The 72,089-nt window shown below is 41.5% G+C and overlaps 2 protein-coding genes across 2 annotated transcripts; one reads left to right on the forward strand and one right to left on the reverse strand.

The window, feature by feature from the left end:
* Positions 1-6,846: 6,846 nt before the first annotated feature.
* On the forward strand, positions 6,847-38,478 carry LOC122523130 (protein Wnt-6-like). Its single transcript, XM_043644738.1, has 5 exons — positions 6,847-7,252; positions 19,206-19,426; positions 37,180-37,299; positions 37,627-37,829; positions 37,986-38,478. Exons 1-5 carry the CDS (start codon positions 7,191-7,193, stop codon positions 38,445-38,447), a joined length of 1,068 nt encoding a protein of 355 aa, XP_043500673.1. The 5' UTR covers positions 6,847-7,190; the 3' UTR covers positions 38,448-38,478.
* Positions 38,479-52,872: 14,394 nt separating this feature from the next.
* Positions 52,873-61,530, reverse strand: LOC122523143 (protein wingless). Its single transcript, XM_043644758.1, has 4 exons — positions 61,427-61,530; positions 58,973-59,223; positions 53,946-54,220; positions 52,873-53,427 (listed from the first exon to the last, which is right to left on the reverse strand). Exons 1-4 carry the CDS (start codon positions 61,528-61,530, stop codon positions 52,873-52,875), a joined length of 1,185 nt encoding a protein of 394 aa, XP_043500693.1.
* Positions 61,531-72,089: the final 10,559 nt, after the last annotated feature.

The raw sequence follows: 72,089 nt of genomic DNA on the forward strand, positions 1-72,089 counted from the left end.
GTGCACGCCCATACGCATATATCGTATGTGTATAGGCATTTTAATAATATAGAAATTAAAGTCACACACACACACGCACACATACACGCATATACATAGATAGAAAGATTAATATAATATCTTGGCAAGCTTATCTTTCCGTTTCGTCGAGAAACCATTTAGGTTTTCAACCTGTCGCGATGAAATAATAACCTGTGCCCGTGTGTGTGTGTGTGTGTTTACTCTCACCTTTCCTTTAAAAATTTTCAATCGTTTTACAATCCCATAATCGTCGTTTACTTCCGCATAGTAGACCACGATTGGTCCGCCTTGTTCTTATCCTTGTTTCTCGTCGTTCTCCCTTCTCCCCCCACCCCTCCCTCACCCAACCCCCTTTTTTCCAACGTTATCGGTTCTGTTATCGCCGCTAATGCCACCAGTACCCGGCTATATAGCTTTGAGGAATTTTCAACGATATGACCGACTACTTCGGCTCGTTCTATTCGTTTTCTACGAGGAGGTGGAGTTACGTGGTACTTATTCTACGAGGAGGTGGAGTTACGTGGTACTTTATTTTTAGCTTCGAGTTATTATAGATACTTTTCTCGGAATGTTTGTCTATTTTTTTCTTTTTTCCCTTATTATTTTATTCGATTCGAATCTTTGAGGAGTCGTATGATCGAATCTATCTTCGTGAAAAGACACGAACAATAATAAAAATAAAGAATGAAGAAGAAGAAGAAGAAGTGGGGAGGAGAAGGAGAAGGAGGAGGAGGAGGACTCCTTTCGAATCTACCTCGGCCACTTCTTCGTGCCTCTTATTCCTTTTCCTGGCTACCTCCTCTTAACTCTTGTTCCCTCTCGTGCACGCTTCTCTCTCTTTCTCTCTCTGCGTAAGTTTATCCGAATCAATTGATTGATTTTCAAAAAACTAAAATAAACCGTAGGCGAGTTCATCGAATAATCGTACGGTTGCCAATAGTAAAACATCTTTGCTGCTTTCTCTCGGATAAAATTACTAACGGTTTGAAAATAAAACTAACGAATTAATAGCTTTTCTATGAGTAGGGTGGGGTAGGGGTGAGGGGAAGAGATAACGTGACAACATTGAAATTATTCGATACATTTAAAAGACCTCGATATCATCTAACAGAGCTAGTATATTCTATTTGAAATGTTTTAACTTCTTTTTTTTCCTCTCCTCGTTCAGGAAACGTGGCTAAGGATAATAGCGCTATTTACAAGCACGACCCTCTCGTTTAGTTTTCTCCATTCCCCATTGTAATATCCGCGTGTACGTTTCTCCATATCGGCGGAGTCGAGCACCGTTTGAATTCTTCTGAAGTCGTCGTAAGTCGGCACGCCACGGTGCAATGCCAGCCAGCCAGCCAGCCAGCCAGCCAGCTCACCAACCAACTCACCAACTCGCATAATGCACCATACTCGGTGCTGTTCGCTTGTCCTTTCGTCCTTTTCACGACGTATTCCGAGCGCGCTCGCGCGGTCACCTTTCCCCTTTCGTTAACATCGTTTCGCCGCTCCTAAAACGATCCATCTCGCTAAAAGCTGTGTGTGAACTTTACGAAGCTAGGTCTGAGGAATAGCGGCAGTGGTTTTCTCTTAGACGATCGGGACACACTCTGAACAAGCGAAACAACTACGTATGTATTATTATTTGTGTCGTTGCGTTATTCACGAGTTTAAACTCATAGGAGATCCGTGTACCGTTCATATTCTTATGTCTCGACCGAAAAAAAGAAAGAAAAAAAAAGAAAAGAAAAAAATAGATAAAAAGGATGAAACGGCGACGGGATACCGGAACGATAAAGAAATCAAGAAAGAGAGAGAGAGAAGCAATGATATCACGATATAGTAGAAACGTTAAACGGTAGATACGTAGGTACAGGTCGACGCAAAAAGGAGAGTCGTCGGTTGGTAAATGCAAAAAGTAGAGAAACTCCTAAACTTGAGAGAAAGGCCGTTATTTATTCTCAAGGAGCAATCTTCTCGATCGCGGGATCTCGCTTTCGTTGAAACGTGCCGTCGGCTCGGCACAGTTTTATTTAGCTCAGAAAAAAAGCAAAGATAGATAGATAGATAGATAGATAGATAGATATACTTATGACTGTGCGTGTACTTATGCAACATCCTGTAAGATCTAAGGGGAATAATCCGTGGCAAAGTAATAATCGAGAAAGACAAGTGGGAAAACAGTGCGAGGGGTCTCTAACTCGATCGTAGTTCGATCGGCCGGTTAGCCTCCTTACCCTTTTATTCGATTCTCGATCCATCGTTGTCGTCGTGGTCGTCGTTGTCGTCGTTGGTATGGCGAAACACATATCGACGTCTCCTATATGGTTGGATCTTATGGGAAATAGAAAGTAGCCACGCAGCAGCAGTTGCACGTTGAACACACGGCGGCAGGTAGGTATACTTACGCTTAACGTTTAGCCTACGTGCAATTTTCGAGCTTACTGTCTCGTAATTACCATTGTGGAAACTCGCTAGAGAAAGACGAACGCAGGTAGAGACGCGGGCGCGTTCACCGACTCGCACACACACACATGGAAAGAAACAGAACCAGAGTGAGCGAGTGAGTGAGTGTGAGAGAGAGAGAGAGAATATGCACCGCGTGAATCGTCTTAAGGCCAACTCTCGTAAGTGGCGTGTAATTGCAACGGCGCGGGTTTACTCGGGCATCCGTTTACCCACTTTGATCGCAAAAGCAGAATTGCGAATGTTAGAGATAAAGAGAGAGAGAGGAGGGAGAGAGATGGAGAGATCTTCGAGAACGGTTCGCATCGGATTTGCCGCGCTTATTAACCGTAGAAACGGCAAGCTTAAGGCTTCTGCCGCCGTATAACGTCGTTGCTTAGAAAGAGAGAGAGAAGACTGATCGGTATCTCCCGACTCGAATTAACGACGTTGCCTCCGTAATTTCGAAACCACCTGGAGCAGCAGTCTAGCACCGCCTACAGATAATTGGGGAGAAATAGACGATAGCGTATTTCGCTGTTTTATTCCGAACGTCCGTGAAAATTGCTCTCCACGTATTTCGCTATTCGTTACGGTTACGGAACACCGTTAGACCTTTATACAAGTATTTCTACCCACAATGCTTATATTCCCCGAGAGCTAAGTTTCTATATCCACCACGTCAACGTATAATATACTTCAGATTCTCTCTCTCTCTGTTTCTTTCTTTTTATTTCTTTCGTGTTCTCTTTCAATTTAGGTATTTTCGAGAGACGATTGGACGTAGATCTTTTCGGTGAAGACAAAAAGTTCGACGTCTCGAACGAGTTTCTGTTGTCGGTTGTCTCGATGACGGTGATGGTGGTGGTGGTTTAAAGTAGCCAACTATTCTCGATAGCCTCTTTCGAATGGAATGCATCCTCCTCTCGTTCGTTTTAAAACATCGTCAAAGATAGACGACGAATGCAAAATTCCACGAGTATATCGTAAGTTCGAGATGACGAGCTAAGAGGGGCGTAATAAATCGAGGAAACGTCAAGCGTGGAAGAAGCGGCCCCGGGTAGAAAAAGGGCCTCGATCTTTGCTAAGAACGTTCTTTCTTCTTCCTCCTCGTGGGACCGATGACACCGGCACGGTCTCAACCGGCCAAGATTTTCGGCTACTCGGTCACGAGTTGCAGAGGACTTTGCTTTGCTTTGCTTTACTTTGCTTTGCTTTGCTTTGCGACGACGACGACGAAGACGGCCTTGTTTCGCGAGATCCTTCGCAAAAGTGTAGTCCCCCTTCTTTTCTGTCCGACCGTTCTGTTCGTCCTGCACGGGCCCCCTTCACCATCCCACAGCGTTCCTTCGTAGATTCGTAGCGGCGTAGGGTCAAGGAGACTTTAAAGAGAGTGAGTGAGCGAGCGAGAGAGACATATTAGTCTGAGTTATTTCGCAGAGACGAGCAAAGTCGATAATACACGCAGACTCGTTGTCGTTGAATTTGTTCAGTTAGTAGGAGGAGCAAAGACGCGGTAAAAGAGGGTGATGCGGCGGCAGGTAAGACGAGCAGGTTCTCAGGAATTCACGACTCATGCGGCGACCGGGTGTTCGAGTGAAACGTATAATGGCATTTAACGAAGAAGAATCGGACCGAGGTAGCAACGAATCCATCGAGCTGCCTGCTAGCTCAGCTCACCTCACCTCACTTCAGCTCGAAATTGCTGGCTCAGGCTAATGTCGAAATGAGGGACGTCGAACGTCGTCGGGGTATTGTTCCAACACCCTACTACTCATACTACTACTATTACCATTCCCACCACCACCATCATCATCATCGTGGTGTTCCCGTTCAATGCGACGGCGCGTGGGAACACGCTCGATTTCTCTTCCTCCTTTCATTATCATCTTTCTACTGGTACGAGATGACCGTCGTCCTGCGATCCTCCATTGGATAGGTGGTCGCAATTTGAAATTCCTAGCACGAACTACTAGACGATGGTACGTAACCGCGAGTATAAACTTGCGTTAAGGATAACTCACGAAGAGAAACTCGAAAAAAATGTGTGGGAGAGAGAGGTGAGGAGATGTAAGCTGAGGTGAGGTGAGGTGGGGTGGGGCGAGGAGAAGGAGAAGGAGGAAAGAAAGAAGGATAGGAGAAGAGAGGGAGGAAAGAATGGTAGTGGGCTTGGGATAGTTCCATCTCGTCCTCCTCGTCTCTGAAAACTGGTCTGGCTAACTCTCGGACCAGAGGGAACAGAGAACAGTCTCGGAGGAGCTGCATTCCCCGGTAATTAGTCTCACCCATAAATTACTGGCTATATTCCGTGTTTCTGTTGGTCGCGCGAGTTGTCTTTGCCAAGACAATTCGGTCGAGCATCCCCCGTTCCGGTCGTATCTCGTCATCCCTCTTCCTTGGTCTTCGGTCCGATACTTTTCTCTTTTACAGTCTCGCGAAATCGAGAAAGATGTATCATGGCAAGGAAAGGAAAGGAAAGGAAAGGAAAGGGAGAATGATCCCTGGGTACGGTGATGATCTCTCTTGGGGCGCCGAAGAAAGGAACCCGCTGCTAAATGAGCTGTAATGCGGGGCCCCCCTGCTGAATCCTCCCTAACCTTTCCTGACCACCATGAACAACGCCACCAGAACACGTTCCTCTTGCTCTCTTTCATCCTAATTATTATCCTTTCTTTTTTACAATATAATAATATAACATATACATAACTTATTATTACAGTTGTCATTTCAATACGTTGCACCAGAAAGATGACACTCACAAAAAAGAAGGTGGGTAGGTGGGGGGTTAAAACTGAGGAATGAACCGAGGCCCAATCTTGTCTCTATCAGTCAACTATAATAGATTATTGTCTATCGCAGAATCTTGAAGTTTTATTCGAGGAAAAGGGACATTGGTCGAAAAGGGGGGAAGAAAGAGGGGAAGAAGAGCTGGTGCGGTTGCTGCTCGGCGCCGCCGTGCGGCGCTCACCTGCCTCTCTCTTCGTGGCTCGCAACAGTCTCGCACGGAGAGCGATCGCGGCCTCCTCTCTCTCTTTCTCTCTCTCTCTTTCTTCATCTATCTCTCTCTATCTATCTCTCATATTCTCCCACTCTTTCTTTTCATCTTTTTCCCTCTCTCCCGTGGAGCGGCAAATGCGTCTTTCCACCTCCTCGGACGGACACGTACGATGCACGTGCCGTCGTTGTTGCCCTTTCCTTTTGTAATATTATTTCGAGAAAGGTGCGTGCTTATTTATTTCTTCTTCTTCTTTCTTCTTCTTTTTATTCTTTCTTCTCAATCGGGTTAGATAGAAAAAAAATGAACAATTTCATTATGAACAGTTCGCACGAATCTTAGTTTTCTTCTTCTTTCTTTCGCGGTTGCTGTTGTTGCGTTTTAATCGTTACGATGGTGGACGACGTGGTTATGGTGGCGGCGGTTCTTTTCTGGGGAAGAAGGCCAGGAAGAAGAAGAAGAAGAAGAGAACGAACGAAAGGAAAGGAGTAAGAGGTTGAGATGGAGGACCAGGAGGAGGTGGAGGTTGTGATGGTGGTGGTGGTGGTGGTGAAGTAGGAGGCAGAAGAAGAAGAAGAAGAAGAAGTAGAAGAAGAGGAAGAAGAGAAGTTGGTCGTGTTGGTGGGGTAACTCTTCTCTACTGCCCAGAACTCGGTTGGGGGGGGTAAGGCAACACTCAAAGATCGTGGTGACGTAGTTCTGGCAGGAACGCGACGCGTTTTTGTCCCCGCCGGAAGAAAGACCGTTTTATTACGATCCGTTACTACGACTGCCTGCCCGCTGCCCTTCTTCTCGCGTTCTTCGCGGTGGCCGGTGTCTTGGGAGAGGAAGGTAGAAAGAGAGAGAGAGAGAGTGAGAGAGAGAGAGAGAGAGGGACCCGAGGGAAGAAGAGGAACGAGTCCGTCTCGAAAGGGTGGGGATACGAGGAGAGAGAGAGGGGCTAGTGACTTTCACGAGACCGGAAGTCAAGTTCTTCGGCCGGTTTCCCCGAATCGCGAGAATCGATCCCTCTCGCGATCCGGAAGATGCGTCTACCGAACGGGGACAGATTAACCGAAAGAGAGGGGGGTCTTCTCTCGTCATGAAGGTTTCGTCCTTCCTTATCCGTTCTCTCGACTTGCTCTTTCCGTCCTTTCTACTTCTTTTCGCACGCGAAACCCAGAGAGAAAGACCGTCATCGTAGCGTCAATCATTCGTCAGCGATTACACGGCTAAGAGTTTCGCTCGAATTTTCGTTTATCGCATCTGGGAATAAGGAGACGGAAAAAAATAACATAACATATAAGAAATAACGTATCGTTGGAGATCATTCGTCGTCTTCTCTCGTCATGAAGGTTTCGTTCCTTCCTTTATCCGTTTCTCTCGACTTGCTCTTTCCGTCCTTTTACTTCTTTTCGCACGCGAAACCCAGAGAGAAAGACCGTCATCGTAGCGTCAATCATTCGTCAGCGATTACACGGCTAAGAGTTTCGCTCGAATTTTCGTTTATCGCATCTGGGAATAAGGAGACGGAAAAAAAATAACATAACATATAAGAAATAACGTATCGTTGGAGATCATTCGTCGAAGGAGGGGGGGAAGAGTGATTTGATATTATCGCGTTAAGACCGGTTAGAGGATCGTAAGGTGAAAGGTGCTCGAATTTTTTTTCGTAAAGGGAGTTTCTGGTGCGCCAAAGAAGATCTTATAAAATATAAAAAGGAAGGAAGGAGTTTGTAAAAGAGGGGCAGAGGGGACGGAGATGCGCCCCGTTCTCCTTGCTATCTGCCTCCTCCTCGTCACCCCGATTACCGGATCGTTTTGGTAAGTTTTCTCTCTCATCAGAATTATTTTCGATATAGTTTTTTCGTGCGCGAGCGATTTGTTTCGTGTCGGAGACAAAAATCGTTTTTCTCTTTTTTTTTGACAAAACGAGTACTCTTTCTCGTTTCGAGAACCGAGTCATTTGGAATTCTAGAGAAAAGCGTGGAGTTTCTTTGATAATAAATTCAGTGTAGTTATCGCGTTTCATTGTCAAACAGTTATCCGAAGAAAAGCCGTTCGCGTTGAACGTCTCTCGTTGACGGGGTTCGAGTAGAAAAAAAGCTTGGAGATAAAGAGCAGGCACGCGGTAGAAAGAAGATGAGGTGTTTTAACAGTCAAAAGAAGGGACTGTCCTTAGCGCCGCGACACGTGACGACCATAAAATAAAAATTAAGGTTCAAACAAACAACGCAAACGCGCATCTGCGTGTTAATACGCAGATACGCTTTGGGTATCTGCTGTTGGTAGCGTTTGTAAAGTACACAACTAGGTATAAAAAAGAAAAATAATAGAACGGACAAAATATCTAGGGAAAACTCTTTTTCCCCCTCTCCCTGTTTTTTCTTTTTTCTTTTTTTTTTTTGAGTGCTACTAACCTTGACGACTTTTAAAAACGACACAAGCGGTGAAGAGTTAACGCGGTGCGACGCGACGACGAGTTTTGTCTCGAATATACCACCTCTATTCACGGAACACCTTATCTTTTCTCGATCTTACTTACTTTTTCTATTCACAATTTCTAACTCACTTTATCATCGTATTCTTTCTTTTCCTTAAATTTATCAAATCGTGACGACCAATATTTCTAAAACGAAACCACGTTTATCCGTAAATCCCAACGATCATCCGATTCCAAACGAACTCGTAAATTGATATAATTGAACTAATTGCTACGCGATAGATAGATCATTATGTTTCTTTTTCAATTAATATTCGATAAAGAACCTCGTAAAAATGTGTTCTTACAGTTGTTTCAATTATGAGTTATATCTAACGTTAGACGTTAATTAGATGACGGAAGAAAAAAAACAGGTGAGTTTGCTTTTGAAAAACTACGAGATCAACGTAAATTCATTGTAAAGAAATGATCGAGTTTTCAAGCTTGACGTCTAGTTTATCAATTACTCTCTCTTTCTCTCCCCCCCCTCCCCCTCACCCCGCTCTCTCGTTTAGTATTATTACCCTTCGCGTTAAAAACGATTAACGGTGCAGTAAATCCTTTCACGATTATTCACTTACCCTATATCAAACGAGATCTACGAGCATGAACCGATCGAAAGTAGATATTTATTCGTGGCAGGTAGGTATAGTTGTGGTCGCGTTAAAGCGCGGTTTCGTTTCCAATCGGTCGGCGGGAACGTCTAAGATTTACGCCTTCGCCAATGAATTATTCATCGAGGTAATTTATCAACATACTTTGCTAGATTACTCCTACCTATTCCTTGCAAATTCTTCTTCTTTATTTAGCGATGGTATGTCATTCGCAAATGGGGCAAATGGGAAAAAAAAGCAACGTTCGAGAAAAAAGAATAAAAAGAGAAATAAAAAAAAAAAGGAAAAACGTACTACTCTGCCCGGCTCTCATGTGATGGAAAAAGAGAAGGATGGAGAGACGAACGAACGAACGAACGAACGCATGAAAGAGAGAGAGAGAAATAAAAAGAGAATTGTACGTTGGGAAACGGTAAATTACTCCGTAGCTCGGAGTAGGCGCTGTGTACTCCACTTTGGTATGTAAATGTTTACACGACGATATAACCTTATCGCGTAATTGCCACCAGAGAGAGAGAGAAAGAGAGAGAGAGAGAGAGAGAGAGAGAGGGAGAGATTTCAGCATCCGGAGATGAATTGTCATCTTCTATCTCAAAGTTTCTCTCTTTTTCTCTTTCCATCTCTTTCGAAAAAGTAATTCGAACGTTCGTGCTAATTAATAAAAGCGTCACAGGGAAGTTGGACAGGTTAAACATTTTTCAGAACGTTATTTCGATCTTATTGAACGTTTCGTCCCTTCATCGAGACTTTTTCGGCAACTCGATCGTTAATGTTCAGAATCTTTTACATATTATTACGAAAACATACATTCTTATATTTTTAAAAAATAAATTGTTTATTTCAAACGCGTAATCAAAACAATACTGCTAATTTTGACAATCGTGCTAATTTTTGATTAATAGTTTCCGCCTATGTAACACGTTGAAACAACGTTTAACAAGACGAGTTCTTTATTTCTAATCGGACAGAGTAAAAAAGAATCGAGATTTTTAGAATATAAAGAAATGTATATACTTATAGGCGACCTTGAGTAGGTAAATCGTTGCACTCATAAAGGGCTAAAAAGGTGGAGAAGGATAAGACGACGACGACGAGGAGGAGGATGGTGGGGGGATAGGAGAGGCCTTTTAAAAGGCCCCTCAAATATTGGTTTACGATTTAAACGGGGATTTCTGTGCTTGGGCCCCGATGTGTTGTACAGCCGCACCTCGTTAGTCGTAGCAGTTATAAGTTCTTACCTGTTCCCATCCACTCGTCTCGCGGTGTTTCTATCACCGTCGCAGCCCTCGCCGTCGCACCACATGACGCGTGTTTGATAAATATATTAGGAAGGTAGACCGTTTGTTTTGATAACAGGTATTCGACGACGTTCTACTCGGTTGAGAGAGGTGGTGACTGGGGGGGGAGAGAAAAATTTTCTTCCTCGTCAAGACTCTCGACTCGACTCGACTCCAACTTAAAACATATATTTTGTATGTGTGTGTGTGTCTGTCTGTCTGTCGTCTGTTGAGTGTAGATACAAGGCCTTTAAAAAACTCACGACGCTAAAGACGATTTTCACGATACGCTGGATTATTTGCTTCTCTCTTTTTCTCTCTCTCTCTCTCTCTCTCTCTCTCTTTCACTCACTTTTTCCATGAAAGATTTGAGTAGATTTTTGCGGGACGTTCGTGAGATCGTAAATCGTAGATCGTCCGTCATCGAGTTTGCAAGTAACGTCCTTCTCACGAGAGCGAGAGGAGAGAGGAGAGAGTGAGAGAACCGCGGGACCCGATTACTCCGATCGGAACCGGATTCTCTTTCGTCGATCGGCATTCTCCGCTTTTTTCGCGACGAATACTACCCCCTTTCTTTCTCCTTCTTTCTCTTACGGTTAGCTAGTTGGAAAGGACAGAAAGGGACGAGAAAGCGTAGAAAAGACGTTCGGGAACGTTCTGGATGAGAAAAGGATCCCCTCGCGTGGACAAAGACACGACCAAAGAAGAGTGGAGGAGTAAAGAGGCAAAGAAGTGAGCGAGGATGGACAATGGTCTCGCTCAAAGCGTCACCCGTAAATCTCGTTGAGCGCGTATAATTTGTAAGTCGGCAGGTTTCTCCTCTCTCTCTCTCACTCTCACTCGAGACTTCGCGGATATTCCTTCTCTATCCTTTTCTCTCTTTTACTCGTTCGTTCGTTCGTTCGTTCGTTCGGTTGGTTGCTCGGTGGTATCCGGAGAAACGCGAGGACACGGGGAGAACTTGGGAATACACGAGCTTCGTTCCACGTTTCTTCCTTGCCTTCCTTTCAAGTCCACCTCCTCCTCCTCCTCCTCCTCCTCTTCCTCCTCCTCTTTCTCCTCTTTCTCCTCCTCTTCTCCTCTCTTTCCCTCTCTCTTTCTTTCTATCTTTTCTCGTCCACTAGCAACGTTTTTCTCGACTCGATTTTACGGCGTTTAGCTTTCTTAGACAAGAGAAAGAGGATAAAATAAAGTAAGAAAAGTAGCGAGAGAGTCTCGGTATCTTCTATTCGGTAACAAATCAAATCGTTTAAAGTACCCTCGATTAAAATCCTTCCCTTCGAATAAACGTTTGTTTAGAAAGAATTCGTAACAAAGTACCATCCCGAAATTCCTTTTTTTTTTTTACTTTCTCTTTCTCTTTCTTTTCTTTTTTCTTTGTAAAAATAGGAATAAACTTTCTCCCGATGTAATCCAAATTGTCCGACGATTCATTTTTTTCTTTCTCGTATTTCGTTGAAATTTCTTCGGTGCGATGTTACGAACAAAAAATACTTTCTATTTCTATAGAAAGATATAAGATGTAAGATATACCGAGGACGATCGGAAAAATCAATGTTAACCAGTCCAAACGTGAGATTATTCGGTTGCAGAAGGAACAACGATAAAAGCGATAGCGTTCGGTCGAGGTCTCGCACTCGACAAGTCGGCCAATGAGCCGCAGTGGGCAGTCCGCGACTACGTTCACGCTGGTTGGACAACTCGATGCTCTCTCCCTACCCCCCTCCTTCCCCCCTCTCACTCTTCCTCACTCACTCACTCACTCACTCTCTCTCTCATTCTGTATCTTTTTCCTTTTTTTTTTTTTTATACCCTCTCACCTGCGCATCGTATTCTTTCTTTCTTGCGCGATCCTCAAAAAGAGCACGAGCCCACCTCCACACCCTCCTCCCCCTTCCCCCCTTCTCTTCTGTTATTCCTTCTTCTTCCTCTTCTCCGACGATCGATCGGTAAAAAAGACTTTTCTCTTTCTACGCTTCTCGTATTTTAATAAACAACCCCGCGAATTCTCGATTTTTCACGGTCACGTGTTCATAAATATCTCGTTTTCTCTAATTTCAGCAACGGGCAGGGGGAGGGGGGATACTATCCCCAAGACGCGAGAAATTCTATTCGAAATTCTCATCGGTTACGCTTTACGAAAAATAATAAAACATTCGACGCGTTCTATTACCCTTTCCTTTTTTTACTTTTTTCTTTGTTTTTTTTTCTTATTCGACGAAATAAGTGGTCACACGAGAGTCCACGAGATTCTCACTTACCTTTTCACTTTTATTCCGTTCCCCCCCCCCCACTTTCTTACGCTCTTTTGCACTTGACTTTCTCCGTAGTAGTCTTTCTGTTTTCTATTTTCTTTTTTCTTTCTTCTTCTTCTTCTTCTTCTTTCTTTCTTTTTCGAGAGAGCCCCATTCTTTTCCTCTCGTTCTCTCACGAAGCCACCACAATGGCTACGAATGATTTACCGGGAGTTAACCCCCTCGGGGTGGCCGATCGGTCACGGTTTTGCCGTACCAATGGTACGGTACTAATGCGACTTTATGCGAGGCGTGAGTTAGTGCTCGATGCTTTTTTTCAATTTTCTCCTTTCGTCCGACCCCCCACCTCTCCCCCCTTTCCCACCATCCCTCCGTCCCTCTTTACGTTCCTCTCTTGGTTCCCCTCATCCCTTTCGTTCATTCTCTTGACTCGCATAAAAATACTCTCGACGATATTTTACCATTCACTTTTTTCGATCTCCTTTATTATACATCGAGAAAGAGAGGGGGGGGGGGAGGAGGAGGAGGATGGGGTGGAAGAAAATGTGTTTTCGATCGTTTCCGGTCATCACGTTTAACGTGTAAGTATGTTATTGGTCCTGCGTCGAATCAAAGGACGATCGATTTTCGTGGAATTTATTCGAGGGCTTTTTCGGAGAGACGAAAGATAGGCAAACTGAGAGAGAAAGAGAGAGAGAAAGAATTTAAAATTATTAGATTGGACGCGTGTACGGTGCACCTGCTATGTATGGAATTTAAAGAGGCCCGGGACTATCATGGATTATTCTAATTTTATTGGGTTCCTTCCAATTATCGGTTTCATTATCGTTACGTGCCAGGAATAATTGTTCCCCCCTTACCCCGAGTCGAAGGTAGGAGAAAGAGGAGGGGGAGGAGGAGGAGGAGGAGGAGGCAACGTGTGCTCTTCTCGATGAAGTGATTTTTATCCCTCTCTTTGGTCCCACTTTTTCATCAGCTGCTCGAGTTGAAACTCGTGTCGTTTCTATGCTGCGCTCGAAATAAGCGGAAGGATTTATGGTTGTAAGGTTTGGTGTTGCTGCTGTTGCTGTTGCTGTTACTGTTGCTGTTGCTGTTGGTTACGAGTAAGAAGTAAAAATTTCGTTCCATTTCTTAGAGAATCTTAGAAACGATTTCTCGAGTTTTCGCGAATCCCAGTCTCTCAAGCAACAGAAGAAAAAGAAGAAGAAGAGGAGGAGGAGGAGGAGGAGGAGGGATTCCTTGACATTCCGAAAGAAGCGATCCGGGCGGGCCTTCAGTGGCCTGACCCTTGCCACCAATTTGTTCGAGACATTCCCGTTTCACTTCACCCCTTTGTTCTTGTCGCACTCGCGTTTTTACGCCTTCTTTCTCTCTCTCTTTCTCTCTCCTATCTTTTTATTTCTTTCCATCCTACCTCCGACATTCCGCGAACGTACCAAAAGAGAAAACGAATGCTGCAAATATCGGCCGACGACTTCTTCGATTATTTCCACTCGACTTGAAAGAGAAAATACGTGAATCAACGGTCGAAATAGAATTTGTTAGCCAAGAGGAAATTCAAAGTCACAACAGTTCTTGGCTTGCTAAATACGTGCGTTTAATCTAAATCATTCTCTTGTTGCTTCCGTCGGCGTCGGCGTTGGCGTCGGCGTCGGCGTCGGCGTCCGCGACGAAGAAGATGACAAAAAGGAAAATTAAGAGAGAGAGAGAGAGAGAGTACGAACGAGGAAGTACCATCCATCGTTGTCGTAGAATAAGCAGCGCCAAAAGCAACAAAGGTGGACTCCCATTCGTCCACCTTTCGTCATATCGTTTACACGTTCCGTGCCACGTGTACCACCGGTGGTACACGCAGTCATATTTTATTTAATGCGCTGAATATCAAATGGCCTGAACGACAAGTCAGGAAAATATGACTGTAAGAAGTGTTAAGAATCGGTGGGTTGTTTGAAAAAACTCGTACCACTGTCGGTTATAATTCTATTAATCGTAGAAGAACAAAAATAGAGTAGTAAGAAGAAGTTGAAAGGAATATGAAGGAAAATAAAGGAAAGGGGGAGGTTGGGAGGTGAATACACCGATGAAGCGTCCTTGATCGCAAGGTTCCCGACTTCCGTCGTCGTTTCTTCTTATCCCCGAGAGTCTCGTTCGTTGCGGCGGGAGATATTCGAAGAATTTCGCTGGACCAAACGACTCTTATTCCCTCTTTCCAAGCCAACAAGAGACAGAGAAATAAAGAAAGGAAGAAAGAAAGAAAGAAAGAGAAAAGTGATCCTCCGAATCGAAGAGCAGAGTCTCTCGCGGCCCTTGCAACGGATCCTTCTTTCTTTTTCTTCATTTGGCCCTTTTGACTGTCCTCCTTCTCCTCCTCTTCTTCTTCTTCTTCTTCTTCTTCTCTCGTGTTCATCGAGAGCACACACGCCGAGCTAGCGAGCGAGTAGCACAGCACCAGCACCAGCACCAGCACCAACAGCAACCAGCAGCAGCAACCAGCAACCAGCAGCTACGTTGCTCTCGTCACTGTCTATCCGAGCAGACAGCGTGGAGCTGCCTTCGAGCAAAGTGAGTGCGTCTAATGAGGCAATAAATAAGTCGGCCGCCCTAACCGGCCTCTTCCACGCTTTTCGTTCGCGACGACGACAGATCCATCCCCGAGTTCCTTTCTTGCCTCTTATCCTCCTCTCTTAGACCATTGGCGAGAGTATGAGAACTCCAATCTTATTTTTCAAATCTTTTTTATTTTGTTTTTTTATTCTTATTCCCTTGCTATCACTTTTATCTTGATCTAATTTCTTTCGTTCATATCTTTCGCAGATATACGTTAATCGTAACATTATTAATTAATAATATTCTAATTTATCGTGTCATTCGTTTTTTAGATCGTTATAATCAAAATAGTTACTAACGTGAGATATTAAAACACTCCCGAATCGTTTCAAGTTATCGGAAGTAAGCCTTCTGGTGTTTCTGGTTTAAAGATACGCGAGTAGTGTGTTTGTCCATGTTAACATTGAATAAATTTTCCCAACTTTATTTCTTACGAGAAATGAAATGGGAATTTTCGAGGAAGTGTTGGGACTAAATGTTTTCACGACGCGAGTCAAGAAACTTGGAAAACGTTTATCGGTAAAAGATAAACGATAGGATTTTAAGAGTCTAGAGATCGTAAAAGCGAATCGTAAACGGGTTAATCGATATCACAGGGTGAACGAGAAAGAGAGAGAGAGAAAGAGAGTGAGAGAGAGTCACGCAAGTTCTCTTAGAAGAGAGTAAACCATCTCTCTCTCTCTCTCTCTCGTCCAGACACTTTTCAAACTACCATTAAAAAAGTTTTCCTCTCGCATCGTGGGTTTATTAATAGTTAGACTTGAGTGTAGATACGCTGACATAACCAAGATGCGCGCGTCAAACGCTACGTGTTTGCGATAACGCAAGTCATTTTATTATACCACAAGTGAAAAGGGATCTTAGCCACGACTACGTTGAAACCCGTCCAAACTGTTTTACCGTTGCCGTTTACTTCGATCCAAAATCGTCGTCTCCTAGAATCGTAGAAAATCTTTCACCTGATTGCGGAAAGACATAGAAAATGAGAGATAGAAACGTCTTCTTCTTATTCTTCTTGTTTCGTTCTTAGCATCGTCGTCGTCGTCGTAGTCGTCGTTGCCAGCATCGTCAACGTCAGCCATCGTTTTCAACGATAGCCGCACGAGGATTCCTATTCCTAGGCCAAGCAGATTGATGCCCCGCACGAAATAGTCCGCCTAGGACACGACGATTATTCTATGAGTGTGAATTGGCGTGGTCTATGCGTGTAACGAACCGAGTTGAAGTCACGTTGCTAGATCACCGCCGAAAATATCGATGAGTCGAACGCGAAAGATCTCGAGAGTGGAAAATTTACTTGGCTTTTCCTAGTCGCGTGTGCGTTTAACGTTTGCTGCGTTTGTACGCGCACACGCACGCGTTGTTCGTTCGTTCTTGCGACGATGATTATGGTCGTTGCTCGCAATAGGAATTCTCTTCCCAAATGACGATGTCACTCTACGTCTCCCCTTGCCCTTCCCCCCACCACCCTCCTCCTCCTTCTTCTTCTTCTTCTTCGTTCTTCTCGCGTTGCATTTACGCGATGACCGATCTTGGACTCGGATTCTCGATTCTTCTTCTTCTTCTTCTTCATTTTCTTTTTTCTCGTTCCGTATATATACGTACACTTACTTACTTACTTTTACTTACTTACTTACTTACTTATTTACTCGTTCGTTCGTTCGTAGGGCTCGATATATCGAAGAGAGCGACCTCGAGAAGAAGCCGTGGTGCAAGGCTCGTACACGAGGAGAACGGAGCAACCGTCCTTAACGGAATTATTGCCATTAAGGTCGTTGCATTCCCGAGAGTCCGTCGTGTACGCGACCCGGCATCCTACCGACGCAGAACTAATGATCTTAATTAACGTTTCGTAACGAAGGTCGACTTCGAGAACGTCTCTTCTCTCTTCTTCTTCTTTATTTTTCGTCTCCTCTCTTTCCAATCTTTTTCGAGTTCCTCAGTTTCATCCCAGTTTCACTTTACAAATATCTCATTACTTTCATGTCTTTTTTTTCTTTCTTTCCTACTACTACTTCTTCCTCTTCTTCTTCTTCAAAATGTCGTATTTTCCTGCTCGTGCACGGATTCGAAGTCGTTGTTACGTCGTCGTCTTCGTTGTAATTGCTCACGCGGACTTTAATTACTTTAATGGCGTCATCCCGTTCGTTACGATTCGAGTGTCGTATCCGTCCATCCATCCGTCCGTCCGTCCGTTCATCCATCCTTCCATCCTGGTAATCATCCACCAACATTTCGTATCTTTTTATTAACTGTCTTTTCTCTCTAGCGATTCTTTCTTTACGTTGGTTGGTTGTTTGTTTGGTTGGTTGGTTGGTTACTCGTCGGATGGATCGTTAACGGTGTCGTCGAGGATGAGGAAGGTGGGAAGAGGGGGTGGGAAGAGGGAAGGAGGAGGAAAGAGGAAACACCGAAGGGATCGCCAAGAGATCGCGAGAGATCGAGAAAGAATTCTCTCGAGACGGAAAAGAAATTACGAGCGATAGGAATGCTCGTTTACTCGCTCACGAGAGAAAGAGAGAGAGAGAGAGAGAGAGAGAGACTTTCGCGTTTTCTCTCCGAGAAGATCGAAATTATACGCGCGGATCCTTCAACTACGATCGTGTCGTCGTTGTCGTTGTCGTCGTTGTCGTTGTTGTCTCGGAAGAATCTTCCTCTTCTTTTCTTGCTTAACTTTTTATTTCCTACCCTCCTCTTCCTTCCCCCCTCCCACCCCTCTCCGTCCCCCGTGCCCCTTTTCCAAGTCAACGCTAAGTCGTTCGAGTCGTTCGCGAAGGGAAACGAGAAAGCTGCGTTTTATATCATCGCACTCTACTTTTTTTTTTTTCAAATTAATTACTTTCCTAACTTCTTTTTTTTTTTTTGTATATACGGACACACGCTTTTCTCTTCTTCATCGACGATGAAGTTGATTGATTCGTTTACATTTCTCGAACAACGTTTCCAATTCTTTGTCAGATAAATTAAGAGAATATTTGTTTAAGAAAAATTGTATGCCAGTTAGAATAATCTTGATTGATTCAGGATTTGTTTCTTCAATTTTTGTTTTTTTTCTTGATTATATTCGCCAATAAAAATTTATTAGACCAACGCGTTTAATATTCCGTTTGAATGGAAAAATCGTTGAACGATTCTTCCACGATCTTTGACAAATTTTCAAAAAGAGAGAGAGAGAAATAGAGAAAGATGGAAGATGAGGGGGATTTCGAAGCTTAATCTCGTGCGCGAAATTCTATTTTTTTCTTCATCGGGAAAGGGGACGAAAGATGCGGCCTGGCTAAATAACCGGCAACTTAGCGAATGTCACGTCGAGGGATTTGTGGCTTCCGTAAATTATTCCGACTCTCTGCATCTTTCCTCTCTCTCTCTCTTTCTTTCTCTTTCTCTCTCTCTGTCCCTCTCTTTCCGACAAACCGAACAAATAGCGCAAACTCCGTGTAGCACCTTCTAGCAAATATAAATCGTCCACCTCTCCCGTATTTCCCTTCTTCATCTTCCTTACCCCCCCTCCCCCGCCCCTCGCCCCCTTCCTACCTCCCTCCCACCCCAGGAATGCATTTATAATTTCTATCGCGATTTGTCAATGTAATCGTCGTTGATTTTTCAACGAATTCCGCTCGACGTTTTTCACTCGTGTTGTTTAACTTCAATGTTTTTAATAAAATAAAAATAAAATGTATTCTTTGAAAATAATGTGAACACCCTGTGTGTCGTACGGGTTTTAAATTCACTTTCTTATTATAATTACGTACTCGATCGAATAATCCTCTTCGATTATAATCTATTATACACAGATGAACACGCGTGTGTTTGCGTGACAATATTAAACTAAAAAGTAAATAAATAAAAAAAAGAACGGAGTGTCGGGTAACGTAATATCGCAAACGTGTTTTGTTTTCTTCTGACGTTGGTGTGCGTCTCTCTTGTGTTTACGTTCGAAGTAATAAACTTGGTATGTCGAGTAATCGAAGTATCGTATATAAACAAAACGTGTGAATCATTTGAACGTTGGAACGACACGTGGCAACATCTCTCCCGTGATTGCGTGATTTCTTCGTTAATTTCACGGAGCTTAGATAGAAGGAGCACGAACGTATAGTATCAGAAGTGTCCCCGAAAAGTAGAGCAAATAAAGTTTCATTACAGAGTGCGCTGCAACTGCCTCGAACCAGTTTTTAAATTTAGCGGTTAAAAATATTATAACACAGAGTATGCTATACTTATCCTACAATTCCAATGTTTACAGATTTTCAAATAAATAATTAACAATTAAAAAAGTAATGTTGAAATAAATAGTTAATGGCACATTTAATTTTTTAATTTCAATTAGTGTGACGTCACAGAGATTTACTTGCCCGTTGCGCTACTCTGCTGGTGAAAATATGTACATGTTATTTGATGCTGTTTTTGGGGACACATTTTATACCAAATGCCCTATGCCGTGCGTGCTCCTTCTATCTAAGCTCCGTGGTTAATTTGATAAGCGTAAAATAATGTAATAATTATTCACAAAATAATATTGAATTTCTTGATTTTTTTCAGGACGGTGGGAAGTCAGATGGTGATGGATCCGATGCTGGTTTGCAAGAAAACGAGAAGATTGAAAGGAAAACTAGCCGACATTTGCCGTAAGGAGCCTTCATTGTTAAAGGAGATAGCCAAAGGCGTTCAAGTTGGTACCAGAGAATGTCAACATCAGTTTAGAAATCGCAGATGGAATTGCACTACCATAAGACGATCATTAAAGAAAATTCTTTTACGCGGTAAGTCGATCAAATAATATAATTATCAATTATCGTTATTATCATTCTTACGATATTCGATTATAATAATAGAACTAATTTGATTGATACGATTAGTAGATTAATTTGTAATCAATAACAGCACGTTGGTCGATCAAAAATTGTTGGATAAAAGATAGATGCTTTTTGGAGAAAAGGTGTGTGTATGTGTGTGTGTATATATATAGTAGAAGCAGCATTTAATCGTAACGAATCGGCTTGGAGAAGAAGAAGAAGAAGAAGAACGAAGAGGAAAGGGTTGCGGAGGTGGTGGGGTGAGAAGGGGGAGTGTGTAATCGACATCCGGTTCGGGCCAATGTCGAAGAAACGAAGAAGCGCCCTGTAATCTGTCGGCAGTGTGTGTGCATTGTCGTGCGCGTTCACCTTTTTCGCTCCTGAAAGCAGTTAGGCCCTCTAAAGGGTCGGTCGGTTGGTCTCTCGAGGAAGAGAAGGCCCACCGTGGAACCCTTTCTATCGCGAGACCCACGACCTTGCGCCCTCTCGTCACTCGCGCGATTATGTCCGTTTAAATTTCGACACGCTCTTTTTCCCTTCGATGTATAAACCTTTTTTTTTCTTCTTTTTTTATTATTATTTTCCCCCCACCCTTTTCCTAATTTATTATTAAGATTATTATTATTATTATTATCATTATATCATAATCTTACGAGATTTATTTTAAGAGAATGATATATCTCGTGATTGTTTTATTACATTCGTTCAGTTACTTAATTAGAACGTAGAATAAATGATGAACGTATATACAGTTGTAATTATTCGATCAGTATAATTAGCATAAGTAAACGTAATAATGTTATGACGGGCAAACGATATCGGAATATAAAGTAAGCGTTATTTGTTTGAACGGAGGTAAGATTTGAAAGAAGAAAGATAAATACGCAACGTGTCTCTATCAGAAAAAAAAGAGAGAGAGAGAGAATAAGAAAGAGAAGACATCGATAAGCTGGACAGATATTCTTCATGGTACGGCTGTCTCAAAGAGTTGTCCTTCTCTCTCTCTTTCTCTTATTCTTATTCTTGCTTTCTTGCTTGCTTGCTTGCTTGCTTGCTTGCTTGCTTGCTTGCTTGCTTGCTTGTTCAGTTAGCCGTCGAACGTATTAATTCCGGGTGATCTGGTGGAACAACTAAATCGAAGACAGCGTGTCCGATAGGCCGTGCCGGTCTCCTAGGTACCCGTTATCAAGATCGGTGCCTTTTTGGTAGCCTGACAGATTGACACTGTCCGTCGGATATTAGTGGCAATATGTTCCCTTAATTAAAGGCCCCTGACTGCCAACGACGATCGAGAAGGCCGCCTCGTTCCTCCCCATCCCCCTCCCCATCACAACCACCACCACCACCACCGTTTGCCGTTCTCCGTTCTTCGCAAAGAAAAAGAAATAGAAAGAGAGAGAATACTAACTCGTATCCCTTTCTCTCTTTTTCTTCCTTGATTCGCTTCACCGGACAACGATCGGGTCCTGACTTTATAGATCGAACCTCTATCGATCTCTATCGATCTTTATCGATGTATTATCTTCAATCGAAGTCGAACCGAGGGTGGTGAGTACGTGGGATGTATGTATAAGTGTATGTTTGTGTGTATAAGTAATATCTATGTGCGTTTTGGGAGGAGAGAGAAGAATATTAATATTATTATTATTATTATTATTATTATTATTTATTATTATTTTTATTATTATTTTTATTATCATTATTTTTATGATTATTTTTATTATTATTATTTACGAGTTGTCTTACGTTATATATCGGTATTGGTGCGGCCATGTGCGAGCGCGTGGAATTCACGTTGCCGGACGATCGATGATCGAATTAAGAACGACTATTCCCGGCCCGTGGGGATCGGCATTCGAGCGACGATGACGAGGGGTCCCGATTGAGATGTATCCGGACAAGTACATACCCCTCCTCCTCCTCCTCCTCCTCCTCCTTCTTTTCTTCTTCTCCTCCTTCCTTCTCTTCCTTCTCTTCTTCCACCTCTTCGTCTTGATCCCTCATCCTCATCTTTCTTCTCACACTACTTTCCGATAAAAGTCTTTTATAACGTTTTTCTTATTTATTATTTTGTATTTTTTCATTTTCTATTCGAATTCTGTTAAGAGTAATATGTAGATTGGTCGTTAGAATAGTTTTCAGAGATTATATATAGATACTATTTATTATTTTGTCGCGATCATAATTATTTGATCATTAATAAATGAAATATAATTGTCATATGGCAACACATAACTTATGCTTGTTTAACGAGAGTTTTTTTTTTTCTTTTTAGTTTGAACGATTGCAAGATATTGTCAAATTTGTAGTAATTTATCAATTTATTATTTTCTTTCCTTTTCTTTTTTTTTTCTTCATCTAAAACCAAGAGATTTATACGAACAAATTTTTATCGATGTTTTATATTCGTGTAAATAATTTTTTGTTTCGCCAGTCGCTTGTATATCACCATTTATACGAGCCCACCCCTTCCCCCTTCCCCCTACCCCCTTCCCCTTCCCCTTCCCCATCGCATACGCACGCGTATTCGTGTAATACGCGTTATTTGCTTTCCGAATAAGGAGCAAAAGAGATTTTCTCTTTTAGTTATACCTTTTAAACCTGTTCGCGCTTATTATTATGCTATTGCGTGTTGTTATGTTCGTAGGTAATATCCCGAACGTTTAGGAATGAAATTTATATATCTCGATATTAAAAATCATCTCGAAAATTGCGTTCACGCGCTCGCGCGCGCGCGCGGAAATTTCTAGTTGTCGAGTTAAATGGAGTTAAACGTTATTTAAATTCTACAATTAACGATCTCGAGTATGGCGATCGGTGTGTTACGAGTTAAAGTACGCTAATTGGATAATAGGGAAGAAGATTGTCGGAAGAGCCAGGTAGAGGGAGGAGAAAGAGGAAGATGTAACGATCGCAAATCACAATGATTTATTATTTTTTTTTCGATCAAATTGAAAATCTATTTGTTCCCAAAAATTCCTAATATTAATCGAAAATTAATCATTTTAAATAATAAATTAAAATGAGAAATAATAAATAACGATAAGCAGCAGCATTAATCTAATAGGCTAATAGATCCATCGGCAACATCTCGTCCCCCCTCCCCTCTACCCCCTCCCCCCTACGCTCCCGTCATATCAAATTATCGTCCATTACGTTAAAGTTCTTCGATGTTTAAAAGGCAAATTTTAATTCGAATCGAAGGAACGAATTCTCGCCCAAACACCGGCCGGTTGATTGGGCTCAACCAACCAACCAACCAACCAACCAACCAGATCGGATCAGACCAGATGATCAGAGCAAAGCAAAGCAAAGCAAAGCAAAGCAAAGCAAAGCAAAGCAAAGCAAAGCAAAGCAAAAGACCAGAGAACAGAGTAGCAAAAGCGGAGAAACTAATTTGCGTTTTACCCTGGGAGAGCTTACTACTACGTCCTTGCCTCACCCCATAAAAAGACGCTCGGCACGCCGTAAAGACGACAAAGTCCGATTATACGCTTCATTGGAAAATCGTAAAGTTCTTCTTGACGGGTCTTTTTCTCTCTTTCTCTCTCATACTCGTTGGCATCAACGATCCCACTCTTTCGGTTTTAAACGAGAGAGAGAGAGAGAGAGAGAGAGAGAGTGAGGAACGCGCCTATCTCGCTCTCGAAAATAATTTGCAACTTTCCCTCTAATGTGTATATTAGCCTTGCATTTACGACCGCTTTAAAAACCTAAAGCCGCATAAATTATTGTACTTTCGAATCTTTTATATATATATATATACCACACACACGCGTAACAGAGAGAAAGAGAGAGAGAGAGAGAGAGAGACGCTTTATATATATATAAAACGAACGTTTGCACTCATCATTAAAATGTTTCAACGAAAGGAAAATTGTGCGTTATAGATACTCGGTTGTATACGAACGGGGAATGGGTTTTGACCACGTTCCAAGAGATAATCTTATGTTAGGTATTAAAATACGTTGTTTAAAAAAGAAAAAAAATAACAAGGGGTGTAAACGTTTCTTTTTTCTCGTCTCTTTAAACGCGGTTTTAAAAGAAAAAATAATAATAATAATAATAATATCGCGTTGGAAAATGATTTTAAATGCGATTACATCGAACTCGTCGTTATTATCGAACTGTTGTAAAAATATTTTATTTTGTTTACGTTTTGGTTTTTTACTTTGACGAATTATTTCTTTCGTCTTCGGTCTGTTTTCAACTGTCCAAGTGTTATCAAGATATTTTTGATTTATTATTATATATTTATACTGACAATTATTTTATTGAATATTTAACATACGTTTTTTGTTATTGTTATTTTGTTAATTGATTATGATTATATGAAATAATACTAAACAAGCATAAGTATTTTATATTTAATTAATTATTCTCGTAGGAGGTATCCTCACTCGTGACGAGCATAATTAATTAATTAATCGTTAAGTAACTTTTCCATTTTCTTTTGTTTTCATATTTTACTACTACATACATGGAAAATTAGCCCAGGTTAGTTTTGTCGCGCCATCGTCGCAAATTAATTCGAAATATCGAAAAATCTTTTCACTTTTATTGAAGAAGAAAAAAGAAGAAGAAGAAAAAAAAAGATAACGCATCGAGTATTATAATATATTTAATGAATGACTCGACAGGTGTTCCTACTCGTGATAAGCATAATCATTTGTTAACCACCCTTACCTTTCTATTCGTTCTTTGTAAAATCATAATAAGATAGATTGATGAGTTTCAAGTAAGGGACAAAACTTTTTCAAGCTACGTTATAATAGATATATCAGGTTCCCTTAGGAGACTTTTAAAGATTCGTCGAAAGGTCAAATTTGTTGAGTCAAGTGATAATGGTACTACTATAAGAGGAGATACCATAGTAGGTATTATAGAAACCACATAAAAGAAACAAGGCGAGGACAGCTCACCGTAGGCTTACGGTAGGAATCTCGAGAGGAAAAATATATCTTTCTGTGTATTAGGTTCCCTTTTGGAGTCGTTCGTTTGGTGTGGTAGGTAGTATTCTCAATGCTATTCATGGAACAAATGGTGTCTCGCCACCGGAGCTGACCGTTAGGTCCACTCTGGACACGTTTGGAAAAAGAGACATAAACGTTTATCCTTTTCTCTCGTTCCATTCATCTTTCTCTTTCTTTCTTTCTCTCTCTCTCTATCGAAAACGGATCCTTAAAAGCACATCAATTTCATCCTCTCGAATTCTTTCCATTTTCCTAATCAACACGACTCTTATTACAATGAATTACTCGATAATTTAAATAAATAATTGCTTATTTATTTTATTAACGTTATCAATCCAAAGATTGGGCTCAACAGGTACGTGTGTGTAGTGGTACATGAAATATCATGAAATTATTCAAAGTTCGTATTGTATATGGGGTTTCTTCGATTGGACGATTAGAATATAAATGTCGGTAGTAACGAAAGGATTAAACGTGATCGAACTAATCGCTTATTTTCTTTTTACCCCCCTTCTTTAAAAATACTTTACACACATATTTTGAACATTTTATGCAACTAATCGTATCAATTATTTCTAAGATCTCCTGCCGAGTATTATTCTGATTTACAAGTTGTACGTAAGGATGTAATTAAGGTGTAGCATATGTTTCAACTTTTGACCGTTAATGTACGCAATGGAAACATATATTTAGATTTGAGATCGATACAAGGGTAGGATATCTTTGAAGTATTTAAGTATTAGAACGTATAAATACGATAAAACTATTCCGGTAGTATCTCCAATCTTAAATTGGTACTTTAAGTTTGAAACCTTTCGGCATCGGACGATTAAGCGTATCGACGAATTAATTACACAACCGTTGGCAGGTAAGAGTCGTTGGGTAAAGATATCGTTGTGATACGGTGTCCACCAGCCTATATTTTCTTTTCCTTATTTCTTTTTTTCTTTTTCCTCCCCGTAGCATGAAAAATTCGGGGCTATATATTAAAGCTCGATGTTCGCGTTATCTATTCGTTTGGAGAAAAAAAGGAAGAAAAAAAAAAGAGATAGAGAGAGAGAGAGAATTCCTAACGGGTGGATCATAGGGAAAAAAAAGAAGAAAAAAGAAGAAGAAGAAGCACGAAAGTAGAAGCAGTTTCCACTAGGGTGAAGGGAAACCGAGGAGGAGGGGAACGACGGGCGCCTATCTTAATTCCCGATTGACGTTTATTTATCTGGCGACGTTTAATTTTTATGGGCGCGATCTTGCCCGATAGGTCAGAAGAACTACTCTCAGGTAGCTCCCGCTGTGTGGTCCAAAAGTTGGACGGTACTGGAAAACTGGTATAACATTCGTGGACGAGCAGCACCTCTTAATTGAGGGGTGCCGCGTGTCGCGATAAGACGAACACGGGCGTCAAAAATCCTCCTCCGTCCGAAAAGAAACTACCAAGAGAGAAACGAACGAGTAGGAGAATGATGACGATTACTATGACGATGATAATGATCATGATTATGATCACGATGATGATGATGAAGAAGAAGAAAGAATTCATCCTTTCCTGTCGTCACGCTTTTCTTATCTTTCTAAAGTTTTCAGAATGAAATACCAAGACGTGAGAGTAACTTGACGAAAAAAAAGAGAAAAAAGAATTCTTTCTCACCCTTCGAAATTTTCTCGAGCTCGTAAAAAAGAGGAGCAATTAGATACGAAACGATTTCCTGGTCTAAGACGATTATCGTGATCTTTTAGTTTTATAAAAGAGAAAGATGTGGATATGAAGAGAGGGAAGAGGAAGAGAGAGGGGGAGAGGGAGATGAAAATTCAACGATAATTAGTTTCTCTTCTTCCGTTTACGTATAGATAAACCGAATGACGACGATATTCGTTCGAGGAGCTCGAGGAATCTTCCATCTTTTTTTCTTAAACGTTTCTCAACTCTAACGAGGATGCTCACCTTGGCGCATCGATATAATCGAGCTCTGCTCGTTCCTTCCGACCGTTCACTTTCGAGAAACACATGCGATTTCTCTCTCTCTCTCTCTCTCTCACACACATACATACACATTTTCTAGAATATCTGCTAAACGTTTTAAATTGAAATATTTTATAATCGAGTAAAGAACATGACGAAAATCCGGCATGTAATAAGAAGTAGCAAAGGATAGTACCTGCATACGTTAAGAAAAAAGAAAAAAGCAAATTAGAAGCAGAAGAAGAAGGATATTTGGTGTGTGGGAAATAAAGAAAACGGTTTTAGAGGTTGGTTCGGTTGCGATGACGGTGGTCCGGTTGTGAAGTTAACCGTCCTCAGTCCCGGGTAGAACGATCCCCCAGAAGAAGCGTGTTTATCGGTAATAGGACCGGTAAGCGGGAGCGCTGAACTAAATGGAATCACCACTAAATCGAGGCTAATTATTTTGCAGTAGGCTCGTCGGCACGGGTGGTGGTTCGTAAACACGTAGATCCAAATATCTCACCGGGTTCTTTGCGATATCATCTTTTTCGTCATTTTTTTCTTCCCCTTTTGAATCTTTCATTAAATTCGATAACTTACGATTACTCGTTCCTACTACTATTTCCTTTTTATTTTTATTTTTCACGTTATCTATGGCTTTTCTTTATTCCCTCGCGTGTTTCGCCAAAAATTTGCGAGGAATTTGTTCCGTGAAGTAGCAATAATGATATCGTTTATTTACCCGTTTCGTTGTAAAATACGAGACGAGATTTTTCCATAACCCAGCAGTGCTGTGCTCTTCCATCCGGTGAAGTTAGAGAATGTTGAGGATGATAATGAAAGGCTAAGACGGATTTAGCGCCACGGCGCTAACTGTTTTGTCACCTTAGCGACACTCGGTGCTAACTAATACGCCACGTAAGTACGCGTACACTTCCTTTTCTCTCTCTCTCTCTCTCTCTCTCGTTGATTTTTTTCCTTTTCTATCTTCCATCCTTCCTTCCTTCCTTTCTTTCTTATTCTCTTTCTTTCTTTCCTTCCTTCTTTCTTTCATTCTTTCATTCTTTCTTTCTTTCTTTCTGTACAAAACAGTCTTGGCATTTTTGCTATTCGAATTTGAAGAGTAGAAAAACTAACGGTTAGCTATTCTAACATAGGATCGAAATGGTATGCATCATTTGGTTAAAGGCTATTTTCCACGGTACTGATTTTATGGTCGAACGAGAATGGAAAAGGAATAAAAAAAAAAGGAAACTCTCAACGACGTTCATCGGGGTTCATCACCGTCGTCGTTCACGGAACCTTATTCCTTTTTGTCACGTTCAAAACCGTAAATGTGGCAGCCCACAATTTGTATACTCGTAAATGATTCATACAGATTTAAAGGACGTTCCTTTTTTATTTGTCCTCTTTCTTTCTTTTCTTTTTTTTATTATTTATTTCCTTTTTCGTCTTTTTCATCTTTTTTTTTCTTCTCTTCGGAAGAGCATAGTTCCTCTTCGTAATGTGTCACCGGTCAAGGATGACCACCAGTCGGTGGTAATATTTTGTTAACACTTTCTTTGTATTGACCAACAATGGGATTTCTATGGGTTACCTTGTGTCTATCGACGATCATTCATTCCTACTAACAAATCGTTTTTCTCATAGTACATAAATGCAACTGCACTTTGATGCAGTTATCCTAGAATATACTCAAATGGTATAAACGTTCATCAAATTGTTCAATTAATTTATCGAATGTTCTCAATCAAACCAATAGTAAAGATTAGAGATTGTTAATTAAAAAAAACAAAAACAAATAGAATTTGCACGTATTAGAAGCACTCAATTAATTTATCGAATGTACTCAATCAAACCAATAGTAAAGATTAGAAATTGTTAATTAAAAAAAATATAGAATTTGCACGTATCAGAAGCACGAAATTGTTCTTCGTTTGTTTGTAGTCGTGTCGTTAATCGATTTAATTCTAAAACAAAAATAAAATACGATTTCAAATAAATAGATATGATTGTGTAGAATCCTGAAAGAGGAGGTTGTTTGGTAAGAAAGTGAATATACTTTAGGTGTAATACTTTTAAGGAGGACTGTAGAGAGAAAGAAAAGTACGAGTTGGCCGGTGGCTCGCACAAAGAATTGACAGCGGCAAACAGTTTAGTGTCCCGTACGTTTATTGTATCTCGACTACCGTGCGTTTTAACTGGCATGGCTAGGTGGTGGGCCCCATGAGGGAGAAGAAGGGAAAGGAAAGGGCACGAAAGACGAAGGACCGGGACAGATCTGTTAGCCCGTTAGACTCCGAGGACTCTTCGCCGTTGACATTTGAATGCTCTTTCTTCGTGGAGGAAAGAAGACCGAACGAGAGGGGGAGAGATGAAATTCTCTCCACCACGTTCATTCTTTTCTTTCTTTCTTTCTTTTCTTGCTTGCTTTCTTGCTTGCTTTCTTTCCACTTGCTTGCGAGGACCACGAATATCTTTCTTCGATACACGAAGTATTTCAATATTTATACGATTTATCTCATCGAGAATTGGATGTTTATTTTCTAATATCATCATCGGATATTCAATTCATTTTTAGATCATAATTCCACGATTAGAACGAAGTTAAATACGATGTCACTTTAATCTTCGCTAAAAATAATCTATTTTTTTTGTAAAAAGATTACTTTATCGTACAGACACTTTAAACAACGCGTTAACTAACTTTTGACATTATCAAGTTGTCGCAAAATGACATCTAGTTAATCAATCATATATCGAAAAAAAACAGTGTTATTGATTACAGCAAAGATTTCTCTTTCAATATTTCTACTCGCATTCACAAAATAATTCTTAACAATCTGCTGCTCTTAAGTCCATTCAAAAGTAACACTTTATCGTAAATTAATATATGAGCCCATAATTATGAAAGTGGTCTAAGTCAAAATTAAAAAAAAAATAAGTTTATTAATTATTTCATACCACATTATTTTCAACTAAATGAATTCAATATAATTTTCAGGCGATATTGTCAAAAATGAATCGTTAGATAGTGTTTGTTATTTCAATATTATATAGAATTCATTTAATGTTCAAATGTAATATCTCGAATTTTTTATAATTTATTATTTTTATATATGAATATAATTATTATATATAATATAATTTATTATATTGTTTATATTTATTTATTAATTTATTATCTTATTAAATCGAAATTTAAATATCTCGAAACAAAAGATACATAAATTTTCATAATTATGGGCACATATTATTTCTTCCAAAAAAATCCACACTTCTTCTTCTTACCTTTCCTCGAGTACCAATTGTCCAATTTACTTTTCATCGATACAGGTGTCTTATATGCGTTACAAGTATACTATTTATTTGAAATAATAGATCGAACGAGTTCAACGGTGGTTTCTCATCGAAACGTTCCCCCGATTCCTCCTCTTCCTCCAACTCCTCTTCTTCTTCCCGATTGAAAATGGCTAACATATAAGTAGCATTGAAATCGACGGACGTCTCGTGTGACGCCGAGGAGGATCTATTACGCAGAGAATCGGCGCATCCTGCGCGATAAATCGACGTGCTCGAGCAAACAAATCACCGCGGGAGAGGGATCGATAAGATCAGCAGCAACCGTGGGCCCCCGATCTTAGTAGTAGGACTTCAACTCAGCTTCCCCAGTTTCCTCTCGCCCTCAACCTTCACCCCTTCCCTCTACTCTCCCCTTCCTTCTCTTTCTCTTTCTCTTCTTCTTCTTCTTCTTCTTCATCCTCCTCCTCTCACCTCTCACCTATCACCACGTTTTCTCAGACCCGCGACATAATTCCTAGCTTCTCTTCTTCTTCATTCCTGTTTCCTTTTCAAGAGGATTTCACCCTCTCCCCTCCCCACCCCCTGTATCGCAAATTGCGGCCAGGTTACATAATACGTTGGATCGATTAATCGGTTTAGTGATTTACGTTTTGGTCTTTTTCTTACGTTGGTTTTTTATTTTCTTTTTTTTTTTTAAACAAAAATAGAATGAGAGATAGGATTAAACTGACTCGCGTAGGAACTGGATTTCTATAAATCAATCGATCTTGATTAAATGTTAGACGAGATTAAATATCAATGTCGAATAATTCTGGGTCAATAAGATAACGCACTGGGTTTACAGGTATTTATTATTGATTTCTTTTTAATAATATTTACGCAGAGAGATAAGTTTGACTTTCTTCGATTAATGATATTTGAAATAATTACGAGCTGAGTAATATACCTACGGTTTGATGGAATTTATAATCGATGTTTCGTATAGTTTTGTATACGACGTAAAGAATTTATCGAATATTAAGATGATAGTGATTTCTGTATAAATATGTGTTTTGAAATTCTTGAATATATTCTAGGATTAATTGACGAGTCAAAATTTTACAATCAAATATTATACAAATTCCGAGTGGTAAGAGACGCGGAAAATATTAAATTCAATAAGATAGAAAAATCTGTCTCTAAATTAAATAATAGATTATTGATTGAAAATTATTTAACGATAGAGTAAAATAATTCTCACCTGGGATAAACAAAAAATGTCGTTAGAACGATTAATATTTAATTGTATTCATCGATTTGCGAATTAACAACGTTTGATCAAACGGGGTTGGGGGTGGTGGAAAAGGTGAAAAGGGGGTATCGATTTGCCTCGTCTTATTTGATTCTTTTTTTTGTTGTTATTTCTCCCTTTCTTCTCTTTTTCGTATTTCTCATGGATGGAATTTGCATTCCACGTTTATTGTGAAATTAAATAATAGATTAATTATTCACGTATTGATTGAAAACTAATTAACGATAGAGTAAAATAATTCTCACCTGGGATTAAACAAAAAATGTCGTTAGAACGATTAATATTTAATTGTATTCGTCGATTTTGCGAATTAACAACGTTTGATCAAACGAGGGACGGGGGGTGGTGGAAAAGGTGAAAGGGGGGATCGATTAGCCTCGTCTTATTTGATTTTTTTTTTTGTTATTTCTCCCTTTCTTCTCTTTTTCGTATTTCTCATGGATGGAATTTGCATTCCACGTTTATTGTGAAATTAAATAATAGATTATTGATTCACGTATTGATTGAAAACTAATTAACGATAGAGTAAAATAATTCTCACCTGAGATTACAAAAAAATGTTGTTAGAACGATTAATATTTAATTGTATTCGTCGATTTTGCGAATTAACAACGTTTGATCAAACGAGGGTCGGGGGGTGATGGAAAAGGTGAAAAGGGGGGATCGATTTGCCTCGTCTTATTTGATTTTTTGTTTTTTTTGTTATTTCTCCCTTTCTTTTCTTTTCGTATTTCTCATGGATGGAATTTGCATTCCACGTTTATTGTGAAATTAAATAATAGATTATTGATTCACGTATTGATTGAAAACTATTTAACGATAGAGTAAAATAATTCTCACCTGGAATTAAAAAAAAATGTCGTTAGAACGATTAATATTTAATCGTATTCGTCGATTTTGCGAATTAACAACGTTTGATTAAACGGGGTGGGGGGTGATGGAAAAGGTGAAAGGGGGGATCGATTTGCCTCGTCTTATTTGATTTTTTGTTTTTTTTGTTATTTCTCCCTTTCTTTTCTTTTTCGTATTTCTCATGGATGGAATTTGCATTCCACGTTTATTGTGAAATTAAATAATAGATTATTGATTCACGTATTGATTGAAAACTAATTAACGATAGAGTAAAATAATTCTCACCTTGGATTACAAAAAAATGTCGTTAGAACGATTAATATTTAATTGTATTCGTCGATTTTGCGAATTAACAACGTTTGATCAAACGAGGGATGGGGGGTGGTAGAAAAGGTGAAAAGGGGGGATCGATTTGCCTCGTCTTATTTGATTTTTTTTGTTATTTCTCCCTTTCTTCTCTTTTTCGTATTTCTCATGGATGGAATTTGCATTCCACGTTTCTTGCGTTGCAGCAGCAGCAGTCTTTGCGGGTAACGCGCATCGATAAAGGATGCACCGCGGATATTTATGCATATGTCAGCGTGCGCTTATTGCGATATACACGGAGGGTAAAAAAAAAGAAGAAAGACAGAAAGAAAGACAGAAAGAAAGAGAGAGAGAGAGAACCGAGGTAATCGTCGTGGATAACATTCAAGTTAGCGGCGAGTAAGTCGCGAATAGTAGTCGTCGCTATAATTTCTTTTCCGCCATAAATGGTGTGCACAGGATCGACGAGAAGATCGGCCTGCTAGCAGCTAGCTTGCTAGCTGGGTACAAGGACGAACCAAACCTTCTGACATCCTCTCGTTCGAAAGAACGATCGTAGATTTTCTTACGGAACGTCGATAAAATGTTTCCTTTTCTTTCTCTCTCTCTCTCTCTCTTTTTATTTCACTTACTCTTCTTTTACTTTTCTGCCTTCCGTTCGAACAATTTTTTTTTCATCCTCCCTTCTTCTTCTTCTTCTACTTCTGCTCGATCTTTTTCTCGAACAAAAACGATGGACTAAATTATTGGAAAAAGAACATTGAAATATATGGTGCGATCATTTTCTCGGATCATTTTGTTTTTGTTATACCGTTCGCTTACACACACACGCACGCACGCATGCATGCACACACGCATAGAGAACAAGCGTGGAGAATTTATTCGCAACGTTATCGAACATTTGTCACCCGCCGATTATTTGTTCTCGAATATTGCTCCATTACCTAGATCGTTATATCATCTTCATCATCTTCTTCATCCTCTTCTTCTTCTTCTTCTTCTTCTGTTTCTTCTTATTCTTCTTCTTCTTCTTCTTTTTTATCGGAGAAATTATTCTTCCGCGTGTTGCGAGGATAGAACGTACGTATCCTTTAACAAAAAGGAAATAAAAAACAAATTGAAAAATAAAAATAGAAAAGTAAGAAAGAAAGAAAGAAAGAAAAGAGAAAGAGAGAAAAGGAAGATGAGAAGACTCGCAATTAAACACGGCGTAAGTCTCGCTCGGAGGATAATGCCCCGGAATGTTGATAATTGGCCGAGCCGTCGGAACGAGTTGGTGGAAAGAGGAGAATGAAAGAAGAAGAAGATGAAGAAGAAGAAGAAGAAGAAGAAGAAGAAGAAGAAGAAGAAGGAGAAGAAGAAGAGAGGACCGAGGATAGGGGTGGGGGGAAGGGGGAAGAAAAGACAGAACCTGCACCTGGCAAAGAAAGAGAGATAGAAAGAGAGAGAAAGAGAGAGAGAGAAAGAGAGAGAGAGAGAGAGGCAGTGGAAGATCATCGGCTCGCGATCCCTAGTGTCTAATTGATTCGAAGTGATTTATATTACCTGGTGCTCCTCTACACCTCGAGGAGCATTCTCCGATCTCTTTCCATTCTCCTTTTCTGTTTGAAACCCCATTCGCTTGGGACCACAAGGAATAAACGAACGAAAGAAAGAACGAAAGAACGAAGAAAGGAAGGAAGGAAGGAAGAACAACGAGAGAAGAAGGAGACGGACGTGCGTGTCGTCTCGTAAGATCGACCGTAAGGGAAGAAAAAAAATCTCGATGGTGAACGAAACGACTTTCTTACGTCGTTCGTGCGCGTGTATGGAACTCTACTCGTTTCTACCATTCGAGATGTTATGATAATTCAGGCATGTTACTTGGGAATTAATGTTTCTCTTTCTCTCTCTCTCTCTCACTCACTCACTCAGTCTGTCCGTCCGTCTTTCTTTCTTTCTTTCTTTGATCATCGAGGTTTTAACTTTTCAACGATCTTAGTTCGATATCCCAAGGTGCACCACCGGAGATGTTTACCGAGTGCGCCTTTTAATTCTTGCAAAATTCCGCTACTTAAAAGCATTTTCTTTCGTCTCTTTACTCTTTTTCATTACTTTCAGTTGCAAGTTTATCGAAAATAAATAAGAGAAGAGAAGAAGAATTTGGGTAAATGATCGAGAAATCGTGCAAACGGGGGAGACAGGGGAGGGGTGGCGGTGGGGGGAACGGTTGCTTCCGTCATGTTAAAAGGCCGACGTGATTCGAGGATCGAGGTAGTCGTAGGGAGTTGAGACTTTGAAGATGGAGAATGGGAAGGAGATGGTAAAGGATGGGAAGTGAAGGGAAGGGAAAGGGTAGGGAAGGGAATGGACCTTTCGCTCTCGAACCTCGATATCAGATCGCTCGTATAAAACTATCGTATCGTTTAAATACGCACTGAAAGGTGAGGCGATGCATCAGAAGATACGCGGGCGGTGGCAGCTTCCTTCGGCCTACGTCTTCGCTCCGTTCGTCCGTCTGTCCGTCCGTCCGTCCGTGTCCGTTCCGTCCCGTCCCGTCCCGTTCGTCCCGCAGTCGATCCGCACCGTAGATACCCGCCTGGAATCCATGGGAACCACGAAGAATCAGGCTTAACGCGTACGACTCCTTCTCAGCCCTTTTTTTTCTCCTCCTCCTCCCTTTCCCCCTCCCGCCCATCCCATCCCCTTCTTCCTCTCTATCTCTCTCTGTTTCTTTATTTCTTTCTCTTATTTTTTTCTTTTTTATCTTGGCCACACATACGGTCGAGATGATAGAGCCTCGTGTGCTCGTTGCGCGCAAGTATGGCAGCGCGATATCTTTTCATTGGTTTGAAATTCTCGCGGTTCGATCATCGGGCTCGTCACTCGGATAGTCGATCGACGATCAATGATCGAAGCTTCTGGACACACCTACGCTTTGGAACAATCCACTGTAAGATCGTTATCGATCCTTCCTTCCTTCTTCTTTCTTATTCTTCTTCTTCTTCTTCTTCTTCTTCTTCGTCTTCGTTCTTTTTATTTGTATTTTTCATTCTGGTTTTTTTCGATCCACGCCGCGAGATTTAGCTTCTCTTGCGAGATACTTGCGTGAGAATCCACGAGTAATGGCCGTGCGAGTGTTTGAGATCGATGAAAAGGCCAAACTCCCGGGTATAGAGTTCTTTCACTGTTCTCCCGCGTGCCTTTTTACCACCACCGTGTATATCAGAAGAAAGAAAGAAAGAAAGGAAGGAAGGAAGGAAGAAAGAACGAAGGAATGTAGGAAAGTGAGATGGAAAAAGGGGATCGACGCGGATCCTGTTAAAAGGTTGAAAAAAGAAGTGGGCGTCGCGGAGATTCGCAAAAGCCCGGATGCTTATTGCTGTTATATGTATAGCAATGAAAATAAGAAAAGAGAGAGAGAGAGAGAGTGAGTGAGAGAATATATATATATATATATGAGAAAGAAAAGATTGAGAATAGGACGAACGTTCGAACGACGAACGCCCACCGGTGGAGGCAAAATGCGATCCTGGTTCTTTTTAAAAAATAAAAGGGGTGCACGACTACTTGGAGCAACTCTCTCTCTCTCTCTCTCTCTTATTGTTCGTTTAATGATGGAGTGGAGACGTGACAGGTGAAACGGAATAGGATATTTCGTTAGCAACGAACGAGAGACTCCTTGCTCGTTCTTGTTTTCTTTTTAAATTCAGTGGTCTATTCGCGTGGGAGCCGAACAAACTATATATATAGATATATATATATATATATATATATATATATATATTTCTTGCTATGCTGTGAGAAGAAGACCTTCTTCGACATTGAACCCGCGGGGTTTGCTTGCCACCCGCGTCACAGAACCACCTGAGAAATCGGCAACTCGATATCCAAATTCCCCCGTGCAGTCTGCCGGAAAGCATCTTGGTAAGGATACGAAAGAAGGTGCCTCCGATATTCGGTCCACCCTTTACCGATTTACCGCCGTAATTAGTCTTATCGCACGGTTCGAACCATCCTTCGGTTATAATCCAACGGATACTCTCGAAGAAACATTCCGAGAATTTTTACCAATTCGACCGTTTCTTCCTCCTTTCCTCGATTCGTTCCTCCCTCCACCCCCCCCCTCCACAATCTCATCCCACTATTTATTTATTTATTTATTTTCTCTTCTCTTCTCTTCTCTTCTCGATTCTCATTCGAAGTTAATGCTAATTAGCCGAATATTCGTTAAAAGATTAGACAATTCACGGTGACGAGTCGTATCGTGATAGATAATATACTCTGTGTATTTAAAGTATTAGGTATACGCAGAGATTGACTTGAGCTATCTAACGTATACGTAAAAGGAATAAGAATTATCGTTTGTCTCGATCTACGACTCTCTTCTTCTTCCTCTTCTTCTTCTTCTTCTTCTTCTTCTCCGGCATATTTCAAAGTTGGAAAGGAAACGAACGAGTAAGCAAGCAAGCAAGCAAGCTAATTAATCGATTCACCCCGCGCGAGTAAGATCGAAGCGAGGGAGGGAGAGGGCCAAATGCAGCATGCGGGGTAGCGATCTTTCGTATTTATGTGCACTCCGAGAGGAAGAGGAGGAGGAGAAGGAGGAGGACGACGAAGAAGACGCGTAATCCGATTTGTTTCTTGGCCGATCCGAGATTCCGCGACCTTCTCCTCCTTCAACCTGTTTCTTCCGCCTGCAAGAGTAGAAACTCTCCTCTCCTCTCCTCTCCTCTCTTCTTCTTCTCTCTCATTTCTTTTCCCTACGTCCCTCTTTTACTTTTATCTCACGGCATTCTCTTCGATCCCTCCTTGAGTATTCGCGTAGCCTTCTGACCGTTTTTTAAAGCTTCTTCGTCGCACGCAGAGACACGCACGCACGCACGCACGCAGAGACACGCATGCAAAGACACGCACGCATGCAGAGACACGCACTCGCTCACTAATACATGCACGCATGCACGCAGAGACACGCGTCTCTTCTTTCCGCTTCGATCAGTGATTTACGTCGAGGATTTCGCTCCCTTAACAAGAGTCCATTAATTGATTCTGGATTCCCCCCTTTCGATGCTTTCAGATACCAGGGAGACTGGCTTCGTGAACGCCATCACCGCCGCTGGAGTTACTTATGCGGTTACCAGGGCCTGTACCATGGGTGACCTTGTGGAATGTTCATGCGATAAGATGACGACGAAGGGTAAAAGCTTGTCCCACAGATAAAATTCTCTCCTCCTCCTCTTCCTCCTCCTCTTCCACCTCTTTCTCTTCTCCCTATTCCATGGTAAAACGATTTATATTTCCTTGGCAGCAAACCCTAACGCGCCCTTTAGATTCGATGCTTGTGCCCCCTACCTACCCTCATTAGAGTTTCTCTTTTAAAACGGTTCGATCGAATCGTATCTTTCCTCGATTATCTCTCCTCGAATTTGTAGCTATATATATATAAAGAGAGAGAGAGAGAAAGATAGTTTATCGTGATCCTAGTTAAACCCTAAATCCGAGGTATACTCGTCGTTATTTTCAGGCAATAATCGATTGGGCAAACTCGCGCTGACCGCCGACGTTAAGAAGAATCTTTTGACAGAGGGTGAATGGGAATGGGGTGGATGCGGTGACAACGTCAATTTTGGTTTTCGAAAGTCGAAGGATTTCATGGACGCGCCGTACAGGAAACGCAGCGACATCAAAACGTTGGTCAAACTTCACAACAATGCGGCTGGACGTTTGGTAAGTGGGGGTAAAACGGAAAGTTTGGTAAAAGATTGGAGTTGGGGGTGGGGTGATAGAATGGTCGATAGAAAGAAAATGTTTCGTTACACGAGGGAGGAGGGGGACGTTTGAGGGGTATGGTGTTTGACGGGCACGGTGTTTGACAACGCACAGGCGGTGAGGAACTTCATGACGATCGAGTGCAAGTGCCACGGGCTGTCGGGCTCGTGCAGCGTGCGCACCTGTTGGCGAAAGATGCCGTCCTTTCGCGAGGTCGGCAATCGTCTGAAGGAGTCGTTCGACGGGGCGGCCAAGGTGATACCGAGCAACGACGGGCACAGCTTCATCACCGAGGGTCCGACCATCAAGCCACCCGGTAGATTCGATCTGATTTATAGCGAGGACTCCCCGGATTTCTGCAAGCCCAATCGTAAGACGGGATCTCTCGGTACTGTCGGTCGGCGATGCAACTCTTCGAGTCCTGGCGTAGAAGGTTGCGAACTTTTATGTTGCGGTAGAGGATACGATACGAGGATAGTCAAGGAAAAGGTCAATTGTCAATGTAGGTTCAGATATTGTTGCGAGGTCACTTGCGAAACTTGTCTCGTCAAAACTACCGTAAATACTTGTCGTTAATGATATTCCCTTCTCCTCCTCCTCCTCCTCATCCTCCTCCTTCTCGTTCGCGATACTAAATATATTATATTATATTATTATTATTATTATTATTATTTGTTACGCAACACACTTATCATTTTTATTTATACTGGCTTGATATTATTATTATCATCATCGATGTAAATGATATTACGTTCACGTTGTGAGCTTCGCTTTTCGCAAACGAACGATAGATTAACCGATTCTCTCCCCCCCCTTCCTACGAATCCCTCGTCCTAACTCCTGTTTTATTATATCAGCAAGCATTTTGTGATTTTATATTTTATATCTTAACTTTATTAGTATCATTTATACCGTTTATGTATAGATAAGAAATATTCTTCATATGGTAATTATTAGCTTATTCGATAATACGTTTAAACGAGATGTAAATAATAGAAAAGTTCTCACGGTCTTTATTAAGGATTTCAATTCTATAAGTATTATTTTAATCGATGTTTTTCTACTATCTTCTTCGTACCGTAAGCAATTATTTTTAACAACGTCGTCTTGTACGATTAGTTATATTATCGACTCGTAGAGATGAGAAGGTAACGTTTATACTTCTTAGCTTACCATTAACGTTAATGAAAGAGGTCGTTAATTTTTTCACTTAAAGCTTTCCAAGTATCTCCAGCATATTCATTCTGCATAGGTATGCTTACTACTCGTATATAATATAAGTGCATACGAGTTCCTGCACATAGAATATACCTAGCCTATATATTTTTTCCTTCTATCTTTTTTTCTTTTTTTTTTTTTTTTTTTTTTTTTTTTAATTATACCAGGTGAAGCATAAAACAAGCTTCCTGAATATCTCGATTGTTATTAGAGATAAAAAAGAAAAGATTTCAAATGAAATTTACTTAATTCGCATGAATGGTAACTAAAGTATGTAGATATAATTGTTAAAATATTTTGTTTAATAAATCAAAACTATTAATAAACATTGTTTCCGTCTAGTGATAACACGTCGATGTCGTTAATAAATGTATTTAGAAAAATAATCGTCTAAATTATGTAAATTTTGGTCTCGATACTAATTAAGAATTATATTAAGATAGCTTGTTTTATACGATTCACTCGGTATATTATCAACTTGAATTTAATATCTTACCGAAAGATTTTGTTGTTGTTATTCTTATAGTTAATAGGCATGCGAAATATTAAATCAAGTGAATTACTTTATCGTTCTTATCATTCTTCTTTACGTTTGTACATAAGACTGATACGGTTCATGCATAATATAGATTACTTTAACGTGCGTGATGGTAGTCGTGAACTTGAATCGTCGTCGTCGTAATTGGTTATCAATTATTAAACCATGCGATGCAAGCGATAGTTTAACTCATTTACTGTATACTTCGAGAATGAACGAATCATAGATATTTGAAAAAAAAAAGAACAAAAAAATACAAACGGATAGTTGAACATTTATTTATGGGATTTCAGAAAAAATTATCCTGTTTTCCAACATACAAGATTATCCATTTATCCATTATCGAAAATTAAAAGGTAAGTTAAGTATTACGATTTCTAATGAAAACCATGAGATAAATGATAGTTAATTAAATAGGAAAAAAAAATAGAAAAATAAATACACGTTTGTGCGTAATCCTCAACTCGAGGATTTATTTGTTTCTCGGATAACAGTGTTAATAGCTTCGAAGAATAAAAATTGAAAATAAAATAAGAAATCCTATATATATATATATCTGGAAAAGTAAAAAGAAATGGAATAAGAATAAGAATAAGAATAAGAAGAAGGAAGAGAACCGTAAGTTCTCGTGGCTCGTGTAGAACACGGGCTTTTAGGTGTAATTTAATTTTACGTACGAAAAGAAGTCGCGAAGGGGGCAATAAAGAATTTCTGTCTAACATCACCTATAAAATAGTTTTACTCGGAGCCAAGGAGAAGATTCGAGAAAGAGAGAAAGAGAGATAGAGAGAGTTAAGAGGGGAATGAGGAAAAAAAAATGGTAGGAAAGGGTAAGTTGGAATTTGGCGTAGCCATAAACTCAGAAGATATTCGAGACTCTCGTCGTATCTTAGCTCGCGCATACTTTCCTTGGTGCATAACCTATGGACGAGGACGATAGCGGAAGCTGTAAAATGGGCAAAAAGGAGGGGGGGAGGGGGAGGACGGGGGACGACGATCTTTACAATCTGTTTACTTTTCCACGCGTTCCTTTTTGGAAACGGTTCGACGATCCGATTAACGGACGTTTATTAGGCGCGAAAATTAGCGAGATTAAAAGCCGTGTGCCGCGGCGGTCTGCTTTAAAAGCATTATCATCCTGTATTTATCCTCCAAGGGTAAACGTTTAGTTCCTTTTCCCTTTAGGATACACATATATACGTAGATAGGTAGGTATGGGTAACCATAATATCCACCAAAGAAATAATCCAAAAGGAGGTAGAAATAAAAGATCGGTAAAAGTATCGACACACGAGTAGGTAAAGGGTAATTTGAAAAATATCTCGCGGCGAAAGAGGGTCCGGGAGGCAGGGGGAACAGGGTGAGAAGGGAGGAGCAAAGTGTAAGAAGACGGTGAGGAAAGATTCGTATCGAAGAAAAAAGTGCGTTGGCACCGGTCAATTTAATACGTGACGCGTTGCAGCGCGGCGCGAAATGCACTTGCGTAAAAGTTTCTTAATAGAGAGGTCGACCTCTCTCGGAGGTAGGGTACGAGGAAGGTACGAGGAAGGTACGAAGGTGGTGAGCTGCAATTAGCCCCACCACCGTGTCGAAGCGAGAGAGTCCGAAGCTCGATTAGTCTCCGTGCACGGGGAGATTGGTCTGGCAGCAGCAGCACCACTCGGACTGGGTGGTCCAACCCGGGATAATTTTCGGCTGCCGTCGTGTAGCAGCTTCTCTTCGTTCGGTTTCGAATCTTCCGAGAGGAAGACCTTTGGGGGAGGAAGAATCTCTTACGGGAAGGAAGAAGAAGAAGAAGAAGAAGAAGAAGAAGAAGAAGGTTGGTTGGCATCAGTGGAGAGGGGGGGAAAGGGAGGGGGGTATAAAAAGGTTAGTTAACTCTTGGTACCCGTGTCGCCATTTCTTTTTCCTATTATTCTTTTTGACTTTTTGTGAAAGATTATCGTAGGTATTTGTTAGGTTGTTTGGAATCATGCGCACGCGGGACGACGACGACAACAACGATGAGGATGAGGACGAAGAGGACGAAGATGACGACGACGACGACGACGACGACGACGACGAGACACCGGAGGTGGTCGCTCGTTGGAACCAAGCGCGCTTGCTCGGACGCCAATATTAATTAAACGATCCCATAAGCGCCTAACAAACTGACCGTACGTTAGAGGCTTTATTAGTCTACCCGAACAGGACGTTAAAATGTTCCAATCTTAATTAGGTAGGTGTTTACAGGAGGATAATTCCATGGGGCCCCTGAGCTGCCGAGTAGTAGTAGTAGTATTAGTAGTATTAGTGGTAGCCTTTTGAACGTCTCAACGCGATTCTGACATCTCTGGGACTTATCGGATTTTCTCTTGTTTCTTAACGTTTGGATTATGATTGCTCGTAGGATTCGATTATTCTTAAGCAGGATCGAATTTTGTGGGGTTTCTTCGTCGATCGATCGATCGATTGGGACCATCGCTAATTGGGAGAAAAATTGAACAGCGTTTTCTCGAGGAAGTTGAAGATTGGCGGCTACGCCACTGAGCACAAGCTAGCTGGAGAGAGAAGGTCGTTGAAATCTTTACGGTTCTTCCAACTTCTTGGAATTTCGTCGCCACCGATATACTCGGACTTGCGTAATTACCCCGCTCTCCTTCGGCGCGTCCTCTCCTCTCTCTCTCTGTCTCTTTCGTTTCTTCTTTCGTTCCTCCTCGTTGGATTGACCAAGGAAGAGGAGGAAACGAAATTACGGACGTGTCGGTGCTTTCTCTCTCTCTTTTTCTCTCTCATACTCTCGTCGGTTCGGAGCGGAGTAATTTTCGTTTACTATGCGAGCCGATAAGGGTTCCACCGTGAACGCACGCAAATTAACCCTTTAAGCTCCCGACTTATGACAGTAGCGGAGAATTTACAGGACTGACACGCAAGCCGACTCGCTAAGTCGGAGAATGCGAGAGATCCACCTTTCCGCATCGGTTGCGTATGAGATAAAAAGAGAGAGAAAGAGAGAGAGAGAGAGAGACGAATCCGAAGGAAAGGTTCGACGCGCTCGGCGCAGGACGATAAATATCTTTGCGCGTCTTCGCGTTGCACCGGGCACGACATTGTGGGCAATGCTCGTAAACCGGCATGTCGCTGCACCTTCTCTCCTCCTCCTCCTCCTCCTCCTCCTCTGTCCCTCCTTGCCCCAGCCCCTTTCTCCTTCACCCCTCCCCACTTCCCCATAGTCGCCGTTTCGTCTCGGTCGCTTGCACAAAACCCCCTGCCGAATTATAGGCTAACCCGACCGTGGCACCGACAACTTCATCCGCGGGGCGTCTCTGATTTATCCTTATTAATAAAACTTTAAAGTCCTGTTAACATGTGCCAACGCGATTCGAGGACGAGGACGAGGACGAGGACGAGGACGAGAACGAGGACGTGCACGGTGTCCGATTTCGAAGGGCGGGCGCGTGCGAAGCTAAAGAAAGAATGAAAGAAAGAAAGAATGAAAGAAAGTAAGAATGAGAGAATAAAAGAGAGAGAGAGACACTCCTCTCTGTCTCGACACCCATGCATGTCGCGAAATGCTATGGCGATTTTGGGAGGCAGAAGGAAGGAGTCGTTCGCAGCAGGGGCCCTCGCGAGAACCTTTGCGGACTCGAGACAGTATCGGACATTATTAAAAGTACATAAACACCACGAGGTAAAAGCCAAGTTATGGGTCCCCAAATGGCCACTCTCATCTCTTTCTCTCATCCCCCTTTTCTTTCTTTGTGAATTAAAAGACGGTCCCCCCATATGTGTATGTGTATGTGTGTGTGTGTTGTATGCTACGAAAGGGCTGAGAATCTCGAAGATAAACAGAGTCATCCAAGATGTTATTAGATATATGTTTCGCGCTATATCTTCGAACCAACATTGTTATTTGTTTCTTATGCTTTAAAGTTCTTTTTAAAGTTACGAGCTAAGAATATGAATAAAAATAAGAAGAAGAAGAAGAAGAAGAAGAAGAAGAAGTGACATTTTTGTGACCGATCGAGTAACCCGATATATTATATTCGATATATTATATCGAATCCAAAGCGTACTCGTGCCATGATACTTAAAGATCTGTAGAAAATAAGATACGGTATATTAATCTCGTTTTTCTCTCCCTCTCTCTCTCTCTCTCTCTCTTCGTGCTCTTGTTCCGAGTCTCCGAGTCGGCTTCGAAGAGTAGTAGAAGAGGAGGAGGAGGAAGTAAGGGGGTTGGGGGTGGGTGGAGAAGGCTCGTCGAAAACGGCCAGGGAGGTCGCCTCGTATGAAAATCCATACAAGAGTAGAAAGAAAAATAATAAGAATAAGAATAAGAATAAGAGCAAAGCCGAGAAACGCGCTTGTTGTCTCTGAGCACTTGTCCCCTTGTCTTCTCGTTCGTGTCGCGCGTCCACCCACGATCCTTGGGAATATGGATGCGAGCATTTAGCCGGCAGGACACGCTCCTCTACCGAGCCCCGAGTACGTCGCTTTTACATGCGTGTCCACGATAACGCGACACGCCAAAGACACGCGTACCATCTAAGTAAGTATCAGACTACGAGTTTCCCCCCTACCCTCACCCCTACCCTCACCCCTAACCCCTTATTCGAGGTTACACCACCCACGTCGTCGAATCATTCCATCTGAAATATTCCCCTTTGGAATAATAATAATAATGATATATTAAAAATAATAATCATCAGCATCGCCAGCACCATCAGCATCAACAGCAGCAGCAGCAGTCCTATTTTTGGTCATATATTTTTTTTTTAATTTAAATTTGATTTTATTCGCGCGTGCTTTGAAAGCAGCAGCAGCAGCTGTTGCTTGCTGCTTGCTGTGTTAGCAAGTTGATAGTTGGCAGGGATACGAGTCGCGTGTCGCGTCATCGGCCGTTAACGCGTCATTAACGATTTATTGGCTTACTCTTCGTGAGGATAGTTAAATGAAACTTTTTTTTATTTTCTTTTTCTTGTCGTTGCATTCTTAAAGCGTTTAATAGTTCATTCATCGACGATACTTCGTATATTCTTGCGAAGTTTATGCGTTTAATAAAGCAACGGAGATATATAACTCTAACGAAAATTCGTGACAGCATAAGGCATCCGAATTTTTCTTTAAAGAATAACGAAAAGAAGAAAGAAAAAAAAAAAGGATTTAAATGGTAATAAAGCTTTGGCGTTGGGGGTCGAACGATGGAATAGTATTAAATTATCGTTATTGATTCGTAATTATCGGGAAATAACTCAATAAAGGGGCCCTGTGGATTACGGTCCGGCCTATCAATAAAATATCAATTTCGATAATAGCCGTCTCGCTTGGTCGAGCACCGCAACACGAACGAGAAGAAGGAGAGGATAAAGAAAAGGGAACGGAAAGGGCCCAAAGCCAAAGGGCGATTTTGACGCCTCTCTTTCGCGGCGGCCTTGCTGCGTAATTACGAATCTCGCGGAACACGGCGGTGGGTCCGAACAGGGCCTAAAGCTTTCTTTCTCTCTCTCTCTCTCTCTCTCACTCTCACTCTCTCTCTCTACTTTTCCCCTTCCCTTCCTTTCCTTCCCTTTCCTTTGGCTTCTCCTGGTGCCCTCCTCGAACCACCTCTTACGGTTCGTCCTGTGGATTTTACGTAAGTCTCGTAGTAGCAGCAGCAACGATATCGGTGACTGGACGAATCTCATGTCGATGAAAGGGATTTAAAAAAAAGTGTGTTGTACTCGTTCCTTCGAACCTTTTCTCTACACGAACGGGGATCGTCCTCTATTGTTAGGCAAACGTCGGCGACCACCGACAATGCTTCGCGATCGAACGATTCGAATCGAGTCGTACTTTCCTCTCTCTCTTTCTCTTTCGTCGATTAGCTTTCGATCGAAGACGATTTCGTTGCTAACGAAGCGGAATGAAAGAGAGTATAGTCTCTCGAACGGAAATCCCTTCACGTAAGATCGGCCAAGATTGCGTCAGGTTAATTAATCGATTTTATTTTCTACCATGCATCGAAGTTCTTTGCTCTTGCTACTTTGCTTTTATGTTTCTTCCTTTTTTCTTTTTTTTTTTTTTTTTTGTTAACGCCATGTAACACAACGTTGCGAAACACACACACAATAACCATTTTTAATTTTTATATTAAGTATTTTTTTTATTCGCGAACACACATTGCAGAGAGATTGGTTAGCAAGTAAGTAAAATAAATAATTAAAAAAAAAAATGTTCGCGAACAAATTCCGTACGAATCCAACGAAAGACCTCTCTCTCTCTCTCTCTCTGATCGCCTGTTCGCGGTTATGCGTTCGTTCGGAGGATGAAAGTACGCAACCATTACATTTTTCATTCCTCGTTCCTTTACGCTCGAATGGTAGCGGAATATCTCGGAAAGAACGCAGCCAGAATTCCCAGGCACCAAGGGCGTCAGTCTGTGTACATTAATTACGAACGTAATCTCTGGGTCTGAAGCATAAAGAGAGAAAGCAACGAAGGAAGCGCAACGGGTACGGCGATATGGGTGTTCTTACCAACTCGATGGCTTCCTGGTGAGAGTTGCTACTCATGCCGCGTAATGCAGCTGAGCTCCGCGTAATTTTTCCTTCCAACCTCCTCCTCCTCCTCCTCCTCCCCCCTCCCACCTTGTCGTCGTCCTCTTTCTTCTTCTTCTTTCTTTCTTTCTTTCTTTCTTTTTTCCTTTTCATATTTCTCATCTTTTCTTGTTTTTTTTTCTTTTTTTTTCTTTATACGAGACGTTAAGAGCTAACTAATTTGTAAGTTTTTCCTTATCATGAAAGGGAATGAAATAAGGGTGGGTAAATGATAAAGTAAAAAATTGTCAAAGAAACGAGAGAGATGCTTTGTTTTTCTGAAGATAGAGTGAGAGGTAAGATCGAAAATTCTCTCGGTGAATCAAATAGTGAGAACAAAGAGGTTGCGTGGATACCCCCTAAAGCCGCTGATCCCAAGGAGTATATGCTAATTTACCAGGAATCGCTCTTCTTCTTTCTCGTACAACGTCGGACAGAAGAATGAGTCGAGTTCTCGAATGACCAGGTGGTCTCGTCTTTGCGTTCTACTAAGAGTACTACGTACCTCCTTCTTCTTCTTCTTCTTCTTCTTCTTCTTCCACTTTCTCTTCTTCTTCGTCGTCGTCAACGTGTTCTTTCTTTTGAAAATGAAATCTTCCTTTTTCTACTTAATCATAAATCGGCTAAGATCGTTTTTCTAGTCGACATTGTAGTTAAAAGAAACCCGTAAGTTTTCGTACCGCGAAATGGAATAAAAAATTGGACCAACGCGATGATTCACTATGTGAGAGAGAGAAAGAGAGAAAGAAAGAAAGAGGAGGAGACCACCATAGACGATCTCAAAGTTGCTACGGCATAGTCTTTGTTTTGACGCCTCGATGAATTCTGCTCGAGTGGACGCGAGATATTTCCAATATCGTAAAACCATTAATTATCTAAGTCTCTTGGTGTCGGCCGGTCGGCCCACGAATCCTCCTTTAGCTGGCTACTTAGGTGGCCGCCGGCGCCCGAATGATGTATTTTAGGCTTTTTGTTCGACATTAATAATAACGTCGCTCCTCTTCGGCGTTTTCGAAATAAAAGAGGATACCTTCCTTCTCCTCTTTCCAGGTAGATATATATATATATATATAAATTTAATATATATCTTCTATCTCCTTCTATCCCCTTTATAACTTTCTCATTCTTTCTTTTTATCCATCATACAATATTCGTCTCGCTCTATTTACACATATATATATATATATATACCACTTTCACTGGACTCACATAGAACCGTATCTAATAATAATAAAGTATTATTCTCTCCTAACTATAATCTATTATTATAAGATTTCCCCTCCCCCTCAAAAAAAAAAAGAGACTTGTCTCACCTCGTAGACAACTCGTCTGCGAATATTCCGAAACCTTGACAATTCGAATTGGACGCGGACTTGCTGAACGAGTAGAGCAAATCAGGATAAAGATAAGAAAAAAAGATAATAGAGAAAAAGAATGACAACGATGACGACGGTCAAAGTCGTGTGTGTGTTTTTCGAATGAAAGGGAATCAGATCGTTGATTTTCCTGGCGGTACCTCAGTGGATTGGTCACGGTGCTCGTGAGGTGGTTGCCTCGCGACGTTACTCGTAATACTTCTTCCTATGCGACGACCACCCTTGCTACTTTCTCTCCCTCTCACTCTTTCCAACTCTCCTAAAATTAAGTCATTCATCCTGCGCGTGGAGAGAAAAAAGTAATGAGCTTCTGGTAAGAGAACGGAAGGACCTTAGGGAGATAGGAGGGGAGAGGGAGGGTGGTACCTTTGACGGTGCGTTGGATCCATTTGTTCCCATTATTCCTATGGGATTGAAGAACTAACGCGAGATCTTGCGAGGTGGTCGTCTCCTCTTATCGAGTTCTTTTCGAAGATTCGTCGGGATAAAGTTTAGGGTTTTGCCAATCCGACCTTGGACGTGCAACCGCCACGAAAGAGAAAAGGAATCTCGTGTCGTCGACGTGTGGAAACACGCTTCCAGAGAGTCGTTCGTCCGTACCGCGATTTCGTACCCCGCAAATGTTCCCACAGTCCGAGATAGGACGCGGATTCCGCGAGAGATTCTCTCGAAGTTCTCCTCGCACGCCCCTACACGCGGAATATGGCGAGATCGGGGTGGGCTGGGGTGGGGAGGAGTTGGACCGACCCAAACCGAGCTGGGTGGAAGTTGGGGGACGGGGAGGGGGAGGTAGGAGAGGAACGCGGGCCCTTATAACATGCCAAAACACCGATAATTCGACGGTGTGGTCCCAAACGTCAGCCGATATTCTTTCCCACGGAGAAGCCCCGAGGAAGAGGGGCAAGAGGGAGGGAGGGTGGGAGGGAAGGTCCGCGCGAGGACAAGCCGTAGAACCCGCCAAAAGAGATTCCTGCCATTCCGGCAGTGTATGTTCGACCACGGGGCCCACCTTCTCTCCTCAATCGCAAAAACGATAAATTAGTTGATTTACGCGCGCTCCTTTTTTTATCGGGGATAATTCTCATCCGAAGGACGGCCGAGTGCTCTCTCTCTTTCTCTCTCTCTCTCATGCGCGCGCGCGCTCCTGCGTGTTTAAAAGAGAGAGAGAAGGAGAGAGAGAAAAAGATGCTCTCGATCGTAGCCATCTTCCGGCTCGGCGGTCACTTCGACGACCGCCTCTTTTGCGTCCTCCTCGTCATCGTCTTTTGCTTCTGCTTCTTATTCTTATTCTTATTCTTCTTATCCCTTCCCTTATACCATTCCCTTCCCGTTCTGTTGGACACATCATTGTAGCTCAGCTTTTTTTCCTGCGAACGTTTTTTTCTTTCACTCTCTCTCTCCCCACGAAACCCCCCACCCCACTCGCGAGAGAATTGCTCGCAAATTTGACTCGATTTTTTCTTTTTATTTTTCTTTTTTCTCATTCCTCTCATTTTTTCTCGATTTTTCTGTATATATATATACAGAAAATATATATATATATTTTCTTTTTTTTTTTTGGAAATTAACAACGTATAATTGAGGGATCTTCTCGAAAAATAAGTAGTACGTACGTTACGGTACGATACGGTACGTAAGTACCTATCTCGAAAGATGATGCGCGGTTTTTGCAGTTTTGCAGTTTTGTGCAGTTTCGCGCGTACCGGTAAAGATAGCGATCAATCCCCGGTAGAGAAGGCGACGAAAACATTTAGAGGTTATGAGAGGCCTCGAGACGATAAAATCAGGGCGGGCCAAGGCGGGGTGAGAGGACCGAGCTGCGGAAAAGAACCACGGAAGAAGAAGAAGAAGAACAAGAAGAAGAAGAAGAAGAAGATGATGATGATGATGATGATGAAGAAGAAGAAGTAGGCGCAGAACGACGCGCTGGATCGCACGCAACGGGCATCCTTGATGATGGGGACGGACGCGAGACACGACGCATTCAACGTCGAGTTGATCTCTCTCATCGTCGTCGTTCCTCGTCGTGGGACAGCTCGATCGTCAACCACCTTCCACCCCCTCCCCTCCAATCCCCTCACCCCCCAGTCAACGAATTTCGTATTCGTCCGGCATAATGGCACGAAGTTGTCCCCGTCCTCATCGTCAACGCGACAACTTCTCCGACAGTTGTTTCTTTTTCTGTCTCTCTCTTTTTCTCCTTTTATTATATTATTTATCTTTTAATTTTTTCGTTTTCTTCTCTCTCCCCTATACCCAACCCCTTTCGCTTGTAAAAATACGCAAAACACAGAAACACGCGTCTTTTTCTTCTATGTTCTTCCTACTTCCTTAATCGATTAGAAGATTTATCTCGTCATCTCGATCTTTGCGCGAGCAATGATTTTCGATGAATATATTCACGAGAAACGTGTTTTTTTCTTTCATTTTTGAAAGGTTATACTTCTTTTGACGCGTTAGGGACAAATTGTTGAGAGCGAATCTTTACGATGCGCGCGCGCACAAAGATACGAAATTAACGGAATGAAGTTAGAGTCGATATTTACGATGCGCGCGCACAGCGACGCGAAATTAACGACACGAAGTTAGTCAGTAAATTCCCCTTAAATTTAGCGTGGACTGATATATGTATTCGAGATATTAATTCTAGTATTTCTATATACACAATACGTGTTTTTTTCTTCTTCTTTTCCTTTCCACTTCTCGCAATATTCAGCGGAAAGAGAGAGAGAAAGAGAGAGATGGTAGACAAGCGGCAAAGGTCGAGGACTACGATGCGTAACCGCTTGAGAATGCGTGACGGTATGCGTAATAATAGTAAAACTGAATGAAACTTGGTTCTCCCGAAAGTTTTTGGAGAACGTTAGGAGGACACCGTTGGAAGGAAGAAAGGTGGTAGTGTGACGGTGGTTAAAGTTTGGCGGTGGTGACGATGGTAGCAAAGATGGTAGCGAAGATGGTAGCGAGTGAGGGTTAAGCGTGTTCCGAGATCAAAGCGCGGCCCGCTGTGAGAAGTGGGCCCGGCCTGGCATGGCTTAGCCTGGCCGGGCCTGGCCGAGCCGGGCCCAACAGCCCGAGTGGCCGAGATTTTTGTCTTACCAAGTGGGAATCCTCCTCGATCTCTCAACGAGCTCTCTCGTCTTTTCTCTCGGATTAGTACGCTTCAGTATCCTTTCATGCTCGTGGACAAGAATTTCTTTCGAGTATCGCCATTTCTTTTTTTTTTTTTCTTTTTTTTTTTCGTTTAAAACGTCTAACAATTTTCTGCATCGTATGAGAAACAAATTTGTCCGGAATTTTGTAAATTTCCGAATAGGATGAAACCAACATACGAACGAACGTATGAGAAAGGTATAAAAATAAAAGATAAAAGTAATAATATTATACGTATATATATTTATCCTTGAAAAGAGAAACTATATCAAAAAGGAGAAAGGGAAATAAAATGGGGAAAATGTTAGTTGGTAGGAAAGAGTAGAGTAAAGTAGAGTGTCGGAAGCATTAGCGTGGATTCCTGTTTGTACGCGGTCGGAATTCTTTTATCCTTGGGAGGAAGGATTCCTGCGGGATTCCTTGGTCGTTATCATCGCGTGCAGGATGAGGAAAGGTGGGGAGGGGGAGGAGGAGGATTGCTGGGGCAACGAATGCTCGTGAGAGAGTAGCTGCGAGCGTACAGCCGAAGAAAGAAAGAAAGAAAGAAAGAAATAAAGAAAAGAAAGAGAAGAAAGAGAGGAGAGTAGAAAAGGAAGGAACAGGACGAGAAGAGTTTAAGAGAGAAAAAGAGAGAGAGAGAGAGAGAAGGATAGTCGAACCAGTCTCCAGCACGGGTTAGGGGCCTCCCACGATATTCCTCGGAGGAATTATGAAGTCGTCCAGCTGTAGAACCAGTTGGCCATATTTCGCGTCGTTACATCGATGTGCGCGCATCGTGTAATGGGAAAATATTGAATGGTTCTACGACATTGCCCCGAGGGAGGGCCAAAGATCGTGGAGAGTGGTTCGTAGATCTCGTCACGAAGATCCGCGATCTCGAAAGTATTCTCTCTCTCTCTCTTTCTTCGATCGTTTCAAATGTAAACGTATATTTCGCTTGATCGAGTCCTTCTAGAAGAAGAATTTCATCCTCTGTTAAAAAAAGGAGTGAAGGAAGGTTAAGGGGAAAAGAAATTTTTGTTCAAAGATAATAACGTATAAGTACACTTCATATGCAATCTTCATGCCTCGATATCTTTATTCGTATAAATTAAGATTAATAAAATAATAATTACATCTATTATTTTTTTTTTATCATTTTCTCTAACGAAAATAAACAAAAAAAAAAAAGTCGACGATGGTAAAATGGATTTTTCTTAATGTTTAATAATGATTTCACACGAAATAAATTATCGCATCGGTTCGGCTCGATATTCTATATATCTAAGAATTATTTACAATATTAGGCATACCACCATGCCTATATTTTCCTAATACTTTATTCTTATTTTTCTATTTTGTTTTTTTTTTTGTTCTTTTTTACTTTTTCTCAATTAAAATCTACGGGACATCTTTGTTTGCCTATGTACACACACACACACACACACACGTTTACACACACTTGCACACAATTTATTCATATACAGATGTATTTGTTGCGTTCGTTCGCGAATGAAAAATAAAAAGATGACGAAGAAGAAGAAGAAGAAGAAGAAGATGGAGAAGAAGAAATCGAAAGATCGTCGTGAAATAAATAAACGTTGGAAACGATCGTAACAATTGTAATATCATCGTCATAAAATAAACATTAGTCGCAACGGTGCGCATTCGAAATAGTAAGCATCATCATCATCATAATCATCATCATAGTATTGTCCTTATATATATCGTTGTTAATCGTCTAAATCCTGTATTTACATACGAAACGCAACAGCGTTACGATAAATCGCAAGGGATCGTTATTCGAGAGGAACGAACGAACGATCTCGGGCATTTGGAGTCAGTCTTTATAGGATATCGCAATAAATATATATAGTTTAAAGAGTTTTTAGATCGTGTCGCGTAATACTGAGGAGGAAGGCGTTCGTGCGGGGTGGGATGGGGGGAAGGAGAGAGGACGAAGAGGAGAAAATAACAATTCTCGGCATGTCCTTTGTTCGAAGAAGGGAAAAGGGAAGATAATAGTAGGTGCAGCTAAATAAATGAACACACTCTCTATTTCTCGCGAAATTATTTCGACGATATCGCGTTCACTCGGAAATCGACAGTTTTACGACAACCTAATAGGAAGAGAAGAAAAAGAAGAGGAGTGAGGGAAGGGTGAGACTGGGGAAGAAGTTCCTCTACAAACACGTGTGTATAGTTTTCTTTTTCCAGCAATGTTGGCACTTGACTTCGCAACACCAATGAAATATACAGGAGCATCTCTCCATCAAGGATACTTCCTGAGTCTTGAAACCTCTTCCGCAACACATGAGATCGCAACCGTCAACCCCGATGCTCGAGTCGTTGCATTGTCTACCTTCCGTACCTAGTATCCCGAGTTTAGGATTTTTCTCGCAGAAAGGCGGGGATATGTCCATGTAAACGAGATCTTCCGGTTCCGGTGGCTTGTGTTCCGGATTGTACGGTTTCAATTGGAAATTGTAACGATTGCGACGTCCCTGACCGTCCACCCGATGAACGGAATTGCTCGCCGAGTTGGTTACGATAGCGTTACTGTTGTCACGTGCACGATCCGAATTGCTGACCATTACTCGCGATGCACCGTCGAAACGATCCTTCAAATTGTCACCAACCACGCGGAAATTTGGTAGTCTCATCCAACAGGTCTTGACCGCGCAAGACCCTGACATCCCGTGGCACTTGCATTCCTTTCGCATCTGCGACAAAACGTGCTGCAACAGAACGAACAACCGTCGAACTATCTCTCTCTCTCTCTTTCTCTCTTACTCCTTTTCTTTCAATGCTGTTATCGCGGTGCATTCCAAGGCGGCTCAACGAAAAGGATATCGCGATAATCGAATATAAGAGAAGAAACGAATGGTGTGGGTGCGCAACGATCGAAGTCGGCATCGGAAGGACTCGAATAAAACCCAAATGGATATTATAAGGGTTTCGATAAGAAGGCACGTTAGGTAAATTTAACGCTATTACGATAATTGTAAAATATTCGAGAATAACGATTAAATTCCACTTAAGTTAATTCGCGGAAGCGAATATTAATATTATAAAATGAATTCTTTATAGATGATCTTCTATTAAAGAAAAATACTACCGAGAGATTTTATTTCATTTATCGATATACGGGTAATCCGCGCCACCCCCCACCCCCCGCACCGTGTAATTCGAAAGAAATTTGTGTTCTGTATTATAAACTAAATGGTACGTTAACTGTATTATAAAATAAACTTACGGCTCTGCCCGCTTCGTTGTTATGAAGGTTCATCTTCTCTCGTAGATTTCGTCCACGTTCACCGGTATCGACAAACTCACGGGAAAATTTCACCCCGTATCCAATGTTGTCCGAACAACCACCCCATTCCCAATCTTTGGCGGCCGAGGGTGCACGCGATTGGTGGGTATAATCGCATGAACACGACTGGATGCTACCCTCGCTGCATGCCCTTGAGATGCTGTGAGTAACAGCTGCACTCATGATGGCGTAAATGAAGGCGGTCTCTCGGCATCCTGAGAATTCATCAAAAGTCTAACGAAATTCTTTTTTTAAAAAAGAAATAAAAGGGAAAAGAGATAGAAAAAATAAAAGAATAAGAATAAGAAGAAGAAGAAGAAAAGGTAGACAAAACTTTAGCCGGTGCGCGTTTTAGTCGCGTGGGAGTCGCGAGCACAGACTATGTTGGCGAACGTCTCAATTCCCCGTAGGGGACTACCTGCACGAGAGGGCCGGACGCAGGTGGAAGGAGTCAAGGTAGAAATGAAGGTAAGAAAGAGAGAGAGAGAGAAAAGAGGTAACGCGACCTTTACCCTGAGTGGGCTGACCCTCGAGCACCTCGACCTTATCTGCATAAGATACAAGCACCTGTTGCAAGCAACGTAAAAGATGCCGGCACCTTTGTGCCGGTGAAGACGTTCTAAAAGAGAGAGAGAGAGAGATGAGAGATTTTCTACTCTCAACGGGTGGCCCAATGAACGACGATCTACCAAATCGTTCCGATCTTCCGATCGAGGCGAATTATTGAAAATTACACCGAAACGCGTAAACGAGTTTGGTCCAATCTCGCGAGTAACCACGAGACGAGAGAGATGTCTTTTTTTTTTTTTTTTTTCAAAGAAAAAAATTGTTAAAACACCTCGCGAGCAATCTCGATGCTGTTATCATTAAATCTTACACGGGAAATAGTTTTTCGATTACATTATTATTATTATTATTATTATTATTATTATTATATGTTTCGAGGTGTTTTATTGAATATTTCTTTCGTGTCAAATTTTTCGAGATCAAATTCGTAAGGTTTAAAATAAGTTGAAAAATAAGACGTCGATAATTTTCCCGAATCGAATTGTGGGGGCTCGAGTGTCAAGGTTCATTAGGACACCAGTATACGAATAAGTTAAGAAACCAATAAAAATGGGAAATGTTAATAATGGGAGAAAGAAGGAACGATTTATCTCTAATCCCGAGTCTAAAGAAGGAGACAAAAAAGTGAACGACCAAGTGGAGGAAAGTATTTCTTTCCATTATGCTTGGAACGACGGATGCTACTTGTTTAAAAGAATCATCCCTGTAAAAAGATTTACGTCGGTGTTAGAATGTTACCGGAATGAATTTGGAGAGAAGAAGGGAGCCACAGCGTATCCTTTAAATTTGATTTGTTCCAGATATTATGTCATCATCCAAGGACTACCGTGACCAAGAGGATAACCGAGGAAAACGTTTTCATTCTCTATTTTAACGCTGCTGGAAAAGAATATTTCACTGCGAATGATTTAGAAGCCATGGAGAAAAAAGAAAATAAAACGTGTAACTTTTCGTCGCGTCGTTGAACGAACGAATGAATAAACGAAAGAAAGAAAGAAAGAAAGAAAGAAAGATGATTATGATGATTCTGGTCAGAATTTTTTTCTTCACGTGTGGATCTTTAGAGTATCTTTGAAGGAAAAAAAAAAAAACCCAGACAGATAATCATCGCGTTAGAAAAATAACTTATAGACAGGTGTAATATATTTGTTCGTTGAAAACTACAATCGTTTGTACTAATCCTCGTGCTCGTGTTTAAAAAAAAAAAACCAGAAAAATCCTTATCGATCGTTAACAATCCAAACGCGAAGATTAAAGTACGAGATCGTGAACGACGGGGAATGAGATCACGTTGGTAGAATACGACGATCGCGATTCGAGGAATTACCTACCAGGTAACAACCGAAAGAAGTTTTATTCTGAAGGCGCGTGTCCTTGCGAGAGAGAGAGAGAGAGAGAGAGAGAGTAAGAAAGAATTTTACGGTTTTCAAACAACCGGATGACGGAGATAAAGTCTACTCGTAAAGGCGAGAAATTGTTATCGGTTTGTTCCAAAGACCGAAGAAGTAAAAAAAAGAATCGGCGTATGAGAAAGGAAATGAAAGATGACATTGCTTCGATGATTCTAAGAGTTAATAAGACATTGTGTTTGCGTATGACGACTTACTCGGTCTCGGAGTGCACAATTTTTTTCTTTCTTTTTTCTCTTTTTCAATGTACGATAAACGTTAAATAGTAAATGAGGATGAGTTTTTTGTTATCATAACGTTCAAACAATTCGCGCCTCCAACACTTTTCCGTTAAGTCCCCTGCCGAGTTTTCAACGGATATGTGATTTTTTTTTATTCTTACAAGAAAAAAAGAAAAAAAGACGAAATTAATAAAGTAAATTGTTTGATTTTGATACTAGAGGTGATTTGACTCGGAGTATCGCGTGGGTTTTTATTGTTTTTTTTTTTTTAGCAAGAAATGGGTGGCGTGCCGTCGTCGAAGCACGTGTAACACATCGTCACAGGGGGTAAGGATTTATGGCGGTGCGAGCAAGGATATTGCAAAAAATGAAACAAAAAAATAAAAAAATAAAAAAGACAATTATGTCTCATCCGGCATATTAAGAGTTAGGTCTTTCTTGGTTTGAGAGAGAGAGAGATACGTCGCCCTACCGAAAGACTCGACACGTTCCTTCGGAAAACGATTTAACGGATATCGGCGTCGGAGGCTTACCGAGCGATTAAATTTTCTCTCTCTCTTTCTCTCTCTCACTTGCGCGTGTGAAGAAGAGGAAGAAGAAGAAGAAGAAGAAGAAGAGAAAAGGGCTGGAGGAAGAGGCAAGTTGAGAGGACCCAACCAATGCGGTAGGTGCCTCTTGGCGGCGGAATGATTACAGGCTACGGACTCACTCACTACCAGCTATAATATCGAGTACAAACTCGTTCAAAAGTATCAAGATTTCTTCTTTCTCGTACTCTCTTACACACACACACACACACATGTGCAAATGGAGATACGAAAAAGTAGCGAGCGTCGCTTTGTAATCCGGAAATGGCCGTTTAGTTTAGTCCCGAACTAACTCGCGAACTTCCAAAAGATCCAGTTTTCGAATGGTTCCCCTCTACTCCCTCCCCATCTCTCTTTCGCTCACCTTCTTCTCACCCTCCCTCTCCCTTTTTAAAAACCATGCCTCGAAATACGAAATGAGCATAAGCGAGCATAAGCGCGGATCTGCTACGATAGCGATCTGGTGCTTTCCCCTTGTTTCGCGCTGCTGGTAACCTCTCTCGAGATCTAATCTAAAAGATTCGTTCGAGGACAAAGAGAGAAGAGAAGCGAAAATAAAAATAGGAATAAAAAGAGAGACAGAGAGAGAGAGAGAGAGAGAGAAAGAAACTGGTCCGCGTTCGCACGAAGCAACGTTGACAACGTTGACGACGACGACGACGACGATGACGACGGCTAAGGGTGAAAGGTCTAAGGCCCCGCAAAGTGGGCGTGTTCCGGAGAAAAGGATGATAAGTTTGTCTCTCGTACGAAACACAAAACCGTTTTCTACGTGCCCTGGTGGCCTCCCATTTCTTTCTTTCTTTCTTATTTTTCTTTTTTGTTTCTCGCAAGCAAGCAAACGAAACGATTGTTGCCTGCTGCAAACGTATTTCACTTCTCCTTCGATTATCTATCGGAAAGAAAATTTAGACTTTTTTTTATTGTTGTTCTTTAGGATTTTAATAATAGTAATAATAGTAAAGACGAACGCGAGTATGGTTAAATGAGAAAAAGAGAGTGAGAGAGAAGAGGGTTCGAGTCTGGAAGGTGAAAAAAAGAGAGAGAGAGATATATGCGCGGGGGGTCGAAAGAGGCGTGCCCTTAGTCCGAAGGCCCGGGGCACGTGCCCTCTCTCGCCGGGCCAGATGTATGTTTTGCAACCTGATAATGGACCTTCTCGTACCAGTTCTGGCTCCCCTGCGGCTCTTTTAGATCTCGTCGAGGCGATTGTAAGCCGAGCTTTTTCGCTCGAGCCGCTCCCACCCCATTATGTCGAATGTCCCCATATGGCCACTTAGTAAAACTAAAAGAAGCATGCGAATGAAATAAAGAAAAAGAGAGAAAAAGAAAAAAAAAGAGAGAAAAGGAAGAGAGAGAGAGAGAGAAAGAAAAAAAAATATATTAGATGGAAGTAAGGGTGGGGAGGAGGAACGTGCTCGCTCGTTCGCGCGCGCGCGCGAACCAACGATAGAAAGAGATGGAATGAATACTAATCGCGACGAATGAGAGACACCATGAAACGCTTCTTTTCCTTTTTTTCTCTTTTTTTTTCGAAGGAACAAGAACACCATGGGGGGAAAAAGTGAGATATCAAAGTACTTAACAAGTATCTTACACCTAAACCACACGCGCGACACTTTGTTTAAAAGGAGATAAAACCTAATTCGATAAATCGAAAAGGATGAAGAAGGTGTTGTGTAAGGGCTTAGAAGAGAAGGACGATACACCTTCTTCTTCTTCTTCCTACTATGTGTATACTTTCGATTCATTTGTTTTTTATTTGTTCCCTTTATTTTTTGTTCTCATTGGACGCACGCGAGCCCAGTGCTATCCCTATACTGCTTAGTTTCTCTCTCTCTCTCTCTCTCTTTCTATCTGCACGAAACTCGTCTTCTGTAAATCTCTATCGGGAATACCGGTTGTCAGAGACGAACGCACGGACAATGGACGGTTTTTTGGAACGTGGAACGAGTCCACCTTATGGTCCGTTATATACCTGCCGTTTTATCACGAATCATGATTCCAAAGCGAAAGTTCCTTTCAAAGCCTACTTCTTCTTCGCCGAAGTAGAAGAAGAAGAAGAAGAAGAAGGAGAAGAAGAAGTTTTTCCCTTGCGTCCTCGAGACTACAAGAAAAAGAAGAAGAAGAAGAGGGGACACAGGGGGGAGGAAGAGATGGAAAGGAGGGTAAGAATTTCTTACCTCGATCGGTGATCTTGCCGAATAAATTTTTCCCTCGGAGAAAGTTCTTGGTTGAGCAATTCCAACGACGATTACGAAACTGATATTGACATTCGTTTATTGCCTGATTGGCACCCCTTGCCACTGCCAATAACACACCTGGATTTTCTCTTACCAGACGTCTCTGCTTTCTCCTCAAGGTCGCGTAAACTGTCGGATCCAAGTGCAGCGACGGTAAGAAATTGTTTGGCTCTCCTGCTTTAGCGATTCCCCTGCAAATTTTTACGATTGGTCGATTAATTACGCACTTATAATAATAATAATAATAATAATAATAATAATAATAATAATAATAATAATAATAATAATAATAATTACGAATAATCATTTTACTAAAATAATTTATAATAAAACAAATTAATAATCTCTCTTTCTCTCTCTCTCTAAGTTTGTCCCGTTTGTTTCTATGCTTCGTAAGAGTGGAATTGATTAGGTCAACGTCTTAAAAGGGTTTCTTTAACGGAAAGGGTGAGAGTAAGAGACAAAGAGGTACTTTAACACAGAGAGATCGGCAAAGTGGTAGAAGGTAGACCCCTTTAAACGCAGCTCTGATTTATTCCATCGATCTCGACCGATCGGAATGTCTTTTTTCGTAACTGAACGATGATAAACAATCGTAGTGGGAATAAAATGTCCACGGGGGATACGAACGTTTTTTCTCGCGAATTCTTCTCATTCGTTAAGATCGTTCGGGCCGACACTAGGCGAAAACGGGAAAGGGGAGAGCGGGGGGAGGGGGGGGAGTTTGAAGAGAGAAGAAGGATTAGAGGTAGAGAGGAAAGATCGAAACTGGTTCAACAGTTTCGTCTTCGGTGAATTCATACGTGTAAGTACGCAATAAACGTGTGCCCGCTGAGCTATGTGAAAAAGGGAAGACACACATGTGAGTATTCATTTAGGTACATAACTGCGTGCACGTGTGTGTGTGTGTGTGTATGTATGTAACTCAGCATATATGTGTGTAGAGAATTACTACACAGTTTATATAAAAGGTAGGTCGTCTGCGAAAAGAATTCGGCGTCTCCTCGATCGATGGAGCGTCTCGCAGAAAAACGATTCGACCGAAGAGATGGTGCCCCTTGCCACTCCTCCTCCCCTCCCCTCCCCTCCTCCCAACCCAACTTCCGCGCGTGTTTCGTCCTCCGTGGGAAAAGGAATACGACACGTAAGAGTAAATGAGAAAAACATCGAATTTGAAGTTTCGAGATTGGTGGAACGCGAACGAGGAGAAGCACGATGACGCGAGACGAGATGCAGATCGCGGGGCATTTGGTTATATATCGTCTTGTTGTAAACGGTTTGGAGTAAGCGCGTGTCCGGACGTAACCCCATCCCTCCCCCTCCCCTCCCTCCACCCCACCCCATCAATTCGAAATAGCTCGAGCGTATAGGGATCCAGTCACTCGTCGTACGGTATAATAAACAGCTAATCACGTTTTTCGAATCTCTAGCTAGCGACGTTTTTCTTTCTCCTGTCAACAGGGTTTCGGCCCAAACTCAAGAACTTTCTCTCTCTCTCTCTCTTTCTCTTTAAATTCAACTCGAGAGGGGAAAAAGCAAAGCGCGAGTATAAGACTCGCGGAGAGACGAGCTCATCTTGCGAGCCGACATTTACTCAAGGTAAATAAATCGAGAGTTAGAGCAAACAACCAACCACTCTGACAAAGACGACGTACGGATTTTTTTTTCTCCTCGGCCCCACCCCTCCAGCCATCCCCCGCCATCCCCCGCTCCCCATTCGTTCGCTCCAAAAATCATCACTCGAGTTTAAAGTAGACCGACTTCGAGCTTTTCTCTGTTTCTTTCTTTCCTTCTTTCTCTCTTTCCGTCTTTCTCTTACTCAACTGGTATGGTGTATGCTACCTGTTATACACCGAAACCTGATTCTCTCGATGCTTCTATATCTAAGTAAGTGGCTCGAACGATAAATCGACTTCGCTTAGCCGCTACAGGTTCACGGCGTCGAAAGATAAATCGGGACTAGGAAATTTATAATATCGTATAAACATACGAAGACGAGTTTAATGGTAAACGTGAGATTATCGCACGTTCAATAGGATTAACTGGAATAACTCGTTTCAATAAGATCGATATATAGATAAAGAAAATTTTGATATTTATATATGTCAACTCGTTAGCGACGGGTCTTAATTTCGCTCGACCACCAACGATGATCGATTTATTACGTATACATCAGCAATCCGAAAACATTGCCGAAGCGAATACGAAAAAAAAAACAACGACGATACGTGCTAATTAATATTTGATAGGATACGCGCATTGATTTCGTTAATTCGATACGGGCAATGAAAAAGAAAAGATTATATTCGTAGAATAATAAATTGTCCTCTGATGATGATGACGATCATGATGATAATGATAATGATAATAATGAAATAGACGAAATAGACTCACCACCACGTAGAACCCCTTCCGCGATGTTTGTTTCTAGCAACTTCGGCGAGGACCATTTCGTTGGTCGCGAAGCCGAGGGCAACGAGGAGAAGCCAGTGTTTCATGATTGGCCAACGAATCTCCTTCAAAAGCCGTCGAATCCGGCTAATCGTGGTGACACCAGAAAAATTGATCTACCTCGAAGATTTTGTTATCCGTAATAATATCGTTGATAGATGATTAGGACACCGTGCACCAAACTCGTCGTCGATCAACACCGTCCATCCAACGTAACACCGTTCTTCGTGAATTTTCGCACAGAGAGGGAAAACGCTCGTCAACTCTAGTGCATTCTCCTTTTCTGTTTAATAATTATTATCGTTGTCTTTTTCGTCGTGGGTTGATCAGAAGAGAAAGGCAAGACTCGTAATGCGTTCGGTAGAGTCCAGCGTGACCGACTGCGGAAGGGTCCGAGGATCGGTCGGCTCGGGGCAGGGAAACTCACCCTCCGGGCCCTTCCTTCGAGGGGTGGGTGTCGTTGCGCTGCACACCGATGCTTCCGAAGAGTCGAATGGTCCGATGGTGGGGGAGGCGAGAATTCTACCTGGCACCCTCTATTCTACTCTATCTCGCACCTCTTGACCTTCTCCCTCTCTCTCACACTCTCTCTCTCCCCCTTTCTTTTTCTTTTTCTTTTTCTTTTGAAACCGAAAGGGTGGCGCGCGTCGAATTCTCGCGCCTACGAATCGTCCCTCGTTCTCGAAGACGCCCTTATTTTCTTCTTCCACTACCCGGGATCCCGGATTATATCCCGAGAGAAAGTTAGAAGAATCGCCTGCAAGACCAATTCCCTTCGACGGACAAGTATAGGCCTCGGCTAGCCGACTGCACGCGCTCCTCCGTGGAGGAGCCGATTTCTCCTCCTCCTTCTCACCTCCCACCTCCGTAGGTTCCTCTTCGTCCTCGCGAAGACGGAAAGAGAAAGAGAGAAACATCTCCCCTTCCATCGAATCGGTGAGGCCCTCGAGACCCCCCCCAGACCGATCGAATCTCGGCCCGCCTCTCTCGCTCTCTTTCTCTCGCTACCGTTCTCCTCCCTCTCGAAGGAGCAGCCTTCGCCCCTCTCCCCGCCCTCTACTCCTCTCGACCAAGATATATTCTAGTTTGAGAAAAGCAATGCTACGAAACACCCCGTAGCGATCGACAACCACCCAATGTATTTAATCTAACGTCATTTCATTCGTACTCCTAATCGAGATATTTTACGATCGTTGTCATTTGTTAACGACGAAAAAACTAACGAATTTCGTCACCATTTTAGATGTTTCGTCAGAAAATAACAGTGGGACGTCTGTTGGAAGTGACGTCTTCTCTAGAAAACGAGAAGAAGGAAATCTCCGCATCGGTGAGCAAACGCGAGCACGTGGTCTTTGGGGGAAGCGCCGTTGGTGGGCGGGTCGGTCCCCGCCACTAGGCCACGCCTCTCTCCTTTTACCCCCACCCTTCGGACAAAGCAAGCAAGGAACTCGTGCCCACCGTCGTTCTTTCCTACTTTTATTTCTTTCCTGGCGCTCAACCACCGCTGGTGCACGCGTGCCTCTCTCTCTCTCTCTCTCTCTCTCTTTTTCTCTCTCTTTCGCAGTCTAGCTCATGTCAGTTTGTTAGTTTTCTTTTTGTTTTTTTTTTCTTTTCGACAAATACCAACTAGCATTTGTTGTCTCTAGACTAAAATGGAGTTAAACAATGGTGACAATTTTTCTCAACAGGACATTCGTACGGTCGAGAGGAAGAAATAAATTTGTACCCTCTTAAGATCCTTTTGCGTTTTCCTGACAGCTGACGAGGGGAAGTAAACAATGTCGAAATTTTTCCAAACAGGACACCTTAGCTAACTCGTACAGTCAAAGGTAAGAAGAAGAAGAAGAAACGGGAGACACATGCGTGCGCCGGAGAGATGGTTGGTTGGTTGGTTGGTTGTCCGTCGTTTCTCTGGCGCGAGCTCACAACTAATTTCGCGCAATGACTCCAATTACGTTTTTACTACGTCGCATCTACTCGTTTAAAAGTCCGTCCCCGATCCAGCGGAGGCAAGCAGTTTATCGTCGGCAAGCAAAATCCAAGCCAATTACATTTGGAATGCCCGTCCACGAAGGTGCACACCGAACCGTTCCGTTCGCTTATGCTCTTGGTTGAGAGAACAAGGATACAAGAAACGTCTTTGCTTCTTCCACGACGGACAACTTGGACGGTTGAACGTCCAACAAAAATTCTCTACCCTTTTCTTTTCTTTCTTCTTTTCTTTTCTTCCCTTCGTTTTTTTTCTTCTTCTTCTTCTTCTTCTATTCGTCTCCCTTTTTCTTTATTTTCTCTCTGTCACTAACTCTCTTCGCATACCATACAATCTTTCAGAGAACAGAAGAAGCCTACTTATTTTAACCTGTGCTCCGGGAATATTCTATTTACTCGATATAACCAACGTTATAATAGTTAAATCGAATTGTTCACTTTAAAACGATCGTTCGTTAAAGGATTTGTATTTGTAATGCTTCCCGAGGTTTCTTTTTCCGTATATTTTACACCTTCTTGAGATATTCGTTTATTATATAAATACTTGCTCACGAGGAAGTATGATATATTGAATCTATGGAACAAAAAAGTTCTGAAAATAGAAAAATACATCGAACGACTTGTGTTCTGTAATCAATGAAAATGAAGATTAAGATCTGTCGTAAAACTTGTAATCAATCTAGGAACGTTTATACAAACGCTTGGAAAATATTTCTCCCTAATTTTACATCTACCTGAGATATTTACTCTTTCATAAATACTTTTCCAAAATTTAGTAAGATCATATAAAAAAAAAAAGAAATTATATTATTTCCCCGATATTTTGGATGAAAAGGTGATCAATGTATACCTAACATAAAACTAGAAACCCGATCGATAATCGTCCATTGTATAACAAATTTTACACCCTTCTGAGATATTTGCTCATCCATAAATATCTACCTGTACAAAATCTTAAAATAGAAAAATCAATATTCATCTTGTTTTCAACGGAAAGAAGAGATTAAGAAATATCTAACATAAAACTACAAACCAATAAATTATTCACTCGTACTAACAATAAATATAATATTTCTAAATTTTACACCATGTCCTGAAATATTTACTCTATAATAAATACTTTTCTTTTCTTTCACAAAAATTCAAGTAAGAGATCATATAAAAAAAAAACAAACAAAACACTCGAAATATAAAAATAAATTACAATAATTCTTATCTTATATATTTTCCAACGAATAGAAGAGAACATTAACAAATAACCAATCATAAAACTAAACTAACCCAACTCGATGATTTCTCATTCTAAAATAAAATCATCCTCCCTCATAAATTGCACGTACACGTAACTTGCATAAAGATGTGTAATCTCTCGTAAAGAAAATAAAATAAAAAAAAATAAAACTCTACCGACCTTGGTGTTGCATGTATATGGTAATAAGATTAAGTAAGATCTTTATTTAATGTAAGAATAAAAAATATGAGATTACATCGGGACGCGATAGATTATCAATAGTTTTACGTAATATATTATAGATATATGTATACGTATGTAAATAAGTAAGTAAGTAAGTAAATAAGTAAGTAAGTAAGTAATACTCGTTGGGGTATCGTGAACATAAATGAGTGGCGATAATCGAATAGTCGCGTACGTCGTATGTAAGCTGGCTGTTACATTGTAGGAACGATCGCCGAGGGCGAGGACGCGTCTATAGGAAAATTACGAACGACTTACCTTCTCGGCTACCCGAGTCAACGCTTATGATAATTACCTAGTTAATTGCGACGGCTCGCGCGAGTCTCAGGTGCGTACGTATATACTTACAAAACCATGGTTACATACATTCCTACTTTATATATATATATATATATATATATATATATATATATTGATTATTTATAGATTTATTTATTATTACATAGCTTGTAGGTTATTATCGTCGTTAACGCGAATAACTTTCCAATCGATTTGAGAATTAACTATCACTTTTTAATACACGTTATTTTTCTTTTCTTTTCTTTTCTTTTTTTTTCTTTTTAAGTAGATTTAAATATCGTTCTAATAACTAACTATAACGTAAGGATATCTCTAAATAACACGGTAGGAGTAATACCTAAACGTTTGCTGTTGGGTTATACTAAAACGTTCGGTAAAAATAAAGTCTCGGCACGTTTAAGTGCATCTGGCTTTTAACGTTGATGCCCTCAAAGATGACCGTACAGTAAATCATCGAGATATTTTATTCGTTTACATCTGGATCTAACGGGTGAAAGAAACCGAAAGAGAGAGGGAGAGGAAGGGAGAGAGAGAGTGGTCTATTTGCTAAAATAGTTTTATCGCGTACGTGATTTCAACGAATGGAAAGGAAAGGAAGGAAGAAATAAAGAAGAGATAAAAAAAAATAAATAAATAAAAGAAAAGAAAAGGAGCACGTGGATGATTTAGGAATGCATCAGGGTGCAAGGTGGTCGAGTAATGATAACGTCGTGGATGATGAATGAAAGAGGACAACAACAGCAACAGCAGCAACACTAATAATAATAATAATAATAATAATAATAATAATAATAATGATAATAATAATAGTAGTAGTATTAGAGGCCACCGTAAACGCGTGAGAGTATTTATTTGGTGTAGTAGGAGGACAAAATATAGGTACGGGGTGGTCCGGTCGAGTTTGCGGTGGCCCGCAGGCCGCAACTTCATTTACACCTATTCACAGCCCCCTCGGTTCCTCAGCGCGCGGCTTTTAGATTTACGAGGTACCTCGCCTCGCCTCGCCTCCTCCAGCCATTTCTCTCCCTTCTCCCGTTCCCATTCTAGGACGCCTCCGCGTTTCTTCCCGGACATTAGAACGCTTCCCCGGACAGGAATCTCCTTTCTAATTGGCTATTCAGGAGAACACAAGGAGAAAGAGAGAAGGAAGAGTTGGTGCCGGAGGTAGCTCTCCGAGGTGTGCTGATGCTAAACCGAACCATCGGATAAGTGTTCGTTTGATTGCGATTGTATCTTTTAAAGGAAAAAAAGAAAAAAAGAAATGGGGCTGAGAAAGGGGTAAGAAAATTTCTTATAGGATTAGATAGGTCACTCTCTCTCTCTCTCTAATAGAGTTTTATATTCTCTATCTTTTTTTATAATAGTTTAAACGTCAGAACGAATAGAGCGTGAAAGAGGGGGTGGGAGGGGGGGTGAGGGTGAAATAAAGATCTCTCTATTTTTTCCTTTTCTTTTCTTTTCTTTTCCTTTGGGACGAACGTGGTTTCGGGTATTAGGATAAAAGTCCTGGCGCGCGTCATCCTCAAATTCCGTTAATTCCTGATGAAACGTAATCGTCTGGACGTCGCACGATCTACGAGGGGGAGCTCTCCCACCCGCCCCACCCTCCCTACTCCATTGGATAGGAGAAGAACACCTACGAAGGATTTCTGTTAGGGGGCGCGAACGTTTTAAACTACATCAAAGGATCCGCCGAAGAGAGCCAATTATCGTTCACCGTGAGAGAGCGTGCTGGTGGCGCCGAAAACGGTAGAACGGTGTAGAGTAGGAGCAAGTTTTTCTAAGGTATTCTTTTCTTCAAAGGTTTCTTATTCCTTTTTCTTTTTCTTTTTCTTCTTTTTAAAAGAATATTCTATTCCGACGAAAAGTAGTTACAGAAATAGAGAAATAATCATTATTGCGAACGAAAGTTTTTCCTCGACAATGACCAAAAGATTTCCTGGTTATAACGATAGGGAAAAAAAAAAATAATAAGGACAAAAGAAGGATTATTCGTTTATATATATATATATGTATATATATGTTTACAGAAGATCGAAAGGGATAAAAAAGGGATTTACCAAACAAAGTGAATGATAGATGCGGAAGTATACCTGAATTTTCCACAATAGGAATTAGAAGGATACGAATCATCCTTATTGTGTAGACAAACATTTATGTATTTATTAATATACAATTGGTCTTTTGGCAGAAAGCTGTCGAATACTTGTCAACCAATGGCGCATTAGTAACGGATAATCCGGGCCAATATCTTAAAGCAATATCTTAAGATTTCAGAAAGTAAGTGGGTATCCATACTTACACAAACATACACACACACACATACACAGACATATATATATATATTTAAATTAAAAAAAGAAAAAAAAAGAAAGGGTTTAGAGAGGTAAGAGATTAATGAATTGAAATTCTTGGTCAGGATTTTTAAAGATGATTGGCAGGCAGGACTGGAAAATAATAAATAATTTCGTCGAACGAACGGACGAACGGACGGACGGACGTCGTATGCGATATCGAAGGAAACGATATCGTAATAACGATAATAAAAAGTAACTAATAAGAATTCGGCAAAGGGACGAGGTCGTTCGTTTTCTCGCGTCCGTCGTCCCTTTTTCTTATTCTTCTTCTTCTTCTTCTTCTTCTGTTCAACTGAGATCGCCGAAAGGATAATGGCGCAGCGTTGTACGAGGAATAACGCGCGTGCGAGAGGCCTGAGAAAAGAGAGAAAGAGAAAGAGAAAGAGGAGCCGGAGTCTCGAAAGAGAGAAAGAGAGGAGCCTCGAGGAACATAATGTTTTCATTAGGTCGCGATCATTATCTGGCTCAACCGGGAACAAACGAGCGAATGCCACGGGGCGCATAGCGCGCACGTATTAAGACGAATGGCCAACGTCGCTCCGGTAATTAATTACGGCCTCCCCCAGTGTTACTAATATTAATTAATCCCATTCGTCCCGCGGGCTCTCCTTCCCACCACCCCCCTCCTCTCTCTCTCTCTCTCTTTTTCTTTATTTCTGTTCGTACTAGTACGATATAGTCAAACTGGTATACACTGAATTTAGGAAATTGGTCCTTTATTTCAATAACAAATTCTATGAACACTAACCTAATCAACTCGCGAAGTTCCACCTGTTTCGAAAGATACTTTCTCAGCCTCTGGTCTCAGCCTCTTTCTCTCTCTTTCTCACTGTCTTCGTACGAGTACAATATAGTCAAACTGGTGTACGCAAATTTTAAGAAATTGGTCTTTTATTTCAGCAAAAAATTCTATGAACATACATTAACCTAATCAATTCGCGAAGTTCCACCTGTTTGGAAAGATACTTTCTCAGCCTCTGGCTCATCTCTTTCTTTCTTCGTACGAGTACAATATAATCAAAATGGTATACGCTGAATTTAGGAAATTGGTCTTTTATTTCAACAAAAAATTCTATGAACACACATTAACCTAATCAATTCGCGAAGTTCCATCCTCCGTTTGGAAAAATATTGTCTCAGTTTTTGGTTAACATCTCTATTTTTCTCTCTCTCTTTCGGTTGGATTCTTTCGTTATTAATTATACCGACCGCCTAACTCTGGTCGAAATTCTAATCGTAAATTCAATCCTTCGGGTTATTATTTTTCTCCAATACCTCCCGATGATTTTCGCGAATAAAGACACGACGCGAGATACGAACAGAAAATAATAAAAGAAAATCGAGGGGATTCGCGACTAAATTTGTCGATAAATTTCTCTCGCGTTGATTGGACATCGATCGGGAGAACGCGCACGAGCACGAGTACGAGCACCAATCGTCGTCTTTCTCCGAATCATCGATCGGTGAATCAATCCAATCGGTGGGTGGAAAGGATAAAAGAGGTTTCGGGGAAAAGAAATAGAGACGCATCGAGGCGCATTCTCGGCGTGACGCGACGCGTTAATACGTGCCCGATCGATGGATCGATGGATGGGTGGATCGATCAATCGATCGATCGATCGATCGTCGGCCGATCTGCCAAGAAATGACAGATCGTCGAACGCCGCGGGCCTACCGATTCTCTTTTGCGAGGAAAAAAAAGGTCGCGTGGCGGAAGGAAAGAGAGAGAGAGAGAGACGAAACGTTGTCTTTTGTGCACGTGCGCGCGCGCGCGCGCGCGCGTGTCCACGAATCGTACCCTCACCCAGCCTCCCCTGTGTGTTGTCGGGATAACTATTTTTATACGGGCATTTACGATTCTCCGGGTGGGCCCGATCGCGACCGGAATAGCTCGTATTTTTGACATTCCTTCGATCATCGATCGTTCGTTCGATCGATCGAACGAACGAACGAACCTGGGCTCTCTGTACGCGAGGAGAACTTTAGCAAGGCTACGTCGCGTGCCTCGTCCGATACGTGACGAGCCAGCTCGATCGGCTTTATCGTCTCTCCTCCTCCTCCTCCTCCTCTTGGTTTTCTCTCTCTCTCTCTTTATTCCAGCAGGTCTCGCCTAACTCTCTCGTCGAGTATTCGATTCGCGGTTTGGGACCACCCCGTAGCGTGGAAAGGCTCGCCCTTGGTGGACTCGCATTAATAAATCGGCCCGGACGTACCGAACGTAGATCATTGCGTCGCGGGGATCCGGCCCCCTCCCCTGCCCCCCCGAACCCCTTCTCCCTATCCCCCTATTCCTCTTCTTCTTCTTCTTCTTCTTCTTCTCTTCTTCTTAATTGCTCCGATTAATTAGCCACCAAGATTTCGCTAAGGTTAATGGGCGACCGTACGTTTCGTCGCGGCAAACTAACCGAACCGAGTCCGAGTCCGAGTCCGAGTCCGAGTTCGAGTCCGAGGCCCAACGAAACAACGTGCCTTTTAATAAGGTTGCGTTAATCACGCGACACGCGAGGCAAATTGACGTGAGTAGGGAGTAGGGCCTTGGGGGCCCCAGTTTCGCGTCCCAGTTGGTACGCCAACTCTCGTTTTGCCAAGGACTCGACGACAGTGCCGCCCACGTTGACACGTACCACGAACAGAGACCACTCTTAAAGGGTAAAGGGAAATAAACCCCGTCAAGTCATTTGCCTTCGACCGTTTCTTTTCGTTTGGAAAAATAAAAGATAATAATTGGAATAAAAATTTCGTGAAGTATAAACGCGTACTTTTGTTTTTCCTCGATCTTCTCGATCGTATGGATTTGGAACCACCCAAGATCGATCCATTAACGCTCAACGGGACGTGCACTATCTCTCTCTCTCTTTCTCTTTGTATCATCAATATTAAAAGTATTCTTTAGGTTCGATATTTGTAAAGGAATATAAATTAGAAACGGAGTATTGTTTGAAATATCGGGGGAAAAGAGTAAGTTAAATTTGTATTTATTCGTATTATTTAAGTAAGTAGATATTGTGGGAAGCCCCGAGTAACATTGGTCGGTTGGTAACTTACGTTTGTAAGAATTCTCTTCGAAGCTAATTTCATCGAATTATGACGTAGCAAATGCTCGCGATGGAATCGATGACTAAGTGGCTTCGTCCTCGAGAAAGTATTTCAGATAGAAGAAGCGTATTTTCCCTAAGGTATCCGTGCCACCTATCACGGATTTGTACAACATTTGAAGCTATTAGTTTCTCTTTCTTCATTTCTTTTCTTTTCTTTCATTATTTCTTTATTTCTTTATTTATTTCTTTGGCTCGTGATGCGCCACCCATAGAAAGAAGAAGAGAAGAGAAGAACCTTCGATGGTTCTCATAGTCTGATTCATCGTCGAATGATCGGAGCTACTAATTAACCGTCAGGATCCGGTTCCTCGCAGCTGGCAATGGAATTTCTCTCTCTCTCTCTCTCTCACGATTGCTTTTTCTCGCATGCGAGAGCGAGAAGAGAGTTTGCGTCAGCTCTGGGAGAAACTTGGGCAAGCTCTTGTTGAACGGAGTCGATGTACGAAAGAAGAGGAAACCAAAAAAAAAAAAAAGAAAATATCAAAGAAAAGACGAGTTACGTCTTACGTTAGCGATTTCACTCTGTTGGTAAAGCAAAGAAGGAAGAAATCGGAAGAAGAAGAAGCACGAATAAGAAAAAGAAAGATTAAACGAATCAAGTCTGTGTGTAATTTGCGATCGGTATTATCACGGATCGTTGAAAAGTGTGACAGATTAAATGGGTAAGATAAACTTGTGGAAAAATGTTAGGAGCGTGAGTTAATAGTAGTAGTAGTAATAGTAGTGGTAACGTCTAGGCAACGATGATAGTTTTCCGCGAAAAATGTCTCTTTAAAGGTTTAACCATGAAGGAAGAGAAGGAACGAAATGATGTAAGTAAAAAGACGAGTAAGGTATGCCGGTCATTCTCAGGTTTTCTTAGCGGAACCTCCTCCTGCCTAAGGAATAGTCGAAGAGTCGACGAGTAGAGAAAGATTCCTCTTATATCGGATGATCGATTAAGAGATAAGATCGTATAGATCGTCTTGCTTGGTATTCTTGGAAAATGACGTCTTAAGAGACGAAGGGAACATCAGATGCAGCAGTTGCAGTAGCACACCAGCAGCACGAGCAATAGCAAACTGCGTTACGCAGTGCATTACCTTTTTCGCGAACACTTTTCGCTCGTTTGATGATCGTACAGGGGTGTCACTTCCGGTAATAGTAGTTGTCTCTTTTCTCTCATGCTTGACGGATTGATAGTTCGCTCAAATCGTTCGACCGCATTCTTCTTCCTTGTAACAACAACGATTACTACAACTATTACTACTACTACTACTATTATTACCATTACTCGATCGATCTGGAATTTGTCGCGTAGATTTCATTCTAATTGTACGACGCGCGTGCCATTTTCTTCTTCTTCTTATTCATCTTTTTCAATCTTTTACAACTTTACAGATAGATTT

This window comes from Polistes fuscatus, unplaced genomic scaffold (assembly GCF_010416935.1).
Source record: "Polistes fuscatus isolate 324 unplaced genomic scaffold, CU_Pfus_HIC Scaffold6, whole genome shotgun sequence".
NCBI lineage: Eukaryota > Metazoa > Arthropoda > Insecta > Hymenoptera > Vespidae > Polistes > Polistes fuscatus.

Excerpts from the sequence above, each read along its gene's own strand:
- LOC122523130 (XM_043644738.1), top strand. The coding sequence starts at position 7,191 with ATGCGCCCCGTTCTCCTTGCTATCTGCCTCCTCCTCGTCACCCCGATT. Across the intron at positions 37,300-37,626 it reads CGATAAGATGACGACGAAGG|GCAATAATCGATTGGGCAAA; the intron begins GTAAAAGCTTGT and ends CGTTATTTTCAG. Across the intron at positions 37,830-37,985 it reads ACAATGCGGCTGGACGTTTG|GCGGTGAGGAACTTCATGAC; the intron begins GTAAGTGGGGGT and ends GACAACGCACAG.
- LOC122523143 (XM_043644758.1), bottom strand. The coding sequence starts at position 61,530 with ATGAAACACTGGCTTCTCCTCGTTGCCCTCGGCTTCGCGACCAACGAA. Across the intron at positions 59,224-61,426 it reads GGAAGGGGTTCTACGTGGTG|GGGAATCGCTAAAGCAGGAG; the intron begins GTGAGTCTATTT and ends AAAAATTTGCAG. Across the intron at positions 53,428-53,945 it reads ACAACGAAGCGGGCAGAGCC|CACGTTTTGTCGCAGATGCG; the intron begins GTAAGTTTATTT and ends GTTCTGTTGCAG.